Raw genomic sequence first — 72,089 nt, 5'->3', positions numbered from 1 at the left:
AGGATTCTGGAACCAGAAGAAAAAGTGAGAAAACCGGCCTAAAAGTGCTTGAACCGGCCGACTAAATCTCCTACAGAAAACCGGCAGAAAAGAGAAGAAAAGAAAAGAAAAAGAAAAAAAAAGGGAAAGGAAGCCCAGAAGCCCAAGAAGCAGAAGCCCAAGCCCATGGTAGAGGCCCACTGACGCAGGCCCACTGCCACATCAGCACAGGGACCCACTGCCACATCAGCAGAAGGACCCACTGCCACGTCAGCGTCAGCGCCACGTCATCCTGCCGGTCAACTATTTTCCTGTAACTTTTCCGGCGATTTTTTCCGACCACTTTTTCCGATCAAATTTTCCAGCGACCTATTTCGAGGTATTTTTTACAAAACGTTCTCCTTTTTTTAGAGTTTTTAACTTCAATTTCTCTTCTTTTTCGGGGACTTGCAATCTCCCTTCTTCTACCCCCCTTTCTTCATTATAGGGGAGACCAAATTAAGCCTAACTGTGGGGGTTCGTGCTCACTCCAAGCTTAGAGCTTGTTGAGATCTCCAAACTTAGAGTTTGTAGAGAATTTATGATCGACCACTTACATCATTGTTTCAATCTAATCCAATATCTCTTGGAATCGAATTTCTTGGAAGCGACTACGCTCGGAAATTCCTAATTTCTTGGAAGCGATTACGCTTAGAAATTTCATATGTTTTCGTGGTAGCCTATTTCGCTCCGAAACTAACCCTAATTTCTTATTCTCTTTCAGGATGAGTAATCTGAACAAATTGGACTTTGCTCCATTGGGAACAACTGGCTCTGGATATCACAGGTGGGTTCGTGATATCCGCCAGCATCTCAAGGCTGATGAAATCCTGGATATGATTCTCGAGCCTAGCCAGGACGTGCTAACTGTTGAGCAAGCTCAAGCTTTGGAAGCAAATAGAGCAGCCTTAGAGGCAAATAAGGCGAAAGCCATCATCCTAATGACTCGTCATATGGATGATTCGCTCCAGTACGAGTATATGAACGAAGAAGACCCCAGAAGGCTGTGGGTCTCACTCGAAGAAAGATTTGGCAACGTCCGTGACTCCTTGCTTCCTGACCTAGAAGTGAGATGGCATAGCCTCCGCTTCTGTGATTTCAAGTCAGTTCTTGACTATAACTCGGAAGCACTTCGCATTAAATCCTTAATGGAATTCTGTGGTAAAGAGATCACAGATGCGATGTTGATTGAGAAGACTCTCTCTACCTTCCCTGTCTCTGCATTGATGGTTACTAAGAACTATCAAATCGATGTTAATGCAAGACGGATCACAAGGTTTCATGAGCTCATTGGAACTATGAATGTCGCTGAAAAGCATGACAATATCCTTGTGAAGAACTATAATTCGAGATCCGTGGAAACAGAGCATATTCCGGAATCCAATTATAGTCGCACCTCTAAGAGAGGGCGCCAAGAGCGAAACCCTAATCTTAGGTATACTTCTGGACATTCTGATCCATATAATCGCTCTACTTGGGAAGGTAACCGCCAAAATAGGCGAACACGGAACCGAAGAGGTAAACGTGGAAAGAGAAAGGGAGGCAACGCCTCTGGCCATGTTGGTGGCGCCACCAACACTAAGAGCCATCTAAATGACGCTTTCAAAGTGCCTCAATCAATGGAGTTCGAGCAAAGAGATGTACGTTCTCGATGTGGAGTGTCTGATCATTGGGCATACATTTGTAGAGCTCGTGAAGAACTTGTCACCGCCTACAAAGCATATTGTGAAGCAAGAGAAGCTCACTATGTGGAATAAGAAGATCAAGAAGATGATCTAGAGTGAAGGGTTGAAGACTATAAATCTGGCTGGGATCAATAGATCGCCAATTCTGTTTAAGTCTTTATTTTTCCAAGAGATGTAATAGGCAATTGCAATATACTTTGTAGTAAATGCCAATGGTTTAGTCTTTCTTCAAAGTAGGCACACCCAAAGTAAGTGTGATGTCTAGGAAGGTTCTGAGATTAGTGGTACTTAAGCGAGCCTTGCTCCACCGACATCTCTTTACTCACCTGGTCACATTTACTACCATTGTTTTGCATTAGCTAGCATTTGGATTAGATTCTCCTAATGGTTAAGAGACAATGATGTACTTTGTTGGCTTATGAATAAAATTTCGAGTTCTTTTCATTATGACTCAATTTTGATTCTGAGAATATGACTTTGTGACTACGATGGCCGGGCCATCAGTATTAATTCAAGGACATGGAATAGCCCAAGTTCCACTTGCCAAATGACACCTTGATTACAGCTGTCACAGAAACTCTCTACGCTCTTAGGGCAAATCGTACCCTATGAATAGCCAACGAATTCCATGCGAAAATGCATGTAGAGAACGGAAATGAGTTCCTTTGCAATACATTTAATGATTGCGAACAAAGACGCATCTTAGAGAAGTTTATGTGTCTCTCTAGTGGACTCTATGTCACTATTCGAGCTATTAATCCAATAAAAGTTATGAGAGAAGATCTCTTGGATTTAGACACATATTGGCTTTGTCACGATAAGATAGATCATCCTAGTCATGATATGATGATCCGTCTACCAAAGACTTCACATGGACATCTTTTCTCTCGAGCGAAATGAAGTATGAATCAAAAGTTGATTCCTGGACTAAGTGTGACCGACGCTGCTGCCTAGGGCACTGCCTCCGTCCACCACCAGCCTAGGGCTGGCGCAGTCCCTATCCATGACGCCGTGGATGGCGTCCATCATTGTGATGGCGCCCTAGGTGATGCTGCAATCACCAACTTGCTTCGAATAGCGTTTAAGACGCTCAGGCCCAACCAAAATTCTCATTGGTTGCTTCTAAAGCCTCTCGCTCGTTTTACAAAGCCCGTTCCTTAGGGACATTAGGACTGAGACCGTCCTATGCAAAGGATATGACAATACTCATTATGTTCTTACATAGAATCCATGGGCATTTTGTGGATTGATTCAACCAACTTGCGGACGCTTAAATATTTCATGATGTTGGTTGACACGCAAACACGCCGGTCACGTGTTGTGCCATTGTCCACCTATAAATGCTGCTTATGCTACATTCCTAGCACATATCATATGACAACGGGCTCACTCCCCAGATCATCCTATTCAGTCAATTGGATTTGACTATGCTAGAGAGTTTACATCGAAAGACTTTCGATGGATATTGCAATGGGACTGATGTTGGACATCATATTCCCATGTACACACTCAAATGGTCTCACAGAAACGACTACGATGGTAGTCCGAGCATTGGTAATGTGCACCAATCTTCTTACATCCGCTTGGGGTGATGCAATATAGCATGCAGCTATGCTAATTCGTCTACGACTTACCGCCACTCAATGTACCTCTGCGTTACAGCTAGTGACTGGGTACACGTATTTTGTACTCACGCACATTTGAGTGAGCCATTTATGTGCTCATTGCGTCACCACAGTGCACTATGATAGGTCCTTACAAACGAATGGGCCACTCAGTTGGATTTGAGACTCCAACAATCGTCCGCCACTTAATGCCCTTGCAAGGCGATCTCATTACCGCTAGATTTGGGGGTTGTCACTTTGATGAGACAGTCTTCCTGTCGTTAGGGGGAGATAAGAACACTGATGTTCAGCAGGAACGACAGAAATTGTCGTGGCCTGTCCCCACTATGTCTCATCTCGATCCCTATTAAAGTGACGAGATCACACAAATATGCTGCAAATAAGCCTGCAAGGAAGGACGTCCCTACGAGAGGACGTAGCGCCACCCTACATGGAGGTAGGCATGGCGCCAACGCCAAAGAGAGTGGCACTCTGGCGTTATAGGCCATGGCCCCAGCTATGATGCATGGAAGGCCCATGGGTTCGAATGATACATTGGCACAAACCAATCCTTTGATCATCAAGACTCAAAATCCATCTCATGAGTATCTTCCGGGTTATGGTTATCATTGGGGGAAGCCTCAACGTCAGAACCTTTTCCTGAGAATATAGAGCTCTATGAAACTTACACTAGTGTACATGAGACGTGGGATAGAAACTCCATCATGATTGATGATGTAGTTGCGCATTTTGTTGCGCATGAGTTTCTTGAGTCAAATGATATCGAACCATGCTCCGTTGATGAATGAATGCCAACGTAGAGAAATTTGGCCTAAATGGAAAGATGCGATCCAGGTTAAGATAGATTCTCTAACGATGAGGAAGGTTTTCGAGCTAGAGATGCCAACACCTGCTAACATAAAACCTGTTGACTAATGGGTCTTCGTTAGAAAGCGTAGTGAGAAAAAGATATGGTAATCTCGCCTTATGGCGCAAGGCTTCTCACAAAACGCCCTGAAATCGACTACGACGAGACATATTCTCTCGTAATGGATGTCATTGCACTCCACTACCCTATCAGTTTGGTAGTTTCCAAATAACTGAACATGCAGCTTACAAATGTGGTCACTACGCATCTCTATAGGGATCTAGATACGGAATATACATGAAGGTTCATGGTGAACTTCATTTACCCAAGTCAAATGGCTCTAGACCATGGAGCGCGTTTACAAAGAGGTTGAAACGCTCGCTAAAATGACTACTTGATTGGGAGGGGATATGCCCACGCGTTTCCATAACAAGTTTTGGATTCTATCGTGGTTCATGTTGGACATGATCTTCATTAGAAGCCCTTAAAGAGTTAAGGGAAACCGCTGAACACTTGAAATCCGTAGTTTGAGATGAAGGATTTTGGGAGAACACGATTATGTCTCGGTTTAGAACTTGAGTATCGTGTCAATAGATGCTTAGGCATTTTGACAAGGTCAAGCCTTCAAGCACCCCCATGATCGTCCATAGTCTTGATCCTGAAAAGGATCCTCTTCGTCGAAAGGATGATGACGAAGATGTGCTAGAGGCAGAAGTGCCTTACTTAGTACAATAGGCGCATTATTGTACTTATCCCAATGCACAAGACTAGACATCTCATATGTTGTGAACTTGTTAGCTAGATATAGCTCTGCGCCAACGCGACGCCATTGGATTGGTGTAAAAGATATCTTTCTATATTTGAGATGTATAATTGATATGGGCTTGTTTTATCCCTACAAAGAGATGATGGATTCGGACCCATCACACACTAGGTACGCCGCCAACACTGGCCTGCGTCCACTATCCCCATCCCAAAACGACATGTGTTTTGGAAGGTTTTGCTGATGTTGGGTATCTCTCTGACCCACACAATGGTCATTCCCAATCCGGTCAAGTGTTCACCTTGGGAAAAGACCGTGACATCTTGGAGGTCTACAGAATAGACTCTAATCGCTATATCTTCGAACAATGCAGAGATCATTGCTCTTCATGAAGTGGTTCGTGAATGAATATGGATTGGATTCATAATTACGCATGTTCGAACAATTGTGGTTTGAAGTCTACCACAGATGAGCCTACGAGCATTTAGGATAATGCTGCTTGTTTTGAACAAATGAGGCAAGGCTACATCAAAAGCGATAACACCAAGCATAATCAGCAACAACAGACTCTCCTCGAGATCAAAGTGAACTAGGTTCGATCTGAGGACAGTGAGACAGACTTGTTTACTAAGTCATTGCCCAAATCCACGTTCAAGAAACATGTGGCAAGAATTGACTTGCGGAAATTATCTGAACTCCCATGATCGTAGTCATCAGGGGGAGGCGCAAACATCAGGGGGAGATGTCTACATGTTCACCTCGAATCGCGAAAGGTGTGTTGTGATCTTTTTCCCTTTCAACCGAGGTTATTTTTGTCCCACTGGGTTTTTGTTACTCGGCAAGGTTTTTAACGAGGCAACGAGAGAAGCACCGCGTTTGGACAACACAAGGGGGAGTGTTTAAGGATATCTCTATTTGTGTTTGGCCCAAACTCTAGGTTACTTGACCTAGTGGTAATAAGGTTTAATTAGAAGAATCTAGATATTATCTTTCCTTGTATGATTCTAACTCTATGCATTGTAATCCTCTATATAAAGAGGCCCCTATTATCAATGAGAATATACAGCGATTATCTCTCAATTTCTGATTCCCTAAAACACTCCCTAATTTTTCATCAAATTGATAATTTAACCCCTAACATTGAATAATTTACTAGCATTATTTAAAATATATATATACACACACACTAGTGCAAACCCAACAAAAAGAAAAATGAGGACTGTGCAGAATAGAAGCCCACAAGGCCACAACCATTATCTGGTATTCTGATAGCTCCATGCCTCCATCCATTGTCACAGATGACGTCACCCGCTTAAACACACATCACTTTCATTTTCTTTTCTAGAAGGAAAAAGGGATTAATGTGAACAGCAATTTGATACGATGGTTTAATTTCAAAGATAGGTTTTATGGATCCCACTTCCCAATTAGACAAACATAGTCTCATAAGCATAGGTTGCGTTTGGAGAAGAATTGGAGTAAAATAATTTTAGAGGCTAAGCTCCAGTAAGGCCTTCTAGTGAGAACATTATTCCATTACAAACTTGTCAATTAAAAATTATGTAAAAAGAAATATCTGACAAAAAAATTAATAAGAGGTATATTTTTTAGTTATTTGAGAATAAAGGTAAGCATGAGATTAACTTGATGGAGAACAAGTCCAACAAAACAACACAACAAACTTGTTATTATTCCCATTACAAAGCGGCGCCCTAGGGTTTGCTGAGCATAGAAGAGATCCGACGACTTGTAAGGGGCTCGGTAGTTCTTTGGCTTGCCTACGGCACTTGCGTGCGTCAGTGGTGGTTTGGTGGATCGGGCGAGTCGCGACTCTCGTCAACTTCGATTCGAGGTTGGGCTGTTCATTGCTTTTGTCGGGAAGATCCGGTGATTCCGTTGCCAGATTTTGAAGAACAAAGGCTCGATCTGTGAGGTAGATCGGGTTGCTTGATATCGCTGCGGGAATCGATAGATCCCAAGTCGAAACGGTCGGGAGATCAGCTTTTCGTACTGGCGAGCCGTGGGAGGAGTCGTCGACGTCGGATCTCCAGAGCGGCGGAGATTCTCTTTTCCAACTGGTTCTCAGTGCAGGTTCTGGTTCTTTCTTGGTTCCGGACGGTTGTTGATTGAGAACTGTTGACAGCGTGCAGAGAGGCAATAGGTCTGATTTTGATGCATTGTTGGAACGACTGCCCGCCAGAGCGGTAGTAGACATGCTTGCCGCCGTAGGATATGACGACGATGGAGGCAAATGAGCAACATGAGGCTTCTCTTCTGTTGGCTTGGGTTTGGGCCTGGGTCTCTAAGCATGGGCTCAATCTTAGGGTAATGGGGCAAAGGAGTCTTCCTGCTATGCAAGACTTGATTTGGGCTTAGGCTCGGGTCAAGGCAATCGGGGCCCTAATGTATTAGGGTATTGAGCCTGTGTGAGGTTGGATTAACTTCTGTAAGTCTTCTATGACATTTCTAGTGTCTTGTTTGTACCACAATTGCGTGATTGGCAAGTGGGGACTAGTTGAATGATTTTTTTTTTTATAGGAGGCGAGGTTTTTTCATTCTTGTATAGGCTCACTTAAATGTGAGCGTCCCATATATTTTAATGATATGCTCTAGCTTAGATAGTTTAGTTCGGGATTTTCTTGCCAAGTTTTGCTTATGTAAGTTATGGTAGACTCTAGCCTGTTGACTATTGATCTAATGAATTCAAGTTCTATCTAAAAAAAAAAAGATTAACTTGACAAATAAACTTCAATAAAATATCACTTGTAAATTTGTAATCATTAATAAAGCTTTTGACGTAATCATCTAGACCTAAGACTATTTTCTTTCGTGTCTTGTTGTTTTTAGTTATAAATTATCTGATACTAATTAATCGATCATTCACTCGGCATTGCACCAAACAAAGGGAATTATAACCGGAATTAGTTTGAACTGACCAATTGCCGGTTACAAATGGTAGACGAGAGGGGTAAGTAAACCGTGAAATACGGCAAGGCTGAGAGCAGCGGCAGATATATGTAACATGCAAAGACTACAACTCAACCCAAAAATTCTGATAAAAAATGATTACCTATAGGGATAATATAGTAATAGGGTTCCTTAGAGAAAAAATTATTTAATATACCTGTGAATGCATATGCCATTGGGTCTATGTCTCCTTCTAAGAGCAAATGCACCCCAATGGTCTTGGACGTCCAAGACCAGCCAAAATGGCAAAAAATAAAAAACGCTGCATGCACCCCAAACTTGTTGGACGACCAGAGGCCTTCCCGACCAAGCCCAATGGCAAGTCTTGGACTTTGACTTGGTCGACCAATGTAGACACATGGGCTTCACATGGAAACTGACTTAAGATAATGGCTGTTGATAAATTTTGTCTTGTAGTTAAACATGATGGGAATCATGGGATCATATATATTTTCTCTTGTTCCAACCATTGGATTAAATCTAAAAAAGAAAAGAACCATTTGATTAAATAGTAAACGATTGAGAGGCATTGACCTTGCCTATGTGGGGTGCATGAAAAAATTGGAAGGCAAAGACAATATTAGTGAATAGGGCATAAATGGGAGGCAAAACCTTGCCTTTTGCCTTTGCCTATTGACTCTTTGGGTGCATTTGCTCTAAACTCTTTCTTTCCTCTCGATACCCTTCAATTCCGCCCTCTTTATTCTTTTTCTATTTTCTACCTCAATACCTTAATTTTTAAACAATTCTTCAAATGCTTGTAGCTCAAATATCGAAATGTTTCCATAAAAAAAATTACATATAAATTTAGCCTATCTAATATTTTGATCCTGAATCTCTCCCAGGTTGAAAGAGAGAGTAACTTATCTTCTTTACGAGTTCATTAAAATTTGATTATTAATAATAAGCTAGTAAGTTATACATTTGCAAATGAAGAAATCTTTAGTCCCCCATTAAAGAAAGAAGGAAAGAAAAGAAGACATGAAATCTCGTAAACAAATTTTGAGTGGTCATCAATCATAGCGCGACGTGTCCCCTGGTTTAGAAGCATCCAACAATTTTTTTGCCCAGTCCTTGTCAACTTGGCCCTCAATATAGTCCATTGAAACATTCATTTATTTCATTATTCTACTCCAAATTATTCTACTAATTACTTGATTAGCCACTCAGCCACACAAACTAGCTCCCAGCTGCCACTTTCTCTCATAATTATTGCTAATCTTTTAACTAATCTTAATCCAACAAAGGATAAGGTGGCTAATCACGAGTTTAAAAGAGCAATAATCAAATGGGCTTGATATGGCTCCCTTTTATAGTTTTGTCTCTATCTCTATCTCTATCTCTATTATTATTATCATAAAATAAATGAAGGCGCTCTTTTGGTGTCACAGAGATTCATCAAAATATGAAGTATTTAAAATAATTTTATAATTTTTTTTTAAATTGAGAACTCGAAATAAAATTATCCAAACTTATGAAAAAAAAAAAAAACATCAATATGAAAAAATTGAAGAAGAGCGAGAAACTTCCACTTCCTTCATTTTTTCAATAACAAGACGTACATTACACGGATATCAGACTGGTTATAATAGAAGGACCCCTCCTGCTCCTAAGAAGATGGCCCATATAATTTTTTGAGAAGTTACGATACACACAGATGAATTGAGTGTGAAAACTTATTAATGCAGCTATGTTTTCAGTTTACTCTATACTCTATAATTTCTTTTCGTAATTTGAGCGACGACGTATGTAAGTGTAGTATTATGTGTGAGATTCTTATTTTTATATTTTTTTCCGGATTATTCTGAGTCAAATTCCTTTGTAATAGTACTACAATAGAATGAATAAGGTGTCTTCGCTTCTACTAAAAAAAGTTAATAATTATTTTCTGAAAATTCTGTTTAGAAATCATTTGATCAGTCGCAGATTTCATTTTAGTTACGTGCCTGCCAACTTTGGTCCTACAGTGATTAAATAATGTAGAGTTTGGTGTAAAATGACCTAACCATCAACACATGACACGAATTTCATCCACACGAAATGTTTCCTAAATTTCTAATGGCAACATCTATAGATGAACACTAGGGGCCACATTGAGACAATAATTGACATTGTTTAGGTATGGTAACCTTTTTATTTTTGGGCACGAACAAATCTAGGTGCTTGAGGTTGTAGATGCATAGGCTTCATAATCTGTTCAACAATAATTGATAAGGTTCATGCTGAGCGATAGACGACCTTCGTTGCACTAACTGAATTTTGGGTACGATCAGTGTTTGAACCTAAAATGAGCATTTTGGCCTGACAAGGTGTGTCTTGGAGAAATTGAGCCACTGTCAGTGGCTCAAGCTATATATTGTCGACAATTTCGAAATATATTATTTAGAGGCTAAATAAAGCCTACTTGCAAAATTATGGAAGATTATGCGAGCTGCAAGAAAAGGAAATGATGGAAGCATGGAAATGAAAAGTCAACTTTAGCACATTTTCCTACTTCGGCTAGGAGAAACCGAGCTAAACAAGGGAGGAGGGGCGGCAGACTAACCAAACGAAATCCAAATGAGCTAAAACTTTTCAGATTCATTCTAGACATCCCAAGAATCATTTCTTATGAATAGTGCAAGAGCTAGTTTGGAGTAGAAAACCTTCAAACAATCAGTCCAGTTTTCTGAAAGACAAAATTGGAAAACAGGACCTGCAAGGAGTCCAGCAGCGTTTCCGACCCAACCACATGGAAGTAAGCTCTGAAATTTTACCAGAATGATCTACACTTATGGTGGATCATTTGATATGAAGAAGTCGAAGGCCTATTCTGAATTCTTGGTGTAGATATAATTAAAGGAATAAAGGAGCAGAAAATGACTCAAAACCACTCCAAAACTCATCATTTTCAACTCCATTTAGTGCTCCACTATCTCACTTAGTGCTCTACTATCTCATTTGTTTAAGGCCAACCACTATGGCTTGGTAGCTTATATATAGAGGCTACAACAAGTAACAAGACACACAATTCATCAACAACAATCTCTATGATTATCCAAGCCTTTCCAGAGCAACCCCTCCCCTTCTCTTACCGGTGACCACACTCCAGTCCCAGAATCCTCAGGAACCGACTGTCAGTGCCACCAAATCCTCTATCAATGTGCTTCAGTCCTAGTCTTCTTAGGAGCCGACTATAGTACCGCGACCACAACGGTTACAGAACCAGCCAAGCTAAAGTCACGCTTTAGCAAGTTCTCCTCACTTCCCAGTGATTTTCGCTATGCTCGATCTACGACGTCGAGTATCGATTGTGATTTTGAAGAAGCTCAGCAAAAGTCCTCGCCACGAGGCACAAAGAATCCCACGACGAGGTTGGTGCTCTCCTCGTACACAATCGCTTGAAATAAGTCAGGTCAAGCGATATCCCAGACGACCGCACCCGAACGGTGCTGGCACACCAATGCAAGAAAAGAGACTGTTGACCAGCTCAAGAAAAACTGGAGCCAAACAATCAGGCCATTATCAATAAGCCTCCTAACACTTGCACTAACATAAATGGATTGTTGGATTACATCAAATACACTTTTTAGTTATTAAAAAAAATGTTGAGTATGAATATCAAGAGTTAAAATCATTTTATACGTGTTGGGTCACTTACACCGTCGGTGCAAAGAAGAATTTTCACTCACACATTATAGAGAGAAAGAAAAGTTGATTTCTTTTTAATTATTTATACTAAGTATCAAGCACAACGGTTCAATATAATAAGAATATAGGCGTCACAATAAAGCTCTTTTTTCTTCAGACCATTGTTGCCTTGTTTTCTTTCATCATATTCAGACATATATTTAGAGAATCTAATTTTGTTGCTGGCAAATTAGCTAATTTTGATCTAAAGGATAGAGATGTTGCTATTTGGCATAACTACCTCCCCCTTTTCGTGCCCAAGCATTCCAGTTGAATTAGTTGGGTGGGGGAGTATTGTTTCCCTATTTGTTTGTCATAAAAAAAAAAAGCTTTATTTTTTTTTATAACAGTTGGCAAACTTACATTTGGTCACTTTTTTTAGATAACTAATTCGAATCATATAATCACTAACTGACTTTTAAAAAGAAGGGAATTTTTCCCATCCAAAGTGATCAAATTTGAGAAATGCTGATGTTCACTTTTAACTGACTTGGATAGTTTCTTAAAGATGCAGAGATTTACTTTGATGCTATTGTCTTTTCTTATATTTAATCCTTAATGGTGTAATCCTCAAGGGTGTGATACACTAGTATTAAGAAGTAAATTTTAATTTCACGGTATTAATGAGTAAGGAAATTCTGTCCGGAATATGGGCAAATGAATAAGGAAATAGAAAAAATAATACATTTTAGGGTTATTATCACAAATGGTACCTGAACTATACCTCAATCTTATCGATGGTACCTGAACTTCAATTTTGATCACAATTAGTACCCGAACTTTTCGATTTCATTTTAAATGGTATCTAGAGCCACCTCCGGTCACTATTCCGACTAAAAACGGCATAGGAGGCGATCATAGTGATGATTTTTGATGATTTCGAGGGTTGCGATCATATATAGTGATGATTTTTTAGTAATAGACTTGTCTTGAACTTGTTTTTTTGTTTTTTGTTTTCTTAGATTTGGTTTTTTTTGGCCGGAATAGTGACCGAAGGTGGCCTTAGGTACCATTTAAAATGAAATCGAAAAGTTCAGGTATTGGTTGTGATCAAAATTGAAGTTCAGGTACCATCGATAAAATAGAGGATAAGTTTAGGTATCATTTGTGATAATAACCCTACATTTTAATATATTTGAATTTCTCTTTTCCTCATTTCATGTAAAACTTAATTAATTAATTTCTATCATTTATTGGAATATAACTTTCGAATATTACATTTCGATGAAGCCTGTGATTCAAAAATTGTATTTTCTGTAGAGACTATAAACTTGGTGGGACATATTTCTTTACATATTCAATCGTAAAAGACCATATTAAAGTGTTCACCCATAAAAAAATAAAAAGGCATTTTAGAGGGGAAGGGTTCATCTTCATGTGGTTTTCTTCTTTAATTGTTTTAATGGGTCATTTTCTCCACAATCCTAGAAAGTTGTCACCTTCTAATTGGAGATGTGATAGTATAAACTATAAAATGGGTGATAGGAATGAAAAGGAAGGGGGAAGTGCTCAATCCATTGTTGGGTCTGCATGCGTAGAATTTACTCAGGGCACATCCCATAATTAACTTTCCCTACTTTTTGGGTCAAAAGAGCAAATTTAGGGGTGTGGACACACACAAGTACAATGATTACCAATTTTCGTTGGTGTCAGAAACCAATTACGTAAATATCAGACAGGGGAGATCCCTCCAGCCAATAACATCCGTCCATTACCGAGCCCTTAGATATCCACGTTCGCGAATCCCAAGGTTATTAGGACTACCGCCCTTCCCCAGGTCATGGTGCTCCTCCCGGAGTCAACTTTTTTCTTATTTAAATGTTTGACCGGGACCTAATAACCAAACTGATGTTTGAGGTTGTTGCTAGTTCAAGTTTTGTACCATGCAAACTAACAGTTATAAATTATTATTGTTTGCATTGATGGCTTTGCTTAGTTGCTTTATCTTTAATAAGGCATGCCTTCACCATCACCTTGTTTCATTTCACAAAATTGTATTTCTTTGGAATTTGAAAATGAGCGGTTGATGTCTAGTTAGTTAAATTTGTTAATCGAAGAAACCCTTTTTATTAAAATATAATAGTGACAGAAAAGAAACTCAATTTCAATCTTTTTTTATTAAAAACAATATATATATGAACCGAAAGTAAGATTCAACTATTATCACTTCACTAATAAATAGTTTCAACTCTCACGACTCAAGAGACTTCTTATTTTAGTTCTCATTTTCTCTTGAGATAAGAACCGATACCAATAGCTTTAGTCTAAAGTCAAATATCTTCAAATGATAAAAACTTATATCAGTAGCCTGAGTACAAAGTTATAGTGTCTTCCCACCAAAGGATTGATGCGATAGCATGAACCAAATTTTAGTGTTTACTTTTGAGGCAATGATTGATGCCAGTGGTGGTCAGAACCCTAGAAATTACAATCATCGAAATCGTTTAGGGTGCGATAGAAAAAGACATCACCTAAGTAATTTTAGCTATTATATATTAGATTTGCTATTTTTTAAAGGGAAGACAACAATGTATTAAGAACCAAAGTTACATGACGTTCCACTATTTTTAGGGTGCGATAGAAAAAGATATCACCTAAGTAATTTAAGCTATTAGTAGTTAGTCGTTGGATACGTGGATTGCTGATTGATTAGTGAGATAGTCGGTCAGGTGATTGTGGAGTTGCTGGTGAGGATAGTTAGTCTGTCGGTGAGGTTGTCAGTTAGATGGTTGTGAAGTCGTTGTTGAAGCAGGGTTGTCGTATGGAAGGGATGGTTGTTTATTTTTTATTTTTTTAATCATGTTTTCTAAAACACTTAAAATAATTATCTATTGCTTTACAAAATGAAGAAATAAAAGTATGTGACATTTTTTGTTTTAAAAGTTTATTTTTGAAAACACGTTTCACACTTATTTATATATGTAAAAGATAAAAATTGTTTTGCAAAACGTTATCAAACACATCCTAACAACTTGAGAAGCAATAAAATCAAACACGTACACCCTAAAGATTAAAAGGAATTTCAATGGTAAGAAAGTAAAAACATTAGTACATTAGTATTTAGGGTATAAATTCACCCCGCACTTATCTTGGTGTGTGCTTTATAGTTTCTTTTCTAACATCTAGTAAAGTAATCCCACTAGCTTCCAAATCGCTGCACCTTTCTTTCCAATCTCCAATGACTCACTTCAGTACTCATGAAATGGATGCCTTTTCTTGTTACCATCTAAAAGATGAGAATACCAAAAGGGAAAGCTGAAGGTGGGGGAGAGTACTAGCTAAGTAGCTAGTGTCACATTAGTGGGTTAGGCAAGTTCTATCCGCATATAAAGTCTTTTGTGGGGGGTAAAGGTAAGATAAAAGAAATGATTCATTTTCATTACATAACAACTAAATATACATAGTAAATTTATAAGTCGAAATTAATACTTTTTATTTTTAAAGAAAAAAGAGACTAAATACGATTTGGCTGTAGTTCTAGGATAGAAGTTTTTACTGGATAAAACTATATAAAAAGGGATGGGAAAGTAGGTTATGAGTGTGTGAAGGTAAGAAATTTACCAAGTCCAGTAATGACTAGATTTCTATTCACAAATTTAGAAAAGACAACTAATAAATATTACTTTTTTGTAATGTGAAACCTTCTTATAAGTCATGACTGTTCACCAAGAACATGGTTTATGCAAATTTCATCATAAAAATTCTGGCAATTTTCCCTGATAAGTATATATTTTTGTTTTTCCCTACTAATTGAACAAACACATAAAAAAATAGCCAAAGCAATATGAAAGAGAGAGAGAATTTGGATGATAGAGACAAATGTGCAATATCATTAACAATAGGGGCAACAATTAGAAATACAAAAAGGCAACAGGGACAACTGGTGCAAAAAATAATTAAATATCATATTTAGTTGGCACAAAACGACAATAACAGTGATATGGGCACCTACTGGCTACTGCTAATGGTGCCTACCTCTTACATTTCAAAGAAAAGACTTTATAAATTTATTGTTGAAGACAGAAAACCAAATGCAAAGTTTAGACTAGAAGCTGAGGACAAAAAATATATGATTTAAAAAAATTGGAATATATGCAATTATATGGTGGATATTGCAGCAGCAAAACCAGACCTTCCATGCTGTGTATGGATGAGAGAGACAGCCATAGAGGTTGAAGTTAGATAGAAAGAGAGAGAGAGAGAGAGAGATTGAGAGATTTGGAGGGGGTTTAAGAGAGGGTTTTAGGTCCACCAACTGGTAGTTAGAGATTGAGCTCCTTAACCAAACTCTTGATTCATCATCAATCAAAGTTTAAGTCTTTGAAACAAGGAAGGAGAAGAAGAAACAGAGATATCTGAAACAGAGCAGCAACAAAGCACCATCAACTTGTTTTTTTTTAATTTTTTTATTTTTTATTTTTATCAAAGCAAAACTACCCAGAAAAGCTAAAGAAACCCACCAAAGCCCAAAAATAGAAACCCAATTCTGGAAAAAGCAGAGTCATCATTTTCCTTGAGTGACTGACTGGGTGAAACTCTTCCCATTTTCCCTGTTTTTCTTTCTAGAGAGAGAAAGGGGCTCTGTTCCAGACTCTCTCTCTCTCTTTCTTTGTTTGTGCGTGTGAGTCTCACGTGGGGTTTTGATGCAGTAATGGACGGAGAATATGTATGATTGCAAAGAAGCGAGAGAGAGAGAGAGCAAAAGTGAAAAAACTCCCGAGTCCCTTTTTGAATTATTACTCTTTCACTTGTTTTGTTGGGCAGAAAATACTCTGTTTCTTTGGTTGAATAAAAAGACTTGTTCTTGGGATCGGAAAGTGTTTGGTTCTGAGAGGACTCTGTTTAAGCGATCGGGTGTTGTTCTTTAAGACTGACTTTCCTGTTCCTCCCAAACATCCCACAACTGTTACAGGTTTCCAGGTACCTTTATTTTTTTATTCGACTATTTTTCTTTTCTGACTTTTATCGTCAATGTTTTCTTTTAGCTTCTTTTATGTCTCAAAATTTTTTCTTCTATTTTTTGTTTTAGTTATTTGGTTTGGTTCTGTCTTTCTATTTGTTAATATGATGATCCATTGTTTTTTTTTTTTGCCCTTCAATTTTCTTGTTGAGGCAAAACTTTTTGTTTCTCATTCATTTTTTGTTGTTGTTAATTTTCTTTTGTGTGATCATGGTTTTGTTTTAGACTGGAAATTTCACTGTATTGGGTTGAATTCTGATTTTGTTTGCATGAGATTTCTGGGTTGTTGTTGCTCATATATAGTATATACTTGGAAGATTGTCTACATCCATTCACTTATTGTAGTAAATGAAGAAATTGAGTTTTCTCAACCGTTCTAGTGGTTCGTAGTAATCGTTTAATTATTGGAAACTGAACTCCTCTCTTCTTTTTCATTTTCTTTAATCAAAAAGAGTAATTCATAAACCATGTTTCTCCCTTGGAATCTAAGAAATTCATATAAATTATTAGCTCTTGTTCGCTTTGCTTACAGTTAATTGATTGAATCAAATATAGCTAATCATTTTTTTTTGTTTTGTTCTGTGAGGATGGCTTGGGATCTACGTAGTATATTTTTGATGTTTGAGTAGTTTTTCTTCAAATACTGGTGAAAGTAAATTTATTAGCTTCTCAACTATAGTGTTAAGTACTAATTATGGGAACTTGTGCTCGTCGTCTGTTTTTCAGTTTTTTGGGTTGAGTATGTGATCTGTGTCAATACAACTGGGCGAGAAGATTTCAAAGTTGAGACAAATATGGCAACTTATTATACTAATTCAAATAATCAAAAGGACGGTACGCCAATGCTCTATTCAAGGGAACCTTTAACTAGTTCATATCCAGAAACACCTGTTCTTCCTGGTAACATGATGATGTATATGAACTCGGGGTCATACTCGGATGCATTAGCTGGGAGTTCTCAGCAGCAAAACAACTGCATTGAAGTCGTTTCCTCAGTGGGGGCTTCGGATTCCAATACACAACAGCAGGATGTCTTATCACATCTTGGTGGCTCACGTATTGGAGAGCAAGGATTCAATGCATGGAGAGATAGTAGAAATGAGATGCTAGTTACGAATCCGATGGATGGTTCTGCAGCTATTCTTCATGGTGGACAGAACTTGCAAGGCCAGGGATTGTCCCTCAGCCTCTCATCAGGAATGCAAGTGCCTTCTATGTCATACCGGAATCCCAATATGGGTTTTGCTTCATTCTTAAGTCCTAATCCATCACTGTCAAGTGAGGGCAGGAATGGCACTTTCAGAGATGACCAGCCAAGAAATGTCGAATATTTGCAACCTAGTTTTCTTGGAGGCAATGCGGATTCAAGTAAAGGGGATTTGTCTCCATATGGGATGTCGAGTATTGCAAGGAACGTTCCCAATTCCAAGTATCTGAAAGCAGCACAACAACTGCTCGATGAAGTTGTCAACGTCCAGAAAGCACTGAAGCAGCATGACAGGGAGAAGAACGAAAGCACAAATGAGCATATGATGAAGAGTTTCAAGGAGGGTGATGATGGTTCAAAGAATGAGCTTGAAAGTGGAGAATCTTCAAACCCCCAAGAGTCCGCCAGTAATTCATCGTGTGAGCTTTCACATGCTGAGAAACAAGAGTTGCAAAACAAGCTGACTAAGCTTCTGTCTATGTTAGATGAGGTATGAGCACTGCATTATAGTTTTATATCTCTTCTTGGGTTAGTTATTTGTTCAACTTGCTCATTTGATCACAATGTTCAACACCATAAAAGTAATCTTTATATTTAGCATGCAGTTATGGTTGCTTTTTTTGCACAGTTTTCTTCACTAGATTCCTACATCACCTGCCTTGATCACTGCTGATGTTTTTGTGTGATTAAGCAGGATTGTACACTTATCGTTAGTTTGGCAGGAATTGTAATGCTTCCAGTATAACATTTTAACTGAGGGTTAGTGTTAGAAAACAACAGAAGAAGGGTATACAAGCGATGGTTGGTTTATCAGGTGGCACTGGTTTTAGGTTTTCTCACCACCTTTCCCTGTGTCAAATAGATTCTGGAAAGATGATTAGCTTAAAAATATTTGGTGTCTGTATCTGTTTAACAGTTGTTGTCAAAAGAAACTTATTCAGTCCAAATGAAGATGCCAAGATGGTTGAATATCTGGTGCGACTGTGTTTCTCTTTTGTGGATATTTCTTTTTTCCTCTTTGCTATTGGAGATGAACAATTCACTAAGAAAACCAACAATCCCCGCCAAAAAAAAAGAAAAGATTCTGATGGACATTCAAGGTGCCTTGTATGCTGATGTACTTGTCCACAGTTATCATAGTCGATTGTTGATGTGGGATGGTGGAATAAAATACATTGATTAGATTTCTTGGACAAGTTCCTACATTGACAATCGTTTGATGTGATAGGACATTATCAAGTTCCTTGATCAGTTCTCCTCATATAAGATTTCTGATGGTCTGGTCTCTTAGTTTAGCGGATTTTGAGAAGCAGCTTTTGTTACCTTAAAAAATTAACACAACCACATTTTTTCAAGGATTTTGTTGTGTATGCTTTGATCGCTGTGGACCTTTCTCATATTGGTACAGGAAATTCTCAAGTTGGGTATGGAATTCTAGTGGGAAGTTGTGGTCTTTTGGATTATTCTGAACATAATGGCTGAATCTATCCATTCTGGAAGTCTGGTATTCAAATATTTCACATGCGATAATTGTAATTGCTTTGTGCTTAAACCTTTCAAAGACTTTGAGAAGGAAGAGCTTGTTTCTTTGTTGTCACTAGTGACCACCCTTATCGAGTATTATAACTACTATGTTCTGCTGTTTCTTGTCAATGATCTTTCATTCTTCCTTTATTAAATCTTTTTTTCCATAAACTACTTGACAAAGGTGGTACTAAAAAGATTTCACTAAATGCATGATATATGCAGCATTAGTACCTTTTTGAAGTGTAGATATGTATGGAACTTGGCCATTTTTGAACGCTCTGCTCCTATATTAGTTATGTGATGGATTTGATTAACCCTTTTTAATTACGTTTATATCTTTACTATTTTATTTATTATTTCTTCCATTCCTTATTATGCTGTGAATTCATTCTAGAAAATTATTTTCATTCCATGTCACTCTTATCCATATGCCTACATAATATAAGGTTCTTATGAAAATTATTTGTATTTTTGATGACTCATATACATGAGTTGTTGGATTACATCACTATATTGGAGCTCCTCTATTTTCCATGATGTGTAATTATGTTCACATTTCCATCATCACAGGTTGATAGAAGGTACAAACACTATTATCAGCAGATGCAGATTGTGGTATCATCATTTGATGCGATAGCAGGAAGTGGGGCAGCTAAACCATACACAGCAGTTGCTCTTCAAACTATTTCTCGCCACTTTCGATGTTTACGTGATGCAATCACAGGCCAGATACGAGCAACCCAAAAAAGCCTTGGGGAGCAAGGTACTTCAGGAAGCATTAAAGGGGTTGGAATTACTCGCCTCCGTTACGTGGATCAGCAGCTCAGGCAGCAGAGAGCCCTTCAGCAGCTTGGTATGATGCAACAACATGCATGGAGGCCACAAAGAGGTCTGCCAGAAAGTTCTGTTTCGATTCTGCGAGCATGGCTGTTTGAGCATTTCCTTCATCCGTTTGTCCTCTTGACTTATACCTTTTTTCTCAATCTTTTTCTTAATAATTTAATTATTTGAATATACTGGATTTCTTCACTTCAAAATCTAATATCTAATGTTGATATTTGCCAGCTATCCCAAGGATTCTGATAAGATCATGCTAGCAAGGCAGACTGGCTTGACCAGAAGTCAGGTAATGATGAAGTATTCGTACTATATGTAGCATTTTGCTTGCTAGACTAAGAGTTATGACTCACATACGTGACAGACTGACAGGGACTAGGATCATTTGTTTTTATCCACTTTGATCCTTGCTAACTTGCTAAATCAGGAGAGGAAAATGTATAGTTTCAAGAGATACAAAGTGGAGTTTAGTTTGAAAAAAGAAAAAAGAAAAGGAGAGACATAGTTAGTTGGTAGAGAGTTTGCTGAAATTTATAGTCGATGGAGGAAAATGATAATTTAAAGAAATAACGGCACAGCAATAGAGGGAGAAGAATAGTGTTCTTTCGTTCTGGAGGTTCTTGCAGCACAGGCTGTAGACCATGGAAAATCAGTTAAATGAGCGGAGGGAAATTTGAATATCAAACCTTTCCTTGCAATGTCTGAAGGATGTGCGTGTTGCCGTTCTCAGGGGTTTTTGGTTATTCCCATTTTTTTTTTTTTTTGCCAAAAAGAGAGAACAAAAATGTTGCCTATATTAAGGGTTAACGAAATAGCCAGGTCCTTTCTACAAATGTGACCCTAATTAAGTCATTACTTTCTTGTTACTTTCAGTGTCGATGGATATGGTATTACCATATCAAGTTATTCAAAGAAGTTAGTTTTCACTGTTTATATTTCAATAAACATATAGCATCATAACATGTCAGTTTTTGAGTAAAAATGTTTTCATTATTGATGTAACTTGAGAACAAGAAGTTTATATATGTACTTTTCTATTTCTGCACAGGTCTCAAACTGGTTTATAAATGCACGGGTGCGTCTCTGGAAACCCATGGTTGAGGAGATGTACAAAGAAGAGGCTGGTGATGCTGAAATGGACTCTAATTCTTCATCTGAAAATGCACCCCAAACCAAAAAAGGTGAGAAGAGGACCTTGGAAGACGGAGGGGAAGATATGCAGCCTAGTGCAAGTTCCACAGGCACTGATAGATGCAGCACGGGACAATTTATGGACTCCAAACCTGATCATTATGATGTGGAAATGGCTGGATCCACTGGGTCTGCCAGCTTCCAAAATGGGACTCGTCGTGAAGCTGAAGCTGAATTTGGGCTAGTGAAGCTTAGGCAAGGAGAAAGGCCTGGCATGGATGAAAGTAGTTTCTTTACTGATGGAATGGTTCAGTCTGATAGGAGCAGCGAAAGGTTTATGGCTGCATACCACATGCGGGAGTTGGGGAGGTTTGGAAGTGGAAGCGGCGTGTCTCTAACATTGGGGTTGCAGCATTGTGATGGTGGTAACATTCCTATCTCTAGTGGGACTCCTCACAGTTTTGTTGCCATGAGAGATGATGATTTGTACAATGCAGCAGCGTCTTCCGTTGGGTCAGAGACCGCAGATTTCGACCAGCAGCACAGATTTGGTTCCTCCCATCTATTACGCGATTTCGTAGTGTGAAAGATGCATCATTGCATATCCACATTGGTTCTGTTGATTCTTAGGGGGTGAAGACAAAAGATAGTGTTAGGGTTTTGACTTGCTTGCAAGTTTTGAAAGGAAAGACTGTTCTCCTCGAAACATAAAAGATACAGTTGTAATATATGAAGAACTTGATGAAGCTCAGCATATTTGTAAAGATAAGATGCATATTATTTGTTTAATATGTGCAAGGGAAAATGTACAACCAATGCCGGCCAACTGTTGGTGATGGTATTGAAGAGAAAAAGAAAACAAGAAATTATATATAGTTTGTAATAATAAAGCTTCCTTGGAATTGTCTGACTGTTATTACAATATTGCCAAGTCTTTCAGTCCTATTATTCTCGTTCTGTTTTCCAACTTGACCATGCAGTAAAACCAAACCAGCAGGACACATTACTCGATAAGCCCTTATTAACTGCTTATTCTTCCCTCTAAAAAAAAAAAAAACGCTTATTTTTCAAAAACATTTACAATCCAATCATCAAGAAAAGTAATTGATGCATGATCGAATTTTGTACCCCAGAGGAATAGAGAACCAAACACCTCTAGTCCAAGGACATAAGAACAAAGCATGCTCGATAAACTCGGAAAATATCGTACAAATTGGACAAAGAGGAGAACGAGCAACCTTTCTTTTGAATAAATTTGCCATAACCAGCAACTACATCAACACAAGCTTTCCGCAAAAAATGCTTTATCATTGCTCTACCTCAAAAGACCAATTACCTTCCAAACCTTATTGGGGATGATACTTGACAGCAGAGAGGTTGTTTTATGTCAATATGAAATTTAAGGTAATCAGACTCTACAGTATACACACCATTCTTATAAGCGCTTCCTCTCCTGGCCACCAAGAATAGATTGGGATTTAACTCCAATAAGCATCAGTAGGATTCGAATCCAAGTGTTAGGTTACCACACCGGCCGGCACACTCTTACCAACTCGACCACATGTGATGGTTATATGCGCACCATTCTTCTCACAGGGCCAGATTAGTCTATATATCTTGCTCCCAAACTCTTGAAATTGGGATAGATTCAATTGGGATATATCTTTCTAAAATGTAAACACTTGAAACCTTTACTGATGTTAATTAGCAGATTAAAGCTTCTAAATTCCCCATGTTTTCGAAAGCTTTGAGAAATGAAGCCACAGTTGACGTTGTTGGTGCTCGATGAGAGAAGCACTAGCCTAGCTTTGCAAACATGTTAACATTCACAATGCCATTCAATCAAGTCAGAATTTAATTATTCTTCATAAAAATCGCACAAAACAAAGACTAATTAATCATCACTCATCAGAGTAAATTCCAAGTTTTATTATATGAGGACGGAGGACCAGAAAAGCACGTTGCCAAGATAGTATAATATCGAAAAGATACAAATTCTGAAATCATGCCTCCCATATTAATTTTTTTCATATAGAGTAAAGTAGTCCAACTTCATATGCTTTGTGGATGTATTTTCTGTCACGGAGGTGTTAAATTTAAGAAAATCAAGGAGTATATCCGAGCCAGCGATGATGAGTCGAAAAGTAACGACCCCTGGTTGCGGCTCCCGGTAGTCGGCCCCTAACACCGTCCGGAAGTGATACGGTTTGTGAGTCTCCTTGCGGTTCTGGGCAACCGCAAACTTTCCGACCTCAATCACATGAGGGTCACTAAGGTTCGTTATGGGCTTCCAAGCAAGGTGGCTGCCGCCAACATCCGCGATGGCGAGTAGAGGAAAGAGAAGAGCAACGATTGGCAAGGGGTAGTAAGCGCCCATCATATATGGATGATGAGATAATTGTACTATATGCATGGTTTATATAGGGGTGGAAGTTAACCGAAAAAGAGAGTATTAATTATTGAATCCACGCAATTCAAGAAAGATTAGAGGTAATTAGGAAGAAAGACTTCTCAGGAAAAAAAAAACTAGGAAACATATATGTTTTTATATTGTATATGGACGGATCCTAAGGGCATCTCCAATAATGGAGTCAAAAGCCAAAATGACTAATGAGTTTTTTTTTCACCATCTCCAACTCAAATCAAAAGGGTGTCAAAATGACTTTTGAGCCATATCTTGAGTCAAAATGACTAAGGAATGAAGGTAGAAAGCCAAAATGGCTTAGAGGAAGAAAGCTGGGCCCCACCTTCTACTATTCAAAATGAGTGACTCTGATTCACTCCTCATGAATTCAATTCAAAATGGAAGGGCAAGATTAATTGATACAAAAAATTAGAAAATAAATATATAATTACTTCATTTCTAATATGATAGTTAGAAAAATGCGATGAATTAAATTCAACAGCTAATACTAGAGTAATGTAGTTTTAAACGAGAAAAACTTGAAAAAATAAAATAAAATTTTCTAAAAAAAATTTAAACGACGATATATTATATAAAATTATTATGTATGATATATAAATTCATATTATAGTTAAATAATTATCTAAAATAATTAAAATTATGAAATGGCTATGACTTTTGACTAAAGGGGGTTGGAAATGTAAAATATGAATGAATAGTAATGACACTAGGGTATCAGATTTTTCAAATGACTTTAGCTTTTGACTAAAGGGTTGCAGATGCCCTAACTTTCTTACCTTATATATATATATATATATATATATATATATATATATATATGAGAATTAGTCTACATTCAAATATTAACAACACAATTATGTATATGAATCTCTCTATTTTAAAAATCATGGATTTATTGTTACTCTCATATTTACTCTATCAAATAAAATGGTAACCTTTTTTCTTTTTTTTTTGAAGAGGGAAGTTATATTCATACCTCCTAAAATGATATTTAGACCCCTCCAATAATTTTTAGAAGTTTTTAAATCCTACTTTGCTCTTCTAAAAAATGAACAAAATGAAAGATAATAAATAAATAAATAAATAAAATCTACACCTTCTCTTCCCCCCTCCTCCTCTCTTACAGCCATACATGAGGACTATTAACCACCACAGGTGGTCGAGTTGGTAAGAGCCTCCAGGTGTGGAACCCCCACACCCGGGTTCGAATCTTGCCGACGCTTATTGGAGTTAAATCCCAATATATTCTTGGTGGCCAGGGGGGAGGAAGCGTTCTGATAAGATCCCCGAGCATGGATTAGTTTCTGGGCCTAGGAAGCCTTTGAGGACACCGTGTTATTAACAAATCAAAAAAAAAAAAAAACATGAGGATTATTAGGAAACTTTAATTAAGGTAGAATGTTTAAGATTGCAAAATGGAATAAAGGACAAAAAAAATAGAGAAGAAGAATCGAGAAAATAATGATCGAAAAGCAATATCTATTTCCTATTCTTTTTGTTTCTTTCCAGTTTGGCTTAATTGCTTCACTTCATGGAGTTGACGTTGATTGTTATCTTGGTCTCTTTTTATGTTTTTTTTTTGGCTAGGGTAGACTATGTTGATAGCCTGATTTGGGTTTAGAGAAATTGATTTTGATAATAGTCCTCATGTGGTATTATAAATTGCACGATTTATTAAGATATAGAAGTAGGTTCATAAGAGCATCCAAGCTTACAAGGTGAATGGTGTTAAGTCATGGCTATGAACTGAGTTTTAAGTGATGAAAAAAAAGATATTACTAGTAGATTTGTATTGGAAAAATTATCTATATACAAAAAAAGGGCAAGATTGGAAGTTTTGTGCAAATTTTAGAAGGGGGGTCTAAATACTAATTTAGGAGGTATAAATAGAAGCTCCCTTTGAAGAAGGGGTTGTCAATCCATTAATATACCAAAAATGTAGGTAACAACATAAATTTGACCCACCCTCACGGGCTATGTCAAAAATGGTAACTATTTAGTAATTAGAATAAGGGAAAAAGATATAAACAGTACCTGAGGTAAGAACTATTCTAAATTTTTGTACCCAACTTTTGGAAACTATCATTTTAGTACCTGGAGTACCCAATCCAACCCAATTTTCGTACACGCCGTCCATGACGACGTTAACTCTTCTGACAGCTGGCATGATTTAAAGAGGCCACGAGAGGAGCAAGTTAACGCCGTTATGGACGGCGGGTACGTATATTGGGTCGGACTGGCTATTTGGGGTACCAATGTGATAGTTTCGGAAAGTTGGGTATGAAAATTTAGAATAAACCATAGTTGGAGTACTGTTTGTATTTTTTTCCCTTAGAATAATACGTGCTATAGATCTCATTTACTAAATATGAGTTTCAAAGATGTGACATATGTCACATCAACACTTTTTTTTTCATTCCTACTTACAAAGAAAGACGGGGAGGGGGCCAATTCACTAAATTAGAATCTGGGCAGAGAGTCGGATACGTGCTATCAATTTAATGTAGACTGAAAAGCTCAACACGCCTGAACATAGAAATAGAGTTAATAATCTCGAGTTGAGAGAGTTTTTTGTTTTTTTATTTTTTAAATAAAAGATTAGGTGATATTAGTTCCTCGGAGATGACTACTACACCCGAAAACTCAAAACCTATCCATCCGCTCTCTTCTTTTATTTATTTTTTATTTGGATTAAATTCAGTTTACCCCCTTGAGGTTTGGGGGTAACTTCATGCACTACTAGAATTTTCCTCATATACATCGGCCAGAAACCGATGTAAAAAAAAATTTGTACACATGTGTTAGTGGGTGATGTAAAAGATCGGAAAAAAATAGACATCGGTTTTTAACCGATGTCCCATATAATAATAAACATCGGATTATGTTCCAGAATCGATGTTAAACTGCTATTATGATCACAAATTGGTGTTTTTAGATATTGTTAAACCTTCATATTTATGCATTTAATGCTTAACAAAATATAGGTCCAACAGCACTAGTATTCATTCTAACATCGTTACTCATTCTAGAAACGATGTGTTATATTCTCTTACACATCGGTATTTTTAAAGTTTGCTTGCTGTTTATAAGCTCTACGGGTACTTGTCATATATCACACTATTTAAGATTGAATCTACATTCTTTTGTATTACGCGACTGATGTTCATTATTCTATTAAACATCGTTTCCTTTTATGAAGTGATGTCCATTTTTCTATTAAACATCAGTTTTTGAGATTGGCACCGATGTTCATACTTATACTAAACATCGTTTTTCATTTAATAAATCGATGTCCATTGATTTGTTTTACATCGTTTCTTACACAATGTCGATGTCCATTGCGTTGTTTTACATCGTTTCTTACTTAATAACTCGGTGTCCATTGGGTTGTTTTACATCATTTCTTACTTAATAAGTCGATGTTCATTGAGTTGTGTTACATCGTTTCTTACTTAATATTTTGTTATCCACTGGCTTATGGGACATCAATTTTTTCTTTTAGAACTGATGTATTACTTCTTATATGACTTCATTTTTATAGTATAAACTGACTTGTAATTATTGCTAGGAAATCTAATGAGAATACATATCGTAAGTAAATAAATTTTGATTAATATTGATGCCCAAAGTACATAACAACATCCCAAGTATTTCTATGCATAACATGTCAAAATAAAACAAAAATTTAGGTGTAAATGGTACATAAACGAAAGCAAGCCTCGCCATACTTATATCCCATTTATTCTTCTGTTTTCACCTGCAAATAAAATGAAATGAACAATTAGCTATAACAAGAAAAACAGAAGGAAAGAAAAGAAAGGAAAAGGGAAGGACAAAAAGACATTGAGCTTACAAGACATTCCTATCCTAGCATCCATAACACAATCTGTTGGTTAGCTTAACTATAAATTTCTGGGATATTTAAGTCCTTAATTATGATTAATCGAGTCAAAGGTCAACAATGCTGAGAAGTTATTATAAAAAAACTAGGCACAGACAGATTGCATGAATATATTTGTTGTAATAATGTGACCAAACTAGAAAAAATATATAAATAGATAAAAGTATGATAAAGCCTTAAGCTAAAACAGACCTACCAATTGGAATCTGTCAAAACATAAAGCATGAAAAGTTCTGTTCGAGCATAGTCATTGCAACATATAATAGGCGTCTTTCCTCCTACCATTTAAATGAGACAGATTACTTGAGGAAAGCGCTATAAAATCATATATATATATATATATATATATATATATATATAAGAAATGTTGAGCTTACTACATACCTCAATGGACATCCATCCCACTCTCTTTTGCACTACCATTGAATTCATGCAACAAGGGTATCTCACATTTAGGCAAACTTTTGTTTACTTGCTATTTTGTTAATGACTTGGTTTTTCAAATTGATTATTATTTCATCCAATTGAAGTGGAGCGCAGAAAAAAAATTGAGTAATAGGAAAAACACCTATATCTTATATTCTTATATGTTAAGCCAACAAGGCTTATTATGGTTAAGCTTCTGAAGGCCCCAAAAAGCCCTTTGTTAGACATACATGTTTATTATATGAGGGTAATATTGTTAAAACCTTCTTTTTGATAAAATAAAGGTAAAATTAAAGCCAAATATATCAAAACTGCCCCAATCAGTTTGCACCATACTGTGGACAAAAAGAAATACCTCTCCAAAAAGCTGCTCATTCATTTTAATTTTTTTTTGTTTTCTTTTTTCAAATTTTTTGTTTTCTGTCTATATTGTTATTGAAAACAAAAGTGCTAGCTCGCACGAAGTGCACGTTGAGAGGCTACTAATGTAATTAAGCACTAACAAAAACAAGAAACAAAGGATCCAACACCTCTAACGTATTGCTAAGAGTAAATACGTGCTAATAGTTTACATCCTAAGCTTACATTGGTTAGATCTGTCTGTGGATCTTCCATAGACTTGTATAGAGTGCCTTTAAACTCATGCATCACTTTCTCAACCTCTTCAAGAACACGTTTCAGTATTCCCACCTGCAGTTGAATGACAGAGAAGTGTGATTCAGAAAATAGTACTCCAAAGCAAATGATTCAACAGATTGAGAAATAAATAAACAGTATTCTGCCTAAAAAGCCTAGATTACAAAAGGAGGTTTTCCAACAATCATTATCAATAGTGTGAAAAAAATTTCACAAGTGAGCACAGAAAAAAGACAAAGATTCGAAAGAAAAAAGACTAAGACCGCTTTAAATTGAGCAATCAGAACAATGTCTGAACCATTATCTGATTTGTTTCCTTCCTAACTACGGCCTGACTAAACAACAAAAGAAGAAAAAAATACAAACATATAAGATGATTCACCACAACATGGACTCCAATTTAGCCACCTTCATAAAATAAAATTAAAGAATAAGAGAGGCAGTGACTATTGAGTGAAGGATTTTAAAATGCAACCTTCCCATATCAAATGATGCTATATATTATATGTATAATAAGAGAGAGATAGAGACCTGACCAGGGTAAATAGTTCACTCAACCAGACAAGAATTAGGACCATGAAGGCCAATAGTTGATCATCGTAAAACTCGAACAGAAAAAACAATATGCCAATCATAATCTCCAGAACCCAAGATCATGTTATTTGAAAGTGAAGCATATGTCAAAAACGAGCATTAAGTGTACACACACACACACACACACACACACACACATTCTATTATGGTAAAGGCAAACCAAAAGGATGTATACTCACCGGGACAAAGACAAGTGATTCAATTACATGCACAAAAATCAACTGAAATGTTGGAAGCTGATGACGAGCATGGTGTTGAAGCTGCACTGGAATAATTTGACAAATGTAAGCATCAAATTATAGAGGCAGGATAGGAGAATGAATAACACAAATACTTATGCAGTCTTCTCAATTCATAGTCAAGGATATACTCATCATTCCAGGAAAACAGTTTATTAATATTGTTTTGGATCAACCGGACAAAAAAAATAATTCATAGTTCCACAAGGAACTTATACTACTACTGAATAGTGAAAATATATGCAAGTCAATAATGCATTGTTTCATCCGCTTAAGACAGAAGAAGATACTTAGTGGAAATAGCACAATACAATAAAACAAACTTGTGAACTTCAGCATCCGAGTCTGCGTCTCTCTCAAAGTAAATGACACAGACATAGTGGTTGTAAAGAACACAAATGGAGACATCATAAGAACGGCACACTTTGTCACCATCATAAGAAAACAACAAATAGAATGCCACCCCTATGGCTTACAGAATGCCACCATCATAAGAACGCCACCCCTATGGCTTGCAGAATGCCTCTGAAAATGAGAATAATAGACAAGAGGAAATAGGGGAAATAATGTTTGCCAAAATAATTTTTCAATCACAAAAATGCATTGACCATGAAGATGCAGGGCAACTGTATTGACCCTAACAAAATTAAAAGCAAGTACTCATTTGACCATGGTCACTACACCAGAAGATAAAAATACAGTTACTCCATACACAATGGCAACATTAAAACACATGATGCAATCACTCCACACCAAATACCACAGCTGAGGGAACCACATTCACCATAGCAAAAAAAAGGGACGTTATTCAAAAGCAGTGAATCATTGCAGACACATATAAACTATATCCAGGTGTCAAGAAAATCCTCAACTTAAATCAATAAACAGAAACTACTATCATTTTACCGAATGCAACAGCATTTTACAGATTGAAGAAAACTCATGTACAAACTGATAAAACTACTGCCAATTTGAAACTCAAAAGCAACATAAGTCAGTTACACATCAGTATTCAAGCTACAATTATTTACAAAAGCTTATGCCCTTTATATATAAGAAAACATACAAATCAGCTACCTGATATCCATGAGAGTAAAAGATAAGTTAAGAAACCCAACTTAAACCATGCCTACAAAATATGAAGCAGCAAATAGATCAGAACAAACCAAGAGAATTAAAACTCAGATGTCAACATTCAAATTCAAAAGGAATACCATTCGATGATCAGCTCAAAGGTTCAAATTCACCAACCTAATTAAAACCCAGCAAATTTCAGAAACCTAACAATGGAGAAATTGAAAATTCGAAGCTAGAGGAGAAAAAGTGAGTCTTTTCAAAAGACTAGTTGTGAGCTTACCCATTTTATCATGTGATTGTATTGGGTTCCCAGTCTTCTTCAGGGAACGTAGGAATCCCCAAATCTCCACCCATCTATAATTAAAACCCTACAATTGAAAACCCCCAAAATTCTCAGGACCCAAACAGAAAACAAAGAATTCAGTCGCAGTGACTCACCATTAACGCGATTAATTCAAATTGAAACCTGTTGTAGAGGGTGCTTTGCCAGGTTGAAATCTTCTGAGCTCCTAGAGAGAGAGAGATAGAGAGAGAGAGCTTGCGGGTGGAGGCGATAGCACTGACGAGGGGTTGGAGGTGGTTAAGGAAAGAGAAACAGTAGCGGGAGTGAGCGGAGAGGAAGGCGATGGTGGCCGTAGAAATTAAGAGGGCGGGAGAGGAAGGAGGAGAGAGCTAGAGTTTCGGGCAAGAGCGAGAGAGAAAACGATGAAAGTGAGTGAGATAAAAGTAGGAAAAATAATAAAGTGTGGGGGGAATGAAAATTTTGTTCCCCGCGTACCCGAAAGTTTTTAACTTAGTCTTTCCGCGTTTTTGTAAATTTTTGAATCAAACTCTAGACATCGGTCAACAGTAATAACCGATGTCAATTATATACATATAAATCGAAATTTGAGGAATCGATGTTAATGACATTTTTTTACATCACGTGAATTCCTCACCGATGTAATTGTCGTGATGTCTAAGAGCAAAATTCTAGTAGTGATGTTAGTCCCTGTCCTCTCAATTTAATCAGTTTACCCCCCGAGCTTGTCAATTTTCCTCAACCGTGTTCAATTTCTCAAATTCCGTCTAAGTCAAACGTTAAATATGATGATGGGGCCCACTTTCAAGGCTAAAATGGTCATTTCATGACAAAAAAGGGAAAAAAAAAAAATAAATAAAAATCTTTCTTCTTCCTCTGATCCCCAAAGCTACCTCAACCTCACATACACATATCAACTAATAAGTAGAGAACCATTAAACTCAACTCATCCTCTCCCAACTCAGTCATGGTGTTCATCCACACCATAACTCCCGAGAGCTTCCTCAACCTCCGAAAATCAAATCCCAGGAAACCCATTAGTCCATTACCATAATCTTCAACTCATCTTCGCTCCAAAATATCTAATAGAATACAAACAACAACCATACTAAAAATACTTCAAAGTTGCTATTCAAGAAACTACCGCCACCAACTTCTCGTCCACCAGCGACCAGGCCGCCACCCCTATCTGTCCAGCCCGGAGCGACGACGGGAAAAGGATTCTAGTCGTCTTTGACGTTACCTCCATTTACAGTAAAATTCCACGACTGCAAATAGAGGTAGCAACGGGCCTAGTCGTGCTTCGTGCTGTGCTTGGGCGGGCCCATTTATTATCGTGCCGGGTTGGTGCCGGCCCATTTACTTAAACATTAAGGCCGGCCCGGCCCATGGCCCGAGCCCATATCGTGCAGGGCGGTGCTCGTGCCGGGTCAATAACGGGCCGTGCTTGTGCCTACCCACTATAAAGCACGATTTTAAAATCTTAATTTGAACAAATAAAAATTAATTTTATTTAACTATTTAGAAAATTAAAATAAATTAAGTTCTACAATGTTTTTCTTAATCTTAGCTTTTCAAGATTAGATTTCTAATAATTTTTTATATTCCACTATAAGAAAGAAAGAAAAAAAACTCAAAATATATTGTTTTTAGTATATTATTGTGAGATTAATCTTTATTAATATAATGAAGATTTAGTATCTATTATTCGTTCCTTCATTCTATAGTTGTATTATTATGAGATTAGTCTTTATTAATAAACATATATTTAATATTTAGAAAAAATACTTATGTCAAAACAAGGATATAATGTTTTGTTTCATTATTTTGACAATATAAAAGAAAGCATTGGTGGAATTGTCATGAGATTTTAAATAAAAAGGTCTCATATTCAAATCTCATCATTGTAGTTTTTTAATATTTTTAAAAACAAAATGAAATTTTGTGTTTGTAACGGGCCGGCCCACAATATGTCGTGCTCGGGCCGTGCCGGGCCAATGGGCCAATATTCTTAGGCCCAGCCCAACCTGTTATTCTAACGTGCTCGGGTCATGCCGGGCCACTAACAGGCTTGGGCCGTGCCGGGCCGCTTTTAAGCGTGTCGGGCCCGCGCCGTGCTCGTGCTTAGTGGCCCGTTTGCCACCTCTAACTGCAAAGATCGCGTCCTAACCCAGACTGCCGCAAAGAACCGCACAGCCACCGCCATTAGCCAGCACCGAGATGCAAGATCGAGGATCTGATCCCAAACCAGGTTGACCGCACCCAGAGCCCGCCACCGCCACCTCGAAAATCCAATCTACACTCGTGCAAGCCCGACCCAGAAGCAAACAAAGAAGCATCTTTGTTTCGAGAATCGGAGACTTCTGCAGGAGCGAGGAAAATAGGAGGAAACAACGAGAAAAAGAAGAGGAGGAGCGGCCATGGCCGAACAATGGGAGCCCAGAGCATTTCTGGGCAGTGATGAGATCAGCGCGTAAGGTGGTTTCCGGCGTCACTGGACGACGCGGAGGACGGACAGGATTTGTTGAAGATTGGCGAGCATGGTGGTGGTGGAGGTGAGTTGCGATGTGTAGCTAGGGACCAGTTGGTAGAGGAGAGAGAAACTCCGATCTATTCTCTCTCCTCTCAAGTCTCTGCAATCTGAAACCTAGGATCTTAGGGCTTACGAGGGAGGTCGGAGATTGCAAGGTCCGGCGAGGTCAAGATTTGGAGGAAGTTGAGGATAGTGATTGATTTGAGAAAGGAAGAACCTAGAAAAACCAGAGGGGTGGTGGTGAGATAGGCGAACTAGGTTTTTGGGGGTGCAGGAAGAAACGGGGAGAAGATGGGGTAGTGGTGAAGAAATGAATTTTTAATTTTTTAGGTCTTTTTTTTTTGTCATGAAATGACCATTTTAGCCCTGAAAGTGGGCCCCATCATCAAATTTAACGTTTGATTTAGACGGAATTTGGGAAATTGGACACGGTTGAGGAAAATTGACAAGCTCGGGGAGTAAACTGATTAAATTGAGAGGACAGGGACTAACATGAAGTTACCCCCAAACCTCTAGGGGGTAAACTGAATTTAATCCTTTTTTTTTTACTGAAAGTAAAAGGAGATGGTAACTACCATTATTATTTATCACAAGTTTTTTTAGTATCCAACAAATATAAACCATCTTTTCCTATAATTTCAAAAACCTTTTTGGTCTACAGCTACATATATCTATACTATTATTAAGAGAAGAGAGCTTGCTCTCTAAAAATTGAATTTTTTTTTACCAATTTAACCCTTATATATATTAAAAACCTATAAAATATAATTAATTAATAGGGATGGTATAGAAAACAAAAGGATAAAAATAGGAAAAAATTCAGTTTAGTCCCTTGAATTTTAGGGCTAAAATCAGTTTAGTCCATCTTTCTGAGAATTAATCACGATGATCCCTATACTCTCAAATGACATCACTCGAGTTCAAAATTTGAATATAGGTCCAAAAATGATGTCACTTGCTGAGTTGGAGCCGACATGGGACCCATTTTTTAGCCTTGACCCTGCAAGAAGGGTGAATTACCAAAATAACCTTCGAGGCAAAATTCATTAAAAAAAAAAATTGAGCGCTCTCTCTCCCCTCTCTCTCGCTCATACAGAAACCCAGAAGCTCTCTCTCTGTCATTAGCCGATTCCTCTTCATCTTTTCTCAGCTAGGGTTTCGACTGTTCCTTGCCATAAAAGGATTATTGATTGAAGTTTCCTATTCAATCTCTGCTACTTGATTCCAATAAGGACTCGTTTTCCTTATGGATCTCAGAATAGGTGAAGGTATAACCCAAACCCAAGCAGACTTAATTTTGGATAGCAGGTATCAGCCCGCTATGCTAAATTCCCTAAAGGGATCTTGCCAAAATTACTTTTGGGCTCAAACAATAATAGTATAATTCAGGGACACATAAAAATCCTTTTGAAATCATGTAGATACCGAGTATAGGTTTCATTAATTTCTATCTTTTAGAAACCATGCGTATGCTGAGTATGGGTTTCATTTTCCTTTCTCGTTTTACTTGCACACGGATTAGTATGCCTCTATATGAGGATGCTACTTGAGTGAGGTTTGTGCAATAATCCTTCTAGACATCTGTAACTTGTACAAATGTTGTGCTTTAGTTTTTCACAATGAATGGTGCAAAGTATGGTATATTAATAAACTGTTTACAACTCTTAAAACATATGCACATTATTTGGTAATAATGCGTGAGGGAATAGCAAGTTGTAAAGAATGAACAGATCTGTCTTTTGGCAGAATAGTTAGTTTATGTCTATGATTTGGTGATGGACTAAAAATGATTGCCTTATGTAAATCAACAAACACCTTAATGTTCGTCGTAATATACTTAACCTCTACATCAGCTCAGTCACACCAAAATATTGTCCTTCAATTCTCGACAAATTTAGATCATTATTTCAGTTCGTCCTCACTCTTTGGGCTAACTCTGATATAACTTTGGTTCCCATTGACTCATAGAGCATGGTCTCATTAACTTAATAAGTAGCTACATATCTGAGATTTCATTATACTTCAGAGTTCAGACCTCTCTAATCACCATCATCACTCAATTTCTCTCTTTGTGAATCTTGATTGAAATTAAGTAGTCTGAGATTTTATCATAGTTCAGGACTAGCTAGTAACACATTATTACACCACAAATAAAAAGGTCCAATAAGGACCTATTAGAACAATAGCATCTGCATCTCTGAAATGGCCAATAAACAGAGTAAAAGTGTAGAGGAGATGAATTTATTCTTTTGTAATCCATAGCAATAAAGCAATACACTCAACTCATAGTTTCCAAAACCTACTTATAGTGACTGTTGTCTATGAACCAAAGATATCCAAAAAGAGGTAGAATTTGAAAATGTAGACCTGTATTCGTCACGTTGTCCATAGACAATGCCAACTTTGCTGCATTAGTAGTATATTACAACTTTTCGTTCTCCAGTTGTGCATCAGTATGTAATACTTTGCAGTCAGTCCTCGGGCCTGTACTTCGCCCATCATCATCATAATTCTGCAATAGCATTATTGTTCAGATGTCAATCCCCCTGTTCGCTACAAATGAGGAAATTTTCTTGAAAAGGAAATTTTCATATTGAGGCAAATACAGGAGAGTCCTTCTATCATTTTGTAAAATACCTTGAGTTCTGTTCTCAGATTAGCTTCATACAAACGTCTTCATTGGGTGGCATTACAAGGTGAACCCCACAACTTTTAAAGGTCGTACAAAGGGTACGTTGAATACTAGTGACTCGACACGTAAAAGGTAGCAGAGGACGCATTTGAGGAAACCGCCAGATTTCAAGAAAGGGTATGTAGTGCAGCCACACATGATCCGAGTCTTTGAAATCAAATTTGGGTGTGATGAGACGTGAAAGTACTTCATTGATGTGAATATAGACCTCAAAAGCGCAAAGACCAGAAAAATGTGCCAACTTTTGATCAACACCAACACAGAGAGTCAGAGACCGAATCCTGTGCTGTCCCATTTGAAATTTGCTAGTGTTTCAATACAAAATTCGAACCGTCGAAACCCCTTGTAATCCATTTGACAGCCAAACCACTTTGGAACCTTGCTTCTTGGAACTGGAAATTTAATTGTAAATCCAAATTGCTGAGAAGATAGGAGTCGAGAGAAGAGATCATCTTCCTTGTTTGCCATCCTAACCAAATTTTGACACACTCTCCAGCAATTGGTCAAGTCCATCTCCTCAATCATTATTTGTGATTCTTTACGCTCCAAAATATTTGACAACTGGTAGTATACCAATTGCTTTAACTAGTAGTGATATTCTTGCTAGAGCTAAAAATGGAACGGGGAAAACGGCTGCATTTTTGCATCCCTGCTTTGGAAAAAATTGATCAAGATAACAATGTAATTCAAGTTGTTATACTGGTTCCAACTCACGACTTGGCCCTTCAAACATCACTAGTCTGTAAGGAGCTAGGGAAGCATTTGAAAGTTCAAGTTATGGTTACTACTGGAGGTACCAGCTTAAAGGATGATATCATGCGTTTATACCAACCAGTTCACTTACCTTTGAAGAAACACGCGATGTTGAGAAAACTTCTTTCACTGTTTCTTCCAGTCCATCATAACTGACTTTGAGAATATCTTGAATGCCTTCGAAATAGCCAGGTCCTTTCTACAAATGTGACCCTAATTAAGTCATTATTTTCTTGTTACTTTCAGTGTCGATGGATATGGTATTACCATATCAAGTTATTCAAAGAAGTTAGTTTTCACTGTTTATATTTCAATAAACATATAGCATCATAACATGTCAGTTTTTGAGTAAAAATGTTTTCATTATTGATCTGTAACTTGAGAACAAGAAGTTTATATATGTACTTTTCTATTTCTGCACAGGTCTCAAACTGGTTTATAAATGCACGGGTGCGTCTCTGGAAACCCATGGTTGAGGAGATGTACAAAGAAGAGGCTGGTGATGCTGAAATGGACTCTAATTCTTCATCTGAAAATGCACCCCAAACCAAAAAAGGTGAGAAGAGGACCTTGGAAGACGGAGGGGAAGATATGCAGCCTAGTGCAAGTTCCACAGGCACTGATAGATGCAGCAAGGGACAATTTATGGACTCCAAACCTGATCATTATGATGGGGAAATGGCTGGATCCACTGGGTCTGCCAGCTTCCAAAATGGGACTCGTCGTGAAGCTGAAGCTGAACTTAGGCAGGGAGAAAGGCCTAGCATGGATGAAAGTAGTTTCTTTACTGATGGAATGGTTCAGTCTGATAGGAGCAGCGAAAGGTTTATGGCTGCATACCACATGCGGGAGTTGGGGAGGTTTGGAAGTGGAAGCGGCGTGTCTCTAACATTGGGGTTGCAGCATTGTGATGGTGGTAACATTCCTATCTCTAGTGGGACTCCTCACAGTTTTGTTGCCATGAGAGATGATGATTTGTACAATGCAGCAGCGTCTTCCGTTGGGTCAGAGACCGCAGATTTCGACCAGCAGCACAGATTTGGTTCCTCCCATCTATTACGCGATTTCTTAGTGTGAAAGATGCATCATTGCATATCCACATTGGTTCTGTTGATTCTTAGGGGGTGAAGACAAAAGATAGTGTTAGGGTTTTGACTTGCTTGCAAGTTTTGAAAGGAAAGACTGTTCTCCTCGAAACATAAAAGATACAGTTGTAATATATGAAGAACTTGATGAAGCTCAGCATATTTGTAAAGATAAGATGCATATTATTTGTTTAATATTTGAAAGGGAAAATGTACAACCAATGCCGGCCAACTGTTGTTGATGGTATTGAAGAGAAAAAGAAAACAAGAAATTATATATAGTTTGTAATAATAAAGCTTCCTTGGAATTGTCTGACTGTTTTTTTTTTTTGGCTGAAGTCAAAGGTTAAAAGAGGCAAAGAGCCACCTTAACCTTTGAAATTTTATTGAAGAAAAAAAGAAGGAGAGAAAAAAATACATGGGGAGGGGGACCAAAACCAAAACCTCCCATATAAAAGCAGTAATAAGCTAAAGAAAAGACAGACTAACGAAAACGAAAATTCGGCATTCCTGAACGGTCTCTCTGAAACTGTCTGTCAATGAAAGGAGGAGCTAGGTCCCACCAAATCAAATCACTAGAGGCTGCACCATAATATTGCCAAGTCTTTCAGTCCTATTATTCTCGTTCTGTTTTCCAACTTGACCATGCAGTAAAACCAAACCAGCAAGACACATTACTCGATTAGCCCTAATTAACTGTTTATTGTTCATTCTCTCAAAAAAAACAAAAAACGCTTATTTTTCAAAAACATTTACGATCCAATCATCAAGAAAAGTAATTGATGCATGATCGAATTTTGTACCCCAGAGGAATAGAGAACCAAACACCTCTACAAAGCATGCTCGATAGAGACAAACTATGGTATTGTGTGTTGAAGGAAAATCAGTTTTGTGTGCCTAATCAAACTAGGAGTATGAGAGAATGTTCTAGAATTCCTAGTTCTATTAGGATTAGATTTCCTTGTAACATTAGAACATGTACTTTGTAATCCCTATATATAAGGCTCCTATTCTCAATAATGAAATACAATTCTCTCTTCAATCTCTCTCGAATTCTCTTTTACTTAAACACTTTATCAGCACGAGTTTTAACCACAAAACAAAAACCAAACCAGAAAAATCTTCAAAATCCTCTTCACCACTGTAGCACCTAGCCCGAGCTAGCCAAGCCATCACCGTAGCCTGCCCCGCGCTACACTCCCCTGCGCTCCCTGCTGCTCGCCTGCGCGCCCGTGCGCCTGCAGCCTTGCACCGCTGCTCTGCTGCCCCTCCAGCCTTGCCGCAACGCAGCTAGCACAGCTAGCTTTCAGACATCCGCCTGCTACTCTCGGCCCCATCTTCGGCAGCTACTATTTGCTGCTGCCCATACACTTTGCCGCACACCACCGAGCCATCCAAGGCCCCTCCTTCCATGAATAAACAATAGTCCAAGCTTCATAAGTTCAAGAATCAAGTTTTCAAGCTTCAATTAACCAAGTAAGTATTTACATTAAAGTTTCCGCTTTCAAAATTTATTTTTCCTCTTCTTTTCTTCGGGGACTTACAACCTCCCTTCTTCTACATCCCACTTTTCTTATAACGTGGGTTCGATTCTTGAAAAGTGGAATCGTGGGGATTTATGCTATTAACGAACTAAGAGCGTTCGTAAGACTTCGGACTAAGAGCATCCGCAAGCATTGATTTATAATCGTATAAACATCATTGTTTAGGTCTAAACCAATTATTCTTGTAAATCGATTTCTTGGTAGCATAGGTCGGAAATCTTATTATTTAGTTGTCGTGGAAGTTTTTAACTTCGAAACTAATATATTTCTTCTTCTTATTTCAGGATGTCGAAGCCGAGGCTTGACTTTCCTTTACTTGATTCAACTGGCTCGGAATATCATAGTTGGGTCACGGATGTTGAGAACCACCTCACTTCAAAAGGGATCATTCCTGTAATTCAGGCACCAAACCCTGATCTCCTATTCGAGCGTACGGCTACGAATAATGCCACCACCCTTATCTTGATGAGGCATCACATGGATAAATCACTCCGATTGGAGTACATGGCAATCAAGGATGCTAGAGAATTATGGGTTGCGCTAGAAGAGCGTTTTGGTAATGTCAAGGACACCCTCCTCCCCGACTTGAAAGTTCAATGGAGCAATCTACGATTCGCCGACCTGAAGTCCGTAGCTGAATATAATTTAGAAGTTCTACGCTTCAAAACTATGTTGGGGTTCTGTGGACAACCCGTCACAGAGCAAGAGCTAATTGAGAAAACTCTCTCCACCTTCCCCGTCTTAGCAATTTTGCTATCAAAGCAATATCGAACAGAATACAATACTGGACGGATCACGAGGTTTCATCAGCTAATTGATGTTATGTCTGTAGCTGAAGAACATGATAATATCCTCGTGAAGAATTATAATTTAAGGCTTGTTAGAACTAAGAGCGTTCATGAGGCGAATTATAATAATGCACCCAAAGGAGGGCGTAAGGAGAGGAACCCTAAAAATAAGGGACACAACGAACGTTTTGGTCCATATAACAGCCCTACAAAGGAAGTAATCGTCAGAATGAAGGACGAACACGTGGCAACACATGGCAACGTGGGAGAGGAGGCTGTGGGGCTCCAGGACATGGTGGAGCCTCCCAAGGCAGTGGGAATGGCTCCAACTTCTCTAGGGGAAGCCACCCAAGTGCAAACAATGCACCTCAATTAAAGGGAGGCAATCACAATGACATGTGTCATCGATGTGGATCAAGTGAGCATTGGTTCAAGCAATGCAATGCAAGCAAACAATTAGCTGCGCATTACAAGGCATATAGAGACTTTAGAGAGCATGAAGCCTATCTTGCTGAAGAAGAAGAAGAAGATGGTGATGATGCCAACGTCAATCTCACCATAGCGGACTTCAAATTTGACAAAGAATTGCACAAGGATGCTGCAGATTTTGATTAGTATAGGCCTTATTTTTATTTTCCAAGAATTATGTAATGGCAATATGCCTTAGTCAATAAATGACATTTTGTATTAACTCTTTCTCATGTGGCGCATCTAATTAAGTATGATGTCTAGGAAAGTAATTGAGATTAGTGGTATTTAAGAGAGCCTCGCTCCACCGACGTCTCTCTACTTCCCTGGTCATATTTGATTGGAGTTACCAAATGGATAGAGTGACTACGATTTGTCCAAATTTGATTTTTATTTTGGATTAGACTGTGGAAACTTTGATGTAATCATTGGCTATTATTAATAAAGTATCGATTTATTTTATTCAATGTCTTGGACATATTTTAATTTCAAACTTTATTATTTTTCAGTATGTTTCCCAGAGAGCTAGAATGCCTCGTGGATAGTGCAAGTACACATACCATCCTTCGAAATAGGTAACTATTTCTATGGATGATGCCCTCTAGATCTTACGTGACTATGATGGCTGGATCATCTCAATTGATTCATGATAGAGGACCAGCCCAATTTATGTTGCCAAATGGCACAATTTTAAATGTCACCGAAGCTCTTTATGCTCCTAGGGCAGGAAGAACCCTATTGAGCTTCAAAGATATAAGAGCCAATGGTTTTCATATGGAAACACATTGTGAGAATGGACAAGAGTTCCTTTGCATCACCTCTAATGACTACGGCCATAAAAGAGTCTTAGAGAAACTTATGTGTCGATCTAGTGGGTTGTATGCAACCACTATTCGAATAATTGAATCCAATCATGTTATGAGAGATGATTTATGGGCTTTCGACACATATAGGCTTTGGCATGACCGTTTGGGACATCCAGGTCGTGATATGATGATTCGCACGGACATCCATTTTTCAAAATGAAAAGAAGTAAAGATAGGATTTTGGACCCCGAAAGAGCCCCTGCGCCTCACGGCGCCGTTCACCCCTAAAAACCGGCCATCCTTGGCCAGCGTCACCATCACCCTGCGGCCCAAGGGTGGCTTTGACGCCATCAATGCTCTTTTGTCTCCAAATTTTACTTCTAAAGTCAATTGTGACTTCGTGGCTCAACCTAAATCCTCATTGGTTGTTTCTAAAGCCCATCACTAGTTCTGCAAAGCCTGCTGTTTAGAAAAATTAGGATCGAGACCATCCTATGCAAAGGACACTGAAGGAAATATACCATTCTTGCAAAGAATCCAAGGTGATATTTGTGGACCTATTCAACCACCATGCGGACCATTTAGATATTTTATGGTATTAGTTGAAGCATCGACACGCTGGTCACATGTCATGCTATTGTTCACAAGGAATGTTGCATTTGCTAAACTCCTAGCCCAAATTCTTAAGTTAAGGGCTCACCACCCTGATCATCCTATTAAGTCTATAAGATTAGACAATGCTGGGGAGTTTACATACTTTTGATGATTATTGCATGTCCATTGGGATTGAAGTTGAACATCCAGTTCCTCATGTTCAGAACCAAAATGGTCTCGCAGAAGCCACCATTAAACGACTACAAATGGTTGCTAGAGCATTGGTAATGCGCACAAATCTCTCTATTTCTGCTTGGGGCTATGCAATCTTGCATGCAGCTGTGCTTATTCGTCTAAGGCCTACTGCCACTCAACCTTTCTTTACGTCCCAGATGGTGACTGGGTATGAGTCTGATGTCTCACACTTACGCATATTTGGGTGTGCAGTCTATGTGCCAATTGCGCCGCTACAACTCCCTAAAATGGGTCCTCAAAGACGATTAGGTGTTTATGTTGGATATGATTCTCCAACAATTGTTTGCTACTTAGAACCCTTGACAGGCGATCTCTTTACCGCTCGATTTGCGGATTGTCACTGCGATGAGACAGTCTTCTCGTCGTTAGAGGGAGACAAGAACATAAATGTTCAACAGGAACGATAGGAATTGTCGTGGTTTGTCCCCACTCTGTCTTATCTTGATCCCCGAACCGCACAGTTCGAAATTGAAGTGCGGAGAATTCTCGATCTTCAGAACGTAGCAGAATCGATGCCTGATGCGTTTTCTGATATCGCCAAATTGACGAGATCACACATACCTGCTGCAAACGTGCGTGTAAGGATTGATGTTTCTAAAATTAGAGGACATGATGCCATCTCAAGGGCACCTGAGCAAGGCGCCAACGTCCCCTCTCATAGTGATGGTGCCATTGTGGCTAGGCCCATGGCTCCTACCAGGAAGCGCGGGAGGCCCATAGGTTTCAACGGATTCTCGCCTAAGAAAGAAAGCGAGTTTGACACAAAATAATCCATTAATCATCGATGTAAATAATCCATCTCATGAAAATATTCCGGATTATGGTTATGTCCAAGAGACATAATTGGGGGATGCTCCAATGTCAAAACCAATTCCAGAGAATAGAGAGATCTCCATGAATTACACTAGTGTGTACATGAGATGATGGATAGAAATTCTGTGGCAATTGATGATGCATTTGCATATCATGTTGCAAAAGGAATTATAGAATATGATGATATCGAACCTCGCTCTGTCGAAGAATGTCAACGAAGAGTGGATTGGCCTAAATGGAAAGATGCGATCCAGCTGAATTGGATTCACTAGCAAAGAGACAGGTATTTGGGCCTATAATGCAGACAAACCCCAGATGTAAAACCTGTTGGCCATAAATGGGTATTTGTTAGAAAGCGTAATGAGAAAAATGAGGTGGTTAGATATAAAGCCCGCCTCGTGGCACAAGGTTTCTCACAACGCCCTGGAATCGACTACGAGGAGACATATTCTCCCGTAATGGACGTTATAACGTTCCGCTACCTTGTCAGTTTGGTAGTTTCTAAAAAACTTGACATGCAGCTTATGGATGTGGTTACAGCATATCTCTATGGAGATCTAGATTCAGAGATATATATGAAGGTTCCAAATGGACTTCAATTACCCAAATCAAGTGGCTCTAAACCACGGAGCGCGTTTTCAATAAGATTAAAATGCTCACTATATGGATTAAAACAATCCGGACAGATGTGGTATAACCATCTAAGTGACTACTTTATTGGGAAGGGATATATTAATGATGAAATATGCCCATGCGTGTTCATTAAAAGAACAAGTTCCAGATTTGCAATCGTAGCAGTTTATGTCGATGACATGAACCTAATTGGAACTCTAGATGAGTTGAAGGAAACTGCTAAACATTTGAAATCCGAATTTGAGATGAAAGACCTTGGGAAAACACTGTTTGTCGCGGTTTAGAACTCGAGCATCGTAGTGATGGGATTTTGATCCATCAGTCTGCATATTCTCAGAAAATTCTAAGGCGCTTTAATGAAGATAAAGCAAAGCCTGTGAGTACTCCCATGATCGACCGTAGTCTTGAGCCCGAAAAAGATCTATTCCGTCCAAAGGATGAGGACGAAGAATCATTAGAGGCCGAAGTGCCATACTTAAGTGCAATAGGCGCATTATTGTACTTAGCTCAATGCACAAGATCAGACATTTCCTTCGCAGTGAACTTGTTAGCTAGACATAGCTCTGCACCAACACGCCGCCATTGGATTGGTGTAAAGACAATCTTTCGATACCTTAGAGGTACGATTGATATGAGCCTATTCTATCCCTACAGAGAGAAAAGGAATGACAGAAATTTGGGATCAGACCCCAAGAGGCAAAATGCCACCATCCAAGGGTTGGCCGCCGGCCATGTTGCCGCCACCGCCGTCCATGGTGGCCGGCGTCTCCCTACTCCCCTCCATCAAAATGACAACGATGTTTTGATGGGTTTTGCTGATGCAGGGTACCTCTCTGACCCTCACAAAGGTCGCTCCCAAACGGGTTATGTATTTGCCATGGGAAGCACTGCGATATGTTGGAGGTCTGCGAAACAGACAGTTGTTGCTACTTCCTCAAATCATGCAGAGATTATTGCTCAACATGAAGCTGTGTGTGAATTCATATGGCTAAGGTCTGTAATTAGACATATTCAAGGAAGTTGTGGTTTGAAGTCTACCACGGGTGAACCTACATGCATTTATGAGGATAATGCAGCTTGTATTGAGCAAATGAAGTTAGGTTTCATCAAGGGCGACAACACCAAGCATATATCACCTAAGTTCTTTTATAATCAGCAACAACAATCACTTCTAAAGATTGAAGTGAATCAAATCCGATCAGAGGATAATGTAGCTGACTTGTTCACTAAGTCGTTACCTAAATCCATCTTCGAGAAACATGTGAAGAGCATCAGATTGAGAAAGTTATCCGAACTCCCATGATTGTAGCAATCAGGGGGAGATATCGACATTAGGGGGAGTTATGATGCCTACATGTTCTATCTCGAAGAGTGAAGGACGTGTTGTACTCTTTTTCTTCTCCTCGAGCTTGTTTTTGTCCCACATGGTTTTTCACTCGAGCAAGGTTTTTAATGAGGCAACGAATGAAGCGTCACCACCAAGTTTGAGAGGCACAAGGGGGAGTGTTAAAGGAAAATCAGTTTTGTGTGCCTAATCAAACTAGGAGTTCCTAGTTCTATTCAGATTAGATTTCCTTGTAACATTAGAACATGTACTTTGTAATCCCTATATATAGGGCTCCTATTCTCAATAATGAAATACAATTCTCTCTTCAATCTCTCTCGAATTCTCTTTTACTTAAACATTGTGATGTTTATCATACACTCATTTTACATCTACTTGAACAAAAATTACAATTTATATGAATCAAAATTACAACATTGAGAACAAAGTTACCATATTCATTTACACTATTTGCATATAATTAAAACAAAATTACAGCATTGACGACGAATTTGTTCAAAAACTTGTAACAATGTTGTAGGTGGTGTAATTATCATTAATAGAACTAAGATTACACAAAATATGACTCAGGTTACCACTTTGACAACAAAGTTTTTGTCACATTTGTAAATGTATGTATGATATGCGGGTATGTATTATAGAATTTTTCTGCTCGATAAACTTAGAAAATATCGTACAAATTGGACAAAGAGGAGAACGAGCAACCTTTCTTTTGAATAAATTTGCCATAACCAGCAACTACATCAACACAAGCTTTCCGCAAAAAATGCTTTATCATTGCTCTACCTCGAAAGACCAAATTACCTTCCAAACCTTACTGCCGAGAGGTTGTTTTATGTCAATATGAAATTAATGGTAATCAGACTTTACAGTATACACACCATTCTTATAAACGCTTCCTCTCCTAACCACCAAGAATAGATTGAGATTTAACTCCAATAAGCATCGGCGGAATTCGAACCCAAGTGTCGGGTTACCACACCGGCAGACTCTTACCAACTCGACCACCTGTGATGGTTATATGCGCCCCATTCTTCTCATAGGGCCAAATTAGTCTATATATATATATATATCGTGCTCCCAAACTCTTGAAATTGGGATAGATTCAATAGCCTTGCCTTCCATAATAGAAAAGAATGCCTGATAGGATCTAGATGCCAAGAAAATTCTGCCCACTCAATGAGGCCACAAACTCTACCATAAGGTTCAGAGGGTCAAGAGCATTTCAGGTGAGTTCAAATGTGCAGGGGTGACTCATTGGTCCGAAAATGGAAAATAGTTAAGTTGGCAACTAGTTAAAGGATTGGAACTATTAAAAGAAGAAATTGACTCGAATTTTAATTGAAAATTTAAATGTGGCAGGGAGTCCTAATTTTCTAAAATGTAAACACTTGAAACCTTTACTGATGTTAATTAGCAGATTAAAGCTTCTAAATTCCCCATGTTTTCGAAAGCTTTGAGAAATGAAGCCACAGTTGACGTTGTTGGTGCTCGATAAGAGAAGCACTTCTAGGCTAGCTTTGCAAACATGTTAACATTCACAATGCCATGCAATCAAGTCAGAACTTAATTCTTCATAAAAATTGCACGAAACAAAGACTAATTAATCAGTGCCCTCGACTTTTCCCTCAAAACCCTAGGAGGCACATCTGGTCCACCATCATCAGCATACGCCCGGTCCGACGGCACGCCCTAGTGGCGGCGTCGTCGTCTGACGGGCCATAGTGGACCCCATGTCCGGCAGTGGATGGTACTGGCGTAAACCCAGTCGGAGTGCAAGTTGTAGGGTGGAATCGCTATCCAAATCGCGAGGAGATCCGGCCGATGATGAGCAGCGTGGGTGGGACGTCTGGCGGATGGGACTGGTGTTGTTCTCCCCAAGGTGGCAGGAGGTGGTGGCGAAGGCGGGATCCGTTGGGCCCAGATCGTATCGGAGCGTTTCGATCGGGTTCGGTTTGGGTTCGGGATCTGATGGTCTTGGTGGCGATGCTTGCTGGCGTTTTGGGAAGGATGGGAGGATGGAGGAGCAGCCTGTGCTTGCTCGGTGCGGTGGCTTTGTCGCCGGTGGTGGGACGGCGGGGGTATTGCTTTGTGTAGGCCTAATCGGGCTATGTGCCTGTGTATGCACTCTACGTGCCTTGTCTGCTCTAGGCCGGCGGCGAGTTATTTGCTTCGTCAAATGGGCGCTACCGCCTAGTGGCAGGGTGAGACTAAGTGTCGTCGGATTTACTGTTCGGCGGCAGCATAAGAGGAAAGCTGTGCTAAAGCAGGTAATTATGCCATGTTGTACACGGGGTACATATCGAGTTATCTTTCCGCTATGTCACTACTATGTTAAAGCAAATAGAGTAGCTATTTAGGCACTCTTTGCTAATTGGTGCTTGTTAGAATACAAGTCTTATGTAGAGATATCTGATATTATTTCGGAAAATATTCTAGATGCTTATTGCAATCAGGGGTTTAGGCTCAATGTCCCCCCCTTGTATTCGACAGTTTCATTAATCGAGGCTTGAGGGCAGCCACACCAGCCCTTTATTCAAAAAAAAAAAAAACTAATTAATCATCACTCATCAGAATAAATAACAAGTTTTATTATATGAAGACGGAAGATCAGAAAAGTACTTTGCCAAGATAGTACAAGATCGAAAAGATATAAATTCTGAAATCATGCCTCCCATATTAATTAGTGTTTTTCATATATAGTAAAGTAGTCCAATTTCATATGCTTTGTGGATGTCTTTGCTGTCACGGAGGTGTTAAATTTAAGAAATTCAAGGAGTGTATCCGAGCCATCGATGATAAGTCGAAAAGTAACGACTCCTGGTTGCGGCTTCCGGTAATCGCCCCGTGACACTGTCCGGAATTGATACAGGTTGTGAGTCCTTTTGCGGTTCTGGGCAACCGCAAACTTTCCGACCTCAATCACATGAGGATCACTAAGGTTAGTTATGGGCTTCCAAGCAAGGTCGCTGCCACCAACATCCGTGATGGCGAGGAGAGGAAAGAGAAGAGCAACGATTGCCAAGAGGTAGTAAGCGCCCATGATATATGGATGATGAGATAATATGATGAGACTTCTAATATATGCATGGTTTATATAGGGGGGTGGAAGTTAACTGAAAAAGAGAGTAATAATTATTGAATCCATGCAATTCGAGAAAGTTTAGAGGAATTAATTAAATAGGAAGAAAAAATTCTCAGGAAAAAAAAAGATAAAACTAGGAAACATGTTTTTGTTTTAGGGAATCAGAAATTGAGAGATAATCGCTGTGTATTCTCATTGATAATAAGGGCCTCTTTATATAGAGGATTACAATGCATAGAGTTAGAATCATACAAGGAAAGAGAATCTCTAGATTCTTCTAATTGAACCCTATTACCACTAGGTCAAGTAACCTAAAGTTTGGATTAAACACAAATAGAGATATCCTTAAACACTCCCCCTTGTGTTGTCCAAATGCGGTGCTTCTCTCGTTGCCTCGTTAAAAACCTTGCCGAGTAACAAAAACCCAGTGGGACAAAAATAACCTCGGTCGAAGGGGAAAAAGAGCACAACACACCCTTCACGTTTCGAGGTGAACATGTAGACATCTCCCCCTGATGTCTGCGCCTCCCCCTGATGACTACGATCATGGGAGTTTAGATAATTTCCGCAAGCCAATTCTTGCCACATGTTTCTCGAACGTGGATTTAGGCAATGACTTAGTAAACAAGTCTGCCTCATTGTCCTTAGATTGAACCTAGTTCACTTTGATCTCGAAGAGAGTCTGTTGTTGCTGATTATGCTTGGTGTTATCGCTTTTGATATAGCCTTGCCTCATTTGTTCAAAACAAGTAGCATTATCCTAAATGCTCGTAGGCTCATCTGTGGTAGACTTCAAACCACAATTGTTCGAACATGCGTAATTATGGATCCAATCCATATACATTCACAAACCACTTCGTCAAGAGCAATGATCTCTGCATTGTTCGAAGATATAGCGACTATGGTCTATTATGTAGACCTCCAAGATGTCACAGTCTTTTCCCATGGTGAACACTTGACCGGATTGGAAATGACCTTTGTGTGGGTCAGAGAGATACCCAACATCAGCAAAACCTTCCAAAACACATGTAGTTTTGGGATGGGGGTAGTGGACGCAGGCCAGTGTTGGCGGCGTACCTGGTGTGTGATGGGTCCGAATCCATCATCTCTTTGTAGGGATAAAACAAGCCCATATCAATTATACATCTCAAATATCGAAAGATATCTTTTACAACAATCCAATGGCGTTGCGTTGGCGCAGAGCTATATCTAGCTAACAAGTTCACAACATATGAGATGTCCGGTCTTGTGCATTGGGATAAGTACAATAATGTGCCTATTGTACTAAGTAAGGCATTTCTGCCTCTAGCACATCTTCGTCATCATCCTTTCGACGAAGGGGATCCTTTTCAGGATCAAGACTATGGACGATCATGGGGGTACTTGAAAGCTTGACCTTGTCAAAATGCCTAAGCATCTATCAACACGATGCTCAAGTTCTAAACTGAGACATAATCGTGTTCTCCCAAAATACTTCATCTCAAACTCGGATTTCAAGTGTTCAGTGGTTTCCCTTAACTCTTTAAGGGCTTCTAATGAAGATCATGTCCAACATGAACCGCGATAGAATCCGAAACTTGTCATAGAAATGCGTGGGCATATCCCTTCCCAATCAAGTAGTCACTTTAGTGAGCGTTTCAATCTTATTGTAAACGCGCTCCGTGGTCTAGAGCCTCTTGACTTGGGTAAATGAAGTTCACCATGAACCTTCATGTATATTCCGTATCTAGATCCCCATAGAGATACGTAGTGACCACATTTGTAAGCTGCATGTTCAGTTATTCGGAAACTACCAAACTGACAAGGTAGTGGAGTGCAATGACATCCATTACGAGAGAATATGTCTCATCGTAGTCGATTCTAGGGTGTTTTGTGAGAAGCCTTGCACCATAAGGCGAGATTACCATCTCTTTTTCTCATCACGCTTTCTAACGAAGACCCATTAGTCAATAGGTTTTATGTCAGGAGGTGTTAGCATCTCTAGCTCGAAAACCTTCCTCTTCGTTAGAGAATCCATCTTAACCTGGATCGCATCTTTCCATTTAGGCCAAATCTCTCTACGTTGGCATTCATTCATCAACGGAGCATGGTTCGATATCATCTGACTCAACAAACTCATGCGCAATGAAATACGCAACTACATCACCAATTATGATGGAGTTTCTATCCCACGTCTCATGTACACTAGTGTAAGTTTCATAGAGCTCTATATTCTCAGGAATAGGTTCTGACGTTGAGGCATCCCCCAATGATAACCATAACCCGAAAGATTCTCATAAGACGGATTTTGAGTCTTGATGATCAAAGGATTGAAATGTGCCAAAGTATCCTTCGAACTCACGGGCCTCCCACGCATCCTAGCTGGGGCCATGGCCTGTAACGCCAGAGTGCCACTCTCTTTGGCGTTGGCACCATGCCTATCGCCATGTAGGTTGGCGCTATGTCCTCTCGTAGGGACGTACTGTGATCTCGTCACTTTAATAGGGATCAAGATGAGACATAGTGGGGACAGACCACGACAATTCCTGTCGTTCCTGTTGAACATCTATGTTCTTATCTCCCCCGAACGACGGGAAGACTGTTTCATCAAAGTGACATCCACAAATCTAGTGATAAGGAGATCGCCTTGCAAGGGCATTAAGTGGCGGACGATTGTTGGAGTCTCAAATCCAACTGAGTTGCCCATTCGTCTGTAAGGACCTATCATAGTGCGCTGTAGCAGCGCAATGGGCACATAAATGGCTCACTCAAATGTGCGTAAGTACAAAATAGTTGTACCCAGTCACTAGCTGTAACGCAGGGGTACATTGAGTGGCGGTAGGTCGTAGACGAATTAGCATAGCTGTATGCGATATTGCATCACCTCAAGCGGATATAAGGAGAATGGTGCGCATTACCAATGTCCAGACTATCATCGTAGTCGTTTCCGTGAGACCAATTGGGGTGTACATGCGAATATGATGTCCAACATCAATCCCAATACAATAACCATCGAAAGTCTTCGATGTAAACTCTCCAGCATAGTCAAATCCAATTGACTGAATATGATGATTTGGGGAGTGAGCCCGTTGTCATATGATATGTGCTAGGAGTGTAGCATAAGCAGCATTACAAGTGGACAATGGCACGACACGTGACCAGCGTGTTTGCGTGTCAACCAACATCATGAGATATTTAAACGTCCGCAAGTTGGTTGAATCAGTCCATAGAATCCTCATGGATTCGATGTAAGAACAGAATGAGTATTTTCATATCCTTTGCGTAGGACGGTCTCAATCCTAATTTCCCGAACGAACTGGCTTTGCAAAATGAGCGAGAGGCCTTAGAAGCGACATGAGGATTTTGGTTGGGCATGAGCATCTGTAGCGCTATTAGAAGCAAAATGTGTGACTACATCTCCCATCATGGCGTTAGAGCCATGGAAATTAGCATGTATGGCGTCATGGCCACAAGGAGGAACAACCATGGCGTTATGCTCATGGTTGGCACCTTTTATGGCGTCATCAGATTCTTGCTTCGTTTTGCTCAAAATGATGGATGTCCGAGTGAAGTCTTTAGTAGACGGATCATCATATCATGACCATGATGACCTATCCTGTCGTGACAAAGCCAATATGTGTCTAAATCCAAGAGATCTTCTCTCATAACTTTATTGGATTTAATAGCTCGAATAATGACATAGAGTCCACTAGAGAGACACATAAACTTCTCTAAGATGTGCCTTTGTTCGCAATCATTAGAGGTATTCGCAAAGGAACTCATCTCCGTTCTACATGCGTTTTCGCATGGAATCCATTGGCTATTCATAGAGCAATTTGCCCTAAGAGTGTAGAGAGTTTCTGTGACAGTAATTAAGGTGCCATTTGGCAAGTGGAACTTGAGCTATTCCATGTCCTTGAATTAATATTATTGGCCCATCCATCGTAGTCACAAAGTAATATGCTCAGAATCAAAATTGAGTCATAATGAAAAGAACTCGAAATTTTATTCATAAGCCAATGGAGTACATCATTGTTTCTTTGATCAAAGAAAATCTAATCCAATAAACATGGCAATCGCTTACATCTCTTGAAAAATAAAAAGACTTAATCAAAATCGCCAGTTTCTGGGTCTTGATCCTTATAGTCTTCCACCCTTAGATCGAGATCGCCATCTTGATCTTCTTGTTCCATGTAATTTGCTTCCCTTGCTTCACGATACGTCTTGTATGCGTTTGCAACATTATGGGGTGCTGTACATGCTTTGGCCCAATGTTAAGTTGATCCACATCGAAAACAAATATCATTATGGTCAGGCTCCCTTGATCGAGGCGCCATTGGGGCGCGATTTGGACGACCAATGCTCTTGGTGGCGTTACCACCATGGTCGGAGGCTCCTCCTCTCTCTCTCTTCACACGTTGACCTCTATGGTTCTGTGCACGCCTCTCTTGGCGATTTCCTTCCTCTTTAGGGCGAACATATGGACCAGAATTGTCCCTACTCTTAGGGTTTCGCTCCTTGCGTCCTCCATTGGGGGCGCGACTATAGTTAGACTTCGGAATAGACTTAGTTTCCACGGGTCTAGCATTATAGTTCTTCACAAGAATATTGTCGTGCTTTTTAGCTACATTCATGGCGCCAATGGGCTCATGAAACCTTGTGATACGTCCTGCATTTACATCAATCCGATAATTCTTAAAAATCATCAGTGCAAAGACGGGGAAGGTAGAGAGAGTCTTCTCGATCAACATCGTATCAGTTATGGCTTGGCCACAAAACTCCATCAGAGACTTGATACGAAGGGCTTCCGAGTTATAATCAAGCACAGACTTGAAATCACAAAAGCGGAGGCTATGCCATCGCACAAATCAGGAAGGAGGGAGTCATGAATGTTGCCAAATCGTTGCTCAAGTTCTACCCATAGCCTTGTCATGAGAATTATGGCTTTAGCTTGTTTTGGTTCGAAAGCAATAGCTTGCTCAATGGAGAGCACGTTCTGACTAGGCTCTTGGATGGCTCCCAGAAGTCCATCAGCCTTAAGATGTTGGCGCACATCTCGGACCCACCTATGGTATCCTGCGACAGTTGTCTCTAGTGGAACGAAGTTCAACTTGTTCAGGTTACTCATCCTGAAAAACAACACAAGATTAGGGTTAGTTTCGGAGCGAAAAGGCTACCACCAAAAACTATTAAATTTCTGAGCGTAGTCGCTTCCAAGAAATTAGGGATTTTCTGAGCATAGTCGCTTCCAAGAAAATCCGATTCCAAGAGGCGTTTTGGATTAGATCGAAACAACGATGTATGTGGTCGATCGTTTTCTTCTCAACAAACTCTAAGTTTGGAGGACTCTACAAGCTCCAAGCTTGGAGTGAGCACGAACCCCCACAGTTCGGCTTTTGGTCTCCCCTATGAAGAAGAAAGGACGATGGAAGTCCCCGAGAAAAGAAGAAGAAATTGAAAAACTTCAAAAAAACAGGAACTTTTAGAAAAGTTTACCTTGAAAAATTTGCCAGAAATCTTGACTGAAAAGTTGGCATGAAAAATATCACCGGAAAAGTTACTGTAGCTGCGAGAAAAGTGGCCGGAAGTTGGCCGGAAAACTCGCCTGAAAAGTGTTGACTGACCGTTGACCGGGGTGCTGACTTGGCAGTCCGGATGATGACGTGGCAGCTGACTGGACGCCTGCGTGTATGCTGACGTGGCAAGGGATTCTGGGCTTGGCGGCTCGGCTGATTCACGTGGGCTCCGCTTGGGCCAGCTGCAAGTGGGCTGGTCCTTTGCTTCTGGGCTTCGGGCTGCTCTGTTGCTTGGGCTGGGCTCTACTTCTGCCTCCTTTTTTTTTTTTTTCCTTTTCTGCCGGTTCGGTTGCTGTCTTTTCCGTTGGCCGGTTCGGATGTTTCCAGGCTGGTTCCGGTGGTTATTTTTCCGGTTCCGGTAATCTGGGTTTGAGGCGCTGCAGTTGATGGAGTACGGATGTCAGAGGGGGAGGAAAAGGCCTTAAACCGGGCAGAGGGGTTTCTGGTACTTCTGAGGGCTGGTTCGGTATTTTTCCGGCCGGTTCTTGGGGTGGTTCCGCCGGTTCTGGACTCCTGGGGTCGAAACCTTCAAGGTGGGTGGTGGTGGTTTCTGGGATTTGAAGGCTATGAATTTAGGGCTTCAGGGTTAAGGCTTCGTGCTGATAACGTGTTTTAGGGAATCAGAAATTGAGAGATAATCGCTGTGTATTCTCATTGATAATAAGGGCCTCTTTATATAGAGGATTACAATGCATAGAGTTAGAATCATACAAGGAAAAAGAATCTCTAGATTCTTCTAATTGGACCCTATTACCACTAGGTCAAGTAACCTAGAGTTTGAATTAAACACAAATAGAGATATCCTTAAACAGTTTTGTTATTGTATATGGACGAATCCTAACTCTATTACCTTATATATATAGCGAGAATCAGTCTACATTCAAATATTAACAACACAAATTATGTATGAATCCCTTTATTTTCAAAATCAAGGATTTATTACTCTCATATTTAATCTATCAAATAAAACGGTAATCGTTTAGTAATTAAATTAGTACATGCTACATATCTCATTTACTAAATATGAGTGTCAAATATGTCACATCAACACATTTCATTTTTATTTTTTTCATTCATACTTACAAAGTAAGACAACGCGGGGCCCAGAGGGTGGTAATCACTAGATTAAAATCTAGGTGGAGAGTCGGATACGTATTATCAATTTAATGTAGATTGAAAAGCTCAACATGCCTGAACATAGAAATAGAGTTGACAATCACTGGTTCGGAGAGTTCCTTTTTTTTCGATAGAAAATTATGCGACATTAGTTTGAGTAGCGGCGATTGCCATCCTACTATTTCTTTGTTCACTTTACTTACTCATTACACCATACATTTTAATTTCAATTATTAAATGAATGCGGCTATTGCCACCCTACCATATTCTTTGTTCACCCTACTTGCTCATTACACCCTACATTTTAATTTCAATTATTATATTTACTTATCTAACTCATTTTCTCTTTCTAGAAATATCCCTATATGACACATCCAATTAAAGAATATTTTTTTAATGAAAATCTTTAATTTAATTTATACCAATTATTAAAGTTTCCTAATAAAATCATAATCTGATTTACTTCCATTTTCTTAATTTTTTTTCTTTTAGTTTCAATAATGTTCATCTAATTTAATCCATGTTAAAAGACTAAAGTTAACAACTATGAGTAATGAAGAAGAGATTGATTATTTTTTATATATTTTTTGTGTGTGTTTTACAAAGGGTATTACAAAGGTGATGAAGTTAACACTAATAGTTTTGTGAATTGAATCACGGATTACGTTGAGGAGGCAACAAAAAGTTATAAAAAAAATTAATAAATTCAAATTTGGGTGGAGAAGATAAAGATTAAGTAGTCTTTGTATTTAATTAATTGGTTATGCATTTAATTTTCTTTACATATTTAGATTTTACAAAATTAGTGTACTTATTAGTCATTTTGCACTTGGGTGATATTGTCTTTCAATAACTCAAATGTTTGTAGGGTGAACTAAGAAAATGGTAGGGTGGCAATAGCCACATCCTTATTAAATTTACTTATCTAATCCATTTCTCTTTCCAAGAATATTCTTATATAATATATCCAATTAAAAAAGAATTTTTTTAATGAAAATCTCTCATTTAATTTATACTAATACAAAAACTAAAATATATTAAAATTTCATAATAAAATCATAATCTGATTTACTTCCATTTTAATTTTTTTTTCCTTTCAGTTTCAATTTTCGTCTATTTCAATTTGTGTCAAAAGATTAGTAAGTTAATAACTATGAGCAATGGAGAAAAGATTGAGATTTTTTTTTCGCGTATTAAATTTTACTTTCGGTGTTCACAAAGGGTATTGCAAATTTTTTTATGAAGTTAACACTAATAGTTTTGTAAAGGGTGGGGCTATTTCCACCCCACTAAATGCTTTGTTCCCCCTACAATTATATTTTTATCTTGAAACTTCCAATTTCACCCTCAAATAATTCAGATAAAAAAAAAATATCACCATTGAAAATGTGAAATTGGAAAAGCTAAAAAAAAACACCATCGTGCTACAATCCCATGCTTTCTAGTTTCTTTTTACTCTTTCGGTTTTTTTCCTCTTCTCTATTCTTCTCCCTTCATCAGCTACTGTGACGTAGAATCACATGAAATAGAACAAAATAATACTAACCAACAATTCTTTTCAGTTGTTGCTATAACATGAAAATTTCGTCTAACTAATTGTTTGGTAGGCTAGCGATGAAGAAGATGAGATAATATATATATATATATATATATATATATATATATTTTGTGTACAGAAAGCTGAGATGATAAAATAGATGTCTGTTGGGTAAAGTTTTATTTATTGATAAAATTGATTTTGTTTAAGTAAATCCAGATTGTGTATAGCCCAAACTCTAGGTTACTTGACCTAGTGGTAATAGGGTTTTAATTAGAGATAATCTTGGAGAATTTTAGAGATATCTATTCATTTTACGATTACTTTCCTTGTACAACTCTGATTTTATGCTTTGTAATCCTCTATATAAAGAGGCCCCTATTATCAATGAAAGCACAACAATTTTTCTCTCAAATATCGATTCCCTAAAACACGTTATCAGCACGAAGCCCTAACCCTGAAATCCTAAAATCGTAGCCTTTAAACCTTAGCAACCACCGCCGCATATATTGAAGCCCCCAATCTCAGGAGTCCAGAACCGGTGGCGCCACCCCAAGAACCGACGGGAAAAAAACCGAACCGGCCCCTAGAAGAAGCAAAACATCCCTTGCCCGGTTCGCATTCTTCCAGTCTGCCTCCAGCCACCATATTACGTCACCATTAGCGCCTTGATTCTAGATTCTGGGAACCGGAAATTTTTTCCCCGGAACTGACCTTAAAGTTTCCGAACCGGCCACTAAAAGCAGCTGCACGGTTGAACCGCTAGAGAGAAGAAAAGAAAAAAAAAAAGGGAAAGGAAAAGAAGGCAGCTCAGAAGCCTAAACGCCCAACGCCAGAAGCCCAATTAGCCAAAAAAAGAAAAAAAGAAGAAGGAGGTAGCAGGCCTATTGACGCAGCCCACTGCCACATCAGCACCAGTGACACGTCAGCTCCGACGACTATTTTGAGGTAATTTTTACTAAAAGTTCCCGTTTTTGAAGTTTTTATTCTTTTCCTCGGAGACTTGCAAACTTCCTTCTTCTACCCCTCCTTTCTTCTTCATAGGGGAGACCTAATTAAGCCGAACTAGGGGGGTTCGTGCTCACTCCAATCTTGGAGCTTGTAGAGTCCTCCAAACTTAGAGTTTGTTGAGAATAAACGATCGACCACAAACATCATTGTTTCGATCTAATCCAACCCCTCTTGGAATCAAATTTCTTAGAAGCTACTAAGCTTGAAAATTCCTAATTTCTTGGAAGCGACTACGCTTAGAAATTTTTATTGTTTTCGTGGTAGCCTTTTTCGCTCCGAAACTAACCCTATTTTCTTATTGTTTTTCAGGATGAGTAACTTGAACAAGTTGAGCTTCGCTCCACTAGAGACAACAGGCGCATGATACCACAAGTGGGTCCGTGATATGCGCTAGCATCTTAAGGCTGATGGGATCCTAGATACGATCCAAGAGCCAAGTCAGAACATGCTTACTCTTTAACAAGTTGTCGATTTTGAAGCGAATAGAGCTACAAGAGAGGCGAATGAAGCTAAAGCCATAATTCTCATGACAAGGCACATGAATGACGCACTCCGGAATGAGTACCTCAATGAGGAAGACCTAAGAAAACTATGGGTAGAACTCGAGCAACATTTTGGCAACGTTCATGACTCCCTGCTTCCTAATTTAGAAGTGAGATGACATAGCCTCCGCTTCTGTGATTTCAAGTCTGTACTTGACTACAATTCAGAAGCACTTCGTATCAAGTCTTTGATGGAATTATGTGAGCTGAAAATCACTGATACGATGTTGATCGATAAGACTCTCTCTACCTTCCCCGTCTCTGCATTGATGCGTCAATGCTGGACGCATCACAAGATTTCATGAGCTGATTGGAGCCATGAACGTAGCTGAAAAGCATGACAACATACTTGTGAAGAATTATAACTCTAGACCCGTGGAAGCCAATCCAATTCTGGAGTCTAACTATAGTCACGCCCCAACTCTTTCTTAACAACTCTATCAACTAAGGTAAGGTGAGGCAAGGTATGAACAATAAAAGATAATTCTAGAATCAGTAAAGTGATACAGCCATACTGCCAATACTCCCCTTCATGCTAGATCAAGGGGATTCATTGATCTAAGCTTGCCCAAAATCCTGCGAAACTGAGCAGTGGGAAGCAATTTGGTGAAAATATCAGCCAACTGATCATGACTTCGAGTATAATGAGTATCGATAATCTTGGATTGAACTTGAGCTCGAATATAGTGCCATTCAATTTCTATGTGCTTGGTTCTTTTATGAAAGACTGGATTAGAAGTAATGTGCATTGTAGCTTGGTTGTCACAGAAAAGAGATATTGGTTGACTACTAGGAAACCCCAAATCAAAGAAGACCTTTCAACTAAATAAGCTCACAAGCAGCGAAGCCATAGCTCTGTATTCAGCCTTTGCATTGGAGCAAGCAACAACATGCAGTTTGCTTCTTGCTCTTCCAAGTAACTAAGTTACCACCAACAAATATGCAAAACCCAGTAGTGGATTTTCGATCAAGAGAGTTGCCTGCCCAATTAGCATCAATGTATCCCATTATGTGAGTGTTTCCATTGTTTTGATGAAAAATGCCTCTATCAGCAGAATTTTTGAGATAACGAAGGATTCACTTTACAATGTGAAGATGAGCCAAAGTTGGAGCATGCATGAACTGGTTGACAATGCTTACAGCATAAGCAATGCCAGATCGAGTGATTGTGAGATAGATAAGATTACTAACTAACCTTTGATAGGAACTTAGATTAAAGAGTGGCTCACTCAACACATCAAGTTGCAGCTTGCTGTCAAGAGGATTGCAAGCTGGTTTGCAATCTCTCAAATTTGCATCTTGCAGAAAATCAAGAACATGCTTTCTTTGGTTGAGAAAGAGGCCTTTATGGGAAGTAGCCATTTCTATACCAAAAAAGTACTTAAGAGTCTCCAAATCTTTGATAGAAAACCTGCTTCGAAGAGATTGTTTGAGAGACTGAATCTCTTCAACATTGTCACCGGTCACTATCAAATCATCAACATATATAAGCACAATAAGTTTACTAGTTGAACAATTAAACAAACAATGAAGAATCTACATTGCTTCTATGGAAACCAACTTCTTCAAGTACTGAACTAAGTTTGGCATACCATGCACGTAGAGATTGTTTTAAGCCATAAATGGTTTTGTGTAGCTTGCACACTATATCAGGATCATGAGACTGAGAATGACCAGGAGGCAACTTCATATAGACCTCCTCTTCAAAATCACCATGTAAGAAAGTGTGTTTCACATCCATTTGGTAGAGTGGCCATGCATGATTAACTAAAACTGATAACTAAGCTCTCACTGTATTTATTTTTGCAACAGGAGCAAAGGTCTCCTTGTAGTCTACCCCATAGGTTTGAGCAAAACCACGAGTAACCAAACTAGCTTTATGTCTCTCCACAGTGCCATTAGAATGAAACTTAGTCTTATAAACCCATCTGTAAGCTACAGCCTTCTTCCCTTTAGGAATTCGAACAACACTCCAAGTATTATTTTCATTTAGAGCTTGAAGTTCACCTGCCATAGCCTGCTTCCATTCATCAAGATGATTGGCTTCCTTAAAACTTTGAAGTTCATGAGTATTATTAAGAGCACTCAGAATTCCAGAATGAGTAGAGGAAAGTTTCTTATAAGAGATTAAGTTTGTCATTGGATACTTGCATTGTAGGTTACATAGTCATTGAGCTTTGATGGAGGACCTCATTCTCATGGAGGATTTCTACGAAGAACAACTAGAGGTGGAGAGGGGGGCTTGACAACGGGTCGCATATCAATTTCTGAATAAGAAGTTATAGCTTAAGCTTCTTCAACTGGAGGAGTAGGATTGATAGATAGACTGCAATCCTCAACAACAGAAAGATTAGGATTTGGAAATAGATCAGATAAAAAATCCCTCTGATCAGTATCACATGATTTTTTGGTGAAATAAGGGGTAACTTCATCAAATCTTACATCCCTGGAGACAATGAGTTTCCTAGTAGCATAGTTGTAGCATTTATAACCCTTTTGAGTAGATGTATATCCTAGGGAAAACACACTCATCAGCTCTAGGATCAAGTTTATCACGTTAATGAGCTTGAATATGAACGAAGCATGTGCAGCCAAAGACTTTCAAGTAAGATCGATCAATCTTTCTACCTTTCAACACTTTAAGAGGAGACTTGAAACCAAGTACTCTACTAGGTAACTTGTTGATGAGGTATGTGGTAGTGAGAAGTGAGAACACCTTGAGACCAAATTTTTTTTGGAACATTCTTTTGAACCTTAAGAGCTCTGGTTTTTTAAAGAAGGTCTTGATTTTTTTTCTCATCAATCTGATTCTATTGAGGGGTACCAACACAGTTGGTTTGATGCAAAATGTCGTGTGTGCTCAAGTATTGTGACATACTATTGGACATATACTCAGATCCATTGTCGGATCTTAAAACATGAATATATGATGAAAATTGAGTGATGACAAGTTTATGGAAATCCTTAAAAACATCCACAACTTCACTTTTGAGTTTCAAACAGTACAACCAAGTAATCCTCGTAAAATCATCTAGAAAGGTTACAACATACTTAAATCCATCATAGGACTCAAGAATTGGACCCCAAATATCTGAATGAATGATTTCTAAAGGATTACTAGCTCTAGAAAGAGAAGATGTAAAAGGCAGCCTAGAAGATTTTGACAGATGACAGAAATCACATTGATTGTCTGCTTTGCACATATTTGGAAACAAAAAAGACAACACTTTCTCTGAAGGATGAGCCAAGCGTTGGTGCCATAGATGATGATCTTGTGTTGAACTGGAACTGACTTGAAAAACCTTGGAATTAGAGGAATTCTTGGATAGATAATAAAGACCATTAAAAAAAAACTTCACCAATTGTCTTCTTGGTGATGAGATCTGAAATATGACATTATAAGGAGAGAAGATGACGTACAAGACATTTTAAGCTGTTTGTAATTCTTCCAACAGATAGAAGTTGAAAAGGAAAAGAAGGAACATAATTAAAGAGCAATTGACTTAACAAGACTAGAAAATAATTTTATTTTTCCTTTTCCCAAAACTGAGGCACTTTTGCCATCTGCAGATCTGCTATAGACACTTTAGAAGGAATAGACATTTTTTAAAAAGGAAAATGATTTGTGGCCTCAATGAGGCCTAAGATTTATGGCCTCAGTATTAGGTGTCATGTCATGTCACCTACACACATCACCTATTTGTCAAATTATGCCATGTAATTCTTGAGAAAAATACCATTTTAGTCTTCCAAAATCTAATGACTCTAAGTTATTTTGAGTTTTTTTCTAAAAGAAAAAAATTATTTTGTCTTTTTTTTTTTTTTCTTTTCATTACACACATACTTAGAGTTAAATAACAATGTCAAGAATAGAAAAAATTTAATGTAATTCAGTCAATAGATTTGCACATACATTTGATCAATAGATTTGCATAACACATGTATATGAGTTCAACTTTTGTTGCGTTTCTATAAATTTTGAAAATATAATGTGAAAAATATATAGTTATATCATTATATATGTTCTTATGTTCATTCTTTTCTCTTTATGTAGTTAGGGTTTAAACGTTATATTTTAGTTTATTATTTTCTGTTTGTTTATTTTCCTTATATTTAGATTGTAGATGATAATTAATGAATGCTACTAATTAACATGAAATTTTTTTTCTTACCTCTTAATTTAGACATATGTATTTTCCAAATTCAATTTATTAATGCTATTTTTTTTGGATGAAATTAATCAATAAGGTTATTGCCTATTTCTTGACACCTAATTCAATATATTTATGCTATTTGGAAAGAAAAATTATAGGAAAGAATTTAAATAAATGAAGAAAAATATTGGTTAAAGAATTTGTAGACATATCTCTTAAATTAATACATAATTAATAGCTGATTTTTTTTTCGTCACCTAATTAATTCATTAATGTAATTTATTCACCCCTAACATCTAAAAGGAAATATAAAATGGTAAAGTTGGTGTTGCAATAGTATGATGTAGCAATATATATTATGTGAAATTGAAAATAAAATTAGAATTTGCTTACATGGCATGACACCTAGGATTTGAGGCCATAAATCTTAGGCCTCATTGAGGCCCTATATCATTGCCCTTTTAAAAATCATGCAAATTTGTAAGTTTATTTGTCATGTGATCCGTAGCTTCTGAGTGTATAATCCAATAGTCATCCATAGCATAAACATTGAGAGTAGTAGAGAATGATTTTAGAGCACATGGAGCTTCTTCATGTGGAACACAATTAGTTTCTGCAAGAAACCCAGCAAATTTTCCAAGGAGTGCAGTGTGACTTTCACTCCCAGACATGGTTGTTTCTTCACCTCCACTATGCATCCTACTTCTTGCTGAGATAGGCAGCAAATTGATTGATTAAAGTAGTAGGATTGGAGGTGAAGTTCAGTATACCCTCAGAAGGAGCAAAAGAAGCTGCTGCAAGGTTTGCTCTTGGTGGATTCCAGCTCTTTTGAGAACCTTTGCCTTCCTTTAAAAACTTTGGCGTTTGTTTAGGATAGAGAACCCAACATCTATCCTTGACATGGCGTTTGTTTAGGTCTCTTGCCTTTGTGACCCACCAATCTTTTCAAGTAAGTAATGAGTGGAAGATTTTTTGCCAATGTATTTATTGGCAGTTTAGCCAGCATCTGGTATTGATTTAGTGGTAAAATAGTAAAAGAATGAAGGAAGAAGGTTGTTTAGAAGCAGACGGTCATGCTCTGATAGTACGTAGTTATGAAATCTTTCTTTGGAATAATAAAAAAAAAAACTTAATCAAGTTAATCTTTGTTTAGAATAAGATTTATGTTAACTAGCATATAATTTTCAAGGCTGGAGTTGCCCGTAGAGCCGAAAGAGAAAAACTCAGAGGGAGTAAGGGAGTTGCAAAATAGTGTTGATATAAAATAGCTAAAGAACTTCAACCGCCAAGTCACCTTTAGCCTGTTGGCTTTGTGAAATATGCGAAGTCCTTCAGGTCTAAAGTTCGACTGGCAGATGATGATGATGATGATGATGACTGATGATGAAAATGAAACCATCTTTAAAAATGAGGTATTCTAAAATACCTCTGTTTTGTTTTTGGCAGTCTTTTTTTTATCTTCTAAGCTTCAGACATTGCTATTAGGTTTTGAATTGCTTGAATAATCATCACTTCACACTCATGACAATAAATATCAAGTTTTATTATGAACATAGAAGATCACAGAACCTAGCTAGCTGACAAAATAACATGGTCAGAGCTAGCTATAGAATTTAATTATCATCTGTTAATTTAGTACAGTATCTCAACTTCTTAAGCTTTGTGGGTATATTTTCCGTGACCGAGGTCTCGACGGGTTTTGTCACCAGAAGCATCATTACAGACAACTTAAGTATGCAATTTTTAATGTCATGGCATGGTGATCCTACGGGATACCTCTTTAAAGCATTTTAAATTTATGGCAGCCTTACCTGGAACCCTTTTGGTAGAAAAACACTTCAGTGTTTTCGTAATGAGTATTGACTAACTTCTGAACTGTTTATAAAAACAGAATTTCAACTGATGGTCCCATATAGTCTGTTGGCTTTGTCAAAAATTACTCGACCGTTATAGAAGATAAGACGATTTCTGAAAAAATACCTCTGCTTTTGGCCATTTTTGTTCAAATCTTCAAGACTTCAACTACAGATGTGTATACAATTAGCTCAATTCAAATTTAATCTTCTTTATAATTTCTTGTTCGTGTTTTGTTTTTTTTGTTTTTCAAAATTAAACATAACATAGTGAGTTAGTTCTTCTGCCTTTTCTATCAGGTTTTGAAAAATATATACCAATTTTGAACATATAGGACGAGTCTGAAGATATGTTTGTGCAGTTACTTTTCTTCATGCTTGGGGCCTTGATTTTACAGTGCATATCTAATGGAAGAAGTCGTAATTCGCTTCTGATACATGGTTTAGGGTGTTGAAAACTTTTCAGCTGCATGTATTGAGTAGCTTGCCTTGAAGAATTTCAAACTTGCCATCTCTTGGAAATTCTTGTGCACTGAGCTTTTCATGGAAAATCCACATGATCACATGTTTCCAGCGTAGGAAAAGTTTGATATTTGATCTTGAGCCCCTTGAGGAACTTGAGCTCTACTACAACATTCGGATTACCTCCGCTGAAGTAATCAATGATGGTACATTAGTTGTAAATTTTCACAATTTTAATCTTTGATCTTCTTAGCGCCACCTTCTCAGGAAAGTGATTCATTTCTCCCAGTATACTCTAAATGATGATTTGTACCGACAGTACTCAAATTCATCATAGCACTGGAGTTTCAAAGTATTTGGTTGACAGAGTACCATAGAACTTCTTGTTGGAGTGGTCCAAAACTTCAACTTGCTGAAAGGATGAGAAGCCTCAGAAGCTTTTCTGATGCCATTGAACTGGTAGAAACTTGAAACAAGAACTTGCAATTCAGGAAGAGTTAGAACCAATAAGGGAAAGTGTCTGCATTCTTGTTGCTGCTGAAATATGGCAATTCCAACTTGCTCCAACTGACAAATGTTACGGTAATAGCCCCTTGTAACAAGATTCCTTGAAGATAAAGTAATGCTAATATTATACCCTGGAATTTGTTAAATTCCTCCTGTCAAAATTAAGGTTGTTGAAAAGTTCAAGATGAAACAACATGTCCATCCCCACATTGTACATCCACGGGCCATCAATTATGTTTTTCAGAAAGGTCTAATCTCACTAGGTTTTTGGATTTTTTGAAAAAGAAGAGAATGAGTCTGGTTACAAGAAGATAAAATCAGTCTCTAGAGGCTGGCAAGTTAAAGCTGACGTTGTTGGTGCTAAATGAAAGAGGCCAATTTCGGGAAAGATCAAGCACTCATGACTCATAGAGCTTCTGGCTGGGCAAACATAAACACATTCACAATGGCGCTCAAGTTATTTGATCTTGGAATACAGTTAGATAGCTAGTTATGACCAAAAGCAATTACTTGTAATGAATTAAAAGTGACTTGGCTGATACGACCAGAGAACATATTATTTCAGAAGTAATCTTATGCTTACGGTATGAATCATCTTAAGATGAATTATTTTATGCTTGCATGCATCCCTTTACAAAGACAAGTTTAGCAATCTTAACTTTATATATATCATATAAATTTAGCATCATTATGGAAATTCTGAAACTTCTTCTGAGATACTAAAACATAATTGACTGATATTGTCAACCCTTGCTCTTTCTGAATTCTTTTCCCCTTCAGGTAAATGTCACAAAGAGATTATAAGCTCTATCAGCACCTGAATCTGATAAATTTCTAAACCCATATGTACATTAACAATTGGCATTGCAGTCTGCATATATAAATACAAAAAGAAGGAAACTCCTCAGCAGTTGCATATCTACTACCAGCATATATGCATGTTTCAAAATGGACTACCTACACTGAGAATGCCGGTGTCCTTGAAGCTTTGAAAGTCATGAAGCAATGGGTGAGATTATATAGATGTTCCTAGAGTCCTTGATGTTTTACCTGCAAAATTTAAAGCAAGATCTTATATGGGCAGAATTAATGAATATACATGCATGAAGATGCAATGAAGGTAAGAAGAAAGCACAAACCTTTTCTGCAAAACCTTTATATCTTCCTTCAACAACTGACTTTCCAAGAACATATCACCAGAGTCATTTAGATCTACAGTCTTCATACCAGAGTAGCCTTGATGTCCACAGCTCTCAGTCCACTCGAACCATATCTTTGATATCATCTCCTTGGTATAAGAGAGCACGTGGTCATCCTCCTCTGGTGAGTCAGCAGCAACCAATCTATAGACGTGCACTTTCTTCTTCTGACCTGGTCGAAATGCACGTCCGATTGCTTGCCGAGTCACTGAAGGGTTGAGCTGGACTTCCATAATAAGGACACGAGAAGCTCCCACAAGCGAGATACCTTCCCCACAAGCTCTAATGGAACCAAATAACACTTTAGCATCCGGTGAGGTGTTAAAGAGTTCCATAGACCATTCTTTTTGCTTAGAGTTTGTATCACCGGTTAACACAAAAATCTCCTTGTTGAGACTCCAACCCATTTCCTTCACAGCTAATCTCTCCATAAGTTTCAGGGGCAGGAGATATTGGCTGAAAACCAGTAGCTTCTCATCATTTGATTCACACAACGCAAGCATATTAAGAAAGAATTTAGCTTTTACTCCATCTCTGAAATTTAACTTTTCTAAGAATCGATCCATGGTCTTATTATCAACTGTGCAGCCCTTCTCAGTTGATGGATTTTTTTCTGAAAGATATCTCAACTCTGGATGCATAGAGACAAGGCTCCCAACAGGCATTCTCCTTAACTTGTCCAATCCCTTCAATTTTTCAAATTCAGCTTTCTGTCTTGAAGTGAGGCCGAGTAGTAGTGTGAACTCAACAAGCCCAGGAAGTTCATCTAAAAAGTCACCTTTATAATAATGGAGCACCTTCCTGGTCATTTCTCGAAGATCTTGTACAATGGCTACCTTCCTCTTAAAGTCTTCATCTTTCTTGAGGGTATGCTCTACTAGGTCGAAAAAAGCTGAATCTCCTCCACCTTTTAATTGTTTCCTCACACCCGATATCCGTACTATGCTCATGATCCGCTTCACAATCTCCCGGGAAGTGTCCAATTTCAGAAACTTTGGACGAACAAGATCTAAGAGAGTGAAGACTTCTTTGACATGGTTTTGATAGAGTGTTCCTGAGAGAACTACTTTCAGTGGGGTCTGTACTCTTACAAGAGCTTGAAACTGATTAGTTTCATCATTCCTTGGTGTGTGACCTTCATCCAATATGAGAAGACTAGGGGACTTCTGCAGAATTTCTCGGCATTTATCCGATGTCTTGCTACTGCCAATGTCGCACATTATAGTAGAGAACTGTTGATACCCTAAGAAAAGGATGCTCTTCTGCTCTACCCATTGTTTTAATACATTCAACTGTTGAGACCGCTTGTCTGCCTTGGAAGTATAGAAATCATGCAAAGGAATGTCCTCAACTTGCCATATCCGGAACTCTTTCTTCCATGTATCCAAAATGGTTTTAGGTAGAACAACAAGTGGTCTAGCATCGGGAAACCTGGCTAAGTAACTCTGGACAAAACTTATAATCAGAAAAGTCTTTCCTGAACCAGGGGCATGAGCAAGAATGCAACCACCTGGGTTGTCTCCCAACAAATTGCTACAAAGAAAATTAAACCCCTCTACTTGATGTGGTTTCATGTGCTTTCTATGACTTGGATGAGCAGAAAATTCTGTTTCCATTAAATCACGCCCAGTAGTAAGCTTGATTCCAAGTGAGGAACTCTCAGTTGGCTCTGTGTTGTTGGCATCCCGCGGTTCTTGCACATAAGTGCGTGTACTCCTTTTTCCCTGATGATAAAAAGACAAGGATGAAGGATCAGAATATGAAAGCATGCAGAAGAAGACATTAACAGAACCGATCAGAGATGTTGCTTTGATGAGATAAACATGAAATTAGCCAAGATAAAAGAGATGGTTCAAAAATTATCAAACATATTTCAGTGATAAAAGATTACATATGATAAAGAAAGATCACAGCTGAGTAATAGCCTTCCGATGCAGGATATACAGCTGGCTAGGTAATTACTACACAGCTCTGGAAATTTTTTTATAGTTTGATTCTAATGTAAACAAATAATAAAAATTGAATGGAGAGGAGTTGCGACTAAATTAAATTCCCACTTCAAAGGTAGATAGTATGTCCCCAACTATAAGTACCACCTTATCATTTTTCTCAATTTAGGATCACTTAGTAATCCTGCAGCTGTTAGAGACTTCTGAAAATAATAATCATAAGTCGAGCCACCAATAAGGCAATGAGTAGTTCACTAGTTCATTCATCAAACCTTATATAATTAATTGCATGTGGAAAGAAAGCACCAATACCTTATTATACTGGAACTCAAATATGGTATCAATCCCCTTCTGAATAACTCCACAAATACGACACACTAACCCAAGATCATCCTTCAGGATGAAGTAGTGATCACATTCTTCCCCACATTCACTAGATGGATCATCAGCTGAAGGACCGACAGCAATATCCTATAAGAAGCAGGCAGCATAAACTTGATAGTATCCTTTTTTTTTAAGAGAAATAACAACAATAATAAATAAATAAAAACTTCCTGCAAAACTTATTGAAATTTTATTGCAAAATAAAAGATGAAGAATTTGGTATGCTTTGAGCAATCTAATGCACATACCTTGGCACATTGTAATGCCATTGTCATCTCGTTCCATGCATCTGTTAGATCCTCTCCCTCAATATCATTTGCATCATCTTCCTCATTATCATTTACATCATCTTCCTCAATATCACTCAGATCATCTTCCTTGATATTGTTTTCATCATCTTCCTCTGTGTCATGTCTATCATCTTCCTCAACATTGATTTTACCACTATCCTTCATATCATCTTCCACATTACCTTCCCCAACCACCATATCATTTTCATGAACTAGAGTTCCGACCTCTGTGCTTGGAGCTATGCTTTGTATATCTTCTATACTTTCAGAATTACTTTGATCACTGAACTCCTTTTCAGAAGTTCTGTCTCCATCAATATCTACATCTTTTTCGGCCAATGTTTTCAACTCTTCTAGGTGATCTTTGCTTGCTAAACAATCCTGAACCAGAATATCATGCCCGTGACAATCAATGAGTTCTAGACCAGCCACATCTTCTGCTGCACCAACATCTACATCTTTCCAGATATGATCCGTGCTCTGTACACCGTCCTGAACCAGAATATGATAACCATGAAAATCAAAATGCATATAGGATAACATAGGAAATAATTTGAACAATGGCTTCTTGGCCAATCACCATATCCTCAATGCACCAACCTTTATGTCTTTATGCATCCCCATATTCAATCCAGGTATAGTTTCCAACTCTTTTCTTTGAGCATTCATCTCTACACTATCCTGGACATTAAATGATGATTGTCATAATCAGCATGTACGTAGGATAACAAAGAACTGAACACTGATTCATAGAGGAAGCAAAACTTGAAAGAATATATAGTAGACATTCTGGCCAAATAAATTTCACAACTTAGATTTCCCATTTCTTACACTAAATCTGAAATCAAATTAGTAGTTGATGTCAACATTGTTCAGGCATGCAACTTTACTAGTTCGAATGCAGGGGAAGAACATACCATAGAGCTCTTCTTTAGAAGTCTATCAACAGGCTCCAAGACAACCTTCTCATGAAATATCATCCTACTCTCATCGTCTTCATCATCGGAACTAAGGAAAACCACAGATGGTCCTACTGCTGCAATATTGTTTGAAGATTTAGTTTCCATATCAATGACACGTTGATCATGTTCTGTAGGAGGAGGAGGCTCCAATACAATCTTCGGATACAGATGAAGTGGCTCCCTACTTCCATTGTCTTCGTCATCAGAACTAAGGACGATGGCAGGAGGTGCTAGTGCTGTAAGATTGTTTGGATACTGAACCTCCATATCCATGACCTGTTGATGGTGTTCCGGAGGAGGTTCCAGCTTTATTTTCTGATGCACATTCGATGACCTCCTCCTACCATTGTCTTCACCATTGGAACTAAGGTCAATGACAGGTTGTGCTAGTGCCATAAAATTTGAGTGATTTCGTTTTTTTGGCACACCGTTGGACATAATTGAAGGTGTAGGATGTGTCCTTGTTCAATAATGGTAATTTCAAAAAAGAAAAGCCTCTATTTCCTTTTTGACCTCCCCGAGTTTACTTGAATCTTAGAATTGCTGCAAGATAAAGGATGCAAAATGGGTCAGAGTCATCCATTACCATTCAAGAAGTCTTGTGTAACGAAGATAATTTTCATCCTTTTGTTCCCATTGGAAGGCAACTCTATTTTTCAATAGTAAGCAATTACAGTAGAAGACTAGAAAGATGAATCAACTTGTGTCCATTTTGATACCATCCCTCTATCTAACACTAACAAAGTAACAAAGCAATGAACTTTTTCACATACCCCCAACATGACTATGTCAAATTCATGGTAAGGCTATAGTATGTTAACATTTCTCATACATATCCCAATTTATGTAATATTTATCACTTGGAGAACTCATGTGGTAACTAAGAAAAAGTCATAGTAAAGATAAATAATATCCTCATTAGAGTAAAGTAGGTTCTCGTTTGAGTAATTAATTAACTCCTAAAAGTGGTAATTATATGTATGTCATACGTTAACATATCGTAGAATTCCCCCAAATTCATACACAACACCAAAATCTAGCAAGGACTACATCATATCATCTCAGCATTACTCAGACAATGAAATAATCTGCAGAAAACTTACCCACATAAAGTTGGAAGAGACTTAGAGACTCACCAGCACACAGCCTAAACCGAAATTTCTAAAGCTCCATTTGGTGGGTACCTGCAAAAAGTTAAGGAACATCAATCAGTCAATAACCCATTTGGGGCCAACAGAAAATTCTTATTAGTTCCACTGAAAGAACTAAAAGAACTTTGCAATAAAATGCGGGTAGGATTTCATTATCTGAAACTTGGAGAAATCTACCATCCATCAGCATATTACTCAAAGTTGGTAACTTTAGCAGATAAAAAGATAAATTGGGACCAAAAACAAAGGGATGAAAACACAAAGCACAAAATTACTGTTCTTTTTTCTTTTCTTTTCTTTTTGAAATGAAATTACTGTTCATCTTTTGGGAACCTAAAAGCTTGCTTCATTCATGAAGAATGAAGTGACAAGCATAGAAGAAAAGCACCGAATGTAAGCAAACAAGCAATCACTGAATGCAAAGTGAGGAAATGAAATTACAGAATTCCCAAAAAGGAATCCAAAAATTGAAACCTTTAAAGCTGTGAAAGTAGGGGGGGGGTGGGTGGAACAGAGCTGGGGGGCATGAAATAGTGATGAAGAAAATGGGGTGGGAAGGAAGAGAGCAAATGGTGAAGGGTAGCTTCCTCAACAAGGAAATGTAATGCCAGTAGAGAGTACAGGGTCGACGAAGGGGTCCCAAAACAGGTTCTTGGGAAGCAGAGGAGAGAGAGAGAGAGTGAGACTGACAGTGAAAAACATCTAAAATAGTCATCTTTTTTTCACACTTCTTTTAAGTTTAACTCTTTCTTTCAAGTTTCAACAGTTGCAATTCTTTTTTCTTTTTTTTGGTCGGAAAGCATGGCCAAGATTTCCTTTTCCCCTTTTTTTTTTTTCCAGGGCTTTGTCCATCAGAAAATGAAATGTGAGCCCATTTTTATTTGTCCAAAATCACCTCTGGGTTAGCCCAAGTAGTGAGAATCGGGTACTTGGGCTGATAATTGGGTTAGGGCTAATAGTTTAGGCATCATGAATTCAATTCTCCTTTCAATATAACCAAATAAATAAAAAATATGTCAGAAATTAAATATTTCTACCGTATTCATTGAATTCATCTTTATAAGTAAGAGGTTCTAAAATTGAACTCAAATTTAATCGAATTGAAAGATATTCGGCTCAAATCCAATCAACAAAGATTTTTTTTTTTAAATTTAAAACAATTTTGAAATCTGAGTTGAATTTCTTCCA

General features: G+C 38.3%; 2 protein-coding genes and 1 long non-coding RNA gene across 7 annotated transcripts; 1 reads left to right on the top strand and 2 right to left on the bottom strand.

The window, feature by feature from the left end:
- Positions 1 to 15,617: 15,617 nt before the first annotated feature.
- LOC112173107 (BEL1-like homeodomain protein 6) lies at positions 15,618 to 38,095 on the top strand. 2 transcript variants are annotated; one of them, XM_024310664.2, is made up of 6 exons: positions 15,618 to 16,494; positions 17,261 to 18,231; positions 19,839 to 20,218; positions 20,334 to 20,394; positions 21,154 to 21,491; positions 37,560 to 38,095. In XM_024310664.2, exons 2-6 carry the CDS (start codon positions 17,329 to 17,331, stop codon positions 37,888 to 37,890), a joined length of 2,013 nt encoding a protein of 670 aa, XP_024166432.1. In that variant the 5' UTR covers positions 15,618 to 16,494; positions 17,261 to 17,328; the 3' UTR covers positions 37,891 to 38,095. The 2 variants fall into 2 exon arrangements, with proteins under 2 accessions (XP_024166432.1, XP_040365479.1); XM_040509545.1 differs by lacking the exon at positions 37,560 to 38,095 and having other exon boundaries at positions 15,621 to 16,494; positions 21,154 to 22,158.
- LOC121050186 lies at positions 29,117 to 29,875 on the bottom strand. Its single transcript, XR_005802297.1, has 3 exons — positions 29,781 to 29,875; positions 29,398 to 29,483; positions 29,117 to 29,262 (listed from the first exon to the last, which is right to left on the bottom strand). It is a non-coding gene; the product is annotated as an uncharacterized LOC121050186 (long non-coding RNA).
- A 27,611-nt stretch (positions 38,096 to 65,706) lies between the features above and the next one.
- Positions 65,707 to 71,486, bottom strand: LOC112171053 (protein CHROMATIN REMODELING 35-like). Of its 4 annotated transcripts, XM_040509329.1 has the most exons (8): positions 71,376 to 71,486; positions 70,854 to 70,934; positions 69,706 to 70,293; positions 69,389 to 69,469; positions 68,747 to 69,280; positions 68,427 to 68,585; positions 66,106 to 67,889; positions 65,707 to 66,016 (listed from the first exon to the last, which is right to left on the bottom strand). In XM_040509329.1, exons 3-8 carry the CDS (start codon positions 70,186 to 70,188, stop codon positions 66,013 to 66,015), a joined length of 3,045 nt encoding a protein of 1,014 aa, XP_040365263.1. In that variant the 5' UTR covers positions 70,189 to 70,293; positions 70,854 to 70,934; positions 71,376 to 71,486; the 3' UTR covers positions 65,707 to 66,012. The 4 variants fall into 4 exon arrangements, with proteins under 4 accessions (XP_040365263.1, XP_040365264.1, XP_040365265.1 ...); XM_040509330.1 differs by lacking the exon at positions 71,376 to 71,486 and having other exon boundaries at positions 70,887 to 70,989; XM_040509331.1 differs by lacking the exon at positions 71,376 to 71,486 and having other exon boundaries at positions 65,707 to 66,013; positions 66,104 to 67,889; positions 70,854 to 70,975.
- Between the last annotated feature and the right edge of the window lie 603 nt (positions 71,487 to 72,089).

The sequence above is a fragment of the Rosa chinensis genome, chromosome 6 (genome assembly GCF_002994745.2).
Source record: "Rosa chinensis cultivar Old Blush chromosome 6, RchiOBHm-V2, whole genome shotgun sequence".
NCBI lineage: Eukaryota > Viridiplantae > Streptophyta > Magnoliopsida > Rosales > Rosaceae > Rosa > Rosa chinensis.
The sequence above is the reverse complement of the archived record's forward strand: the minus strand, read 5'-3'. Positions and strand labels throughout refer to the sequence as shown.

Excerpts from the sequence above, each read along its gene's own strand:
- LOC112171053 (XM_040509329.1), bottom strand. The coding sequence starts at position 70,188 with ATGTCCAACGGTGTGCCAAAAAAACGAAATCACTCAAATTTTATGGCA. Across the intron at positions 69,470-69,705 it reads TTCTAAAGAAGAGCTCTATG|GATAGTGTAGAGATGAATGC; the intron begins GTATGTTCTTCC and ends TTTAATGTCCAG. Across the intron at positions 67,890-68,426 it reads TTGAGTTCCAGTATAATAAG|GGAAAAAGGAGTACACGCAC; the intron begins GTATTGGTGCTT and ends TTTTATCATCAG.
- LOC112173107 (XM_024310664.2), top strand. The coding sequence starts at position 17,329 with ATGGCAACTTATTATACTAATTCAAATAATCAAAAGGACGGTACGCCA. Across the intron at positions 18,232-19,838 it reads TTCTGTCTATGTTAGATGAG|GTTGATAGAAGGTACAAACA; the intron begins GTATGAGCACTG and ends CCATCATCACAG. Across the intron at positions 20,219-20,333 it reads TTTGAGCATTTCCTTCATCC|CTATCCCAAGGATTCTGATA; the intron begins GTTTGTCCTCTT and ends GATATTTGCCAG.